At 52.7% G+C, this 60,948-nt stretch overlaps 2 protein-coding genes across 2 annotated transcripts; both read right to left on the bottom strand.

Annotated features, from left to right (window-relative positions):
• Positions 1 to 679: 679 nt before the first annotated feature.
• On the bottom strand, positions 680 to 20,537 carry SCGB3A1 (secretoglobin family 3A member 1). Its single transcript, XM_089908603.1, is given in 4 exon segments — positions 680 to 916; positions 918 to 956; positions 958 to 1,102; positions 20,410 to 20,537. Coding segments are annotated over 4 exon segments (549 nt in total).
• A 2,269-nt stretch (positions 20,538 to 22,806) lies between these two features.
• On the bottom strand, positions 22,807 to 49,612 carry FLT4 (fms related receptor tyrosine kinase 4). The gene is made up of 27 exons (XM_089909803.1): positions 48,185 to 49,612; positions 47,243 to 47,487; positions 46,933 to 47,045; positions 46,647 to 46,809; positions 46,301 to 46,440; positions 45,837 to 46,005; positions 45,431 to 45,548; positions 42,518 to 42,672; positions 42,266 to 42,428; positions 40,667 to 40,793; positions 39,452 to 39,560; positions 38,075 to 38,437; positions 37,652 to 37,798; positions 37,418 to 37,549; positions 37,143 to 37,249; positions 36,720 to 36,855; positions 36,141 to 36,245; positions 35,100 to 35,792; positions 34,522 to 34,616; positions 34,007 to 34,129; positions 32,742 to 32,853; positions 31,361 to 31,460; positions 30,896 to 31,001; positions 30,108 to 30,259; positions 29,043 to 29,163; positions 27,884 to 27,969; positions 22,807 to 24,181 (listed from the first exon to the last, which is right to left on the bottom strand). The coding sequence occupies exons 1-27, from the start codon at positions 48,304 to 48,306 to the stop codon at positions 23,983 to 23,985; spliced, it is 4,401 nt and encodes a 1,466-aa protein (XP_089765929.1). The 5' UTR covers positions 48,307 to 49,612; the 3' UTR covers positions 22,807 to 23,982.
• Between the last annotated feature and the right edge of the window lie 11,336 nt (positions 49,613 to 60,948).

Here is a 60,948-nt window from a genome sequence, read left to right as displayed (position 1 = left end):
CTCTCACACACACACACACACACACACTCTCTCTCTCTCTCTCTCTCTCTCTCTCTCTCTCTCTCTCTCTCTCTCTCCCTCTCTCTCTCTTTCTCTCTCTCTCTCTCACATAATCTGAGGGCATGGTGTACCTCCTGAGGTGTAGGGACCAGCACAGCCTTAGCCCCAGGCTGAGGCCCCTCTTCCTTCACTATTGTTCACAGCAGGGAGAGGAACGGGAATTAGCATAAAGGTGAGAAGACATCAACCCCAAAGCTGCTCTTATCCATGTGTATTGAGAGAATAGGGGAAGGGTACGAATGCTCAGGGCTGGGCAGCAGGTCCCCAGCCTGTAGGTGGCAGCATCTTGTCCACAGGCTGGGATAGTCCAGCCTCAGCTCAGCCAGAGAATGTCAGGGCACTCTGAAAAGGAGAAGCCAAGCTTGAGTGTGGTCCCCCTCCAGCCACTGCCACTGGGAGAGTGAGGAGAGGCCATAGACACCTGAAGCACCTCAGGCAGGAAGGTACAGCTGCAACTCTAGGGAGGGTTCCCAGGTGGGTCATGACACATACTTTGTGCTGGGACAGGCATGGGCAGCATCCCTGCGACAGGTACGTCCAGTACCTTACCCCTCCGGACCTCCACAGTCCCCCCTGCCATTCAGATATGACCATCATCCTGATTCCTGCCCAGGAACAGCTAGCTTCTCCTGGGGGTGGGAAATGAGGTTTCCTTGACATAGGACCCAGATGCCTCTTGTAGGATTTTGAGGAGTGAAGTACTTCCAGTCTGCTGGAGGATGGCTGGAGGGGGCTGCTGGCACGGGGAGGGTGCCCACATTACCAGCAGAGCCTTCAGGGCCCCCATGGCCTCAGGGTCCAGCTCAGCCACACACTTCCTGGAGCCCTCCACGAGATGCTCCACTGGGTTTCCAGTGGAGGCTGGCCAGGATGAACTTCAGAGGGTTGAAGTCTTTTGAGAAAGGGGTTGGCCGCAGCCCCAGCCCTGGTCTCCACGGCAGGGGAGAGGGCAGCCGAAGGTGGGGCCACAGGCTTGGCTATGAAGTTCACGAAGAAAGCAGCAGCTGCAAACACAAGTAGAGATTGAGAAATGGAATATTTCCTGCCATATCATTAAACAAAAGATGTCATAGTAATCAGCAAATGCGGCCACCAGGAATGTGAGCTGGTGAGCCCTGAGGAAAATCAGGAAGGAAAGAATACCTGCCATCTAGCAGCCATCAGACTGCAGCCACTCCCTACAGTGAGCCCTGAGGAAACTCAGGATGTGAAAATACAGGATACTGGCCCCAGATAGCTGAGGCACATATCAAAGGAATGATTTCAGTGAGCCCAGATTCTTGCATCTTCCCATATATAGAAAAGCGCTAAATTCCTCAACTTGGGATATCTGGTTTTCTTTAATTTACAATAAACTATTGATGGTCAGACCACCTGCCCTTTGTTGCAAAACTTCTATATAACCAGGTTTCCCCCCTTGCCTTCTCAGAGCAGTTTTCTCAGGGTTACTTGAGATGCTGCCTCCTGGGCTTAAGTCCTAAAAATTTCCACTGAATGAAACATAACTCTTAACTTTTAGGCTGTGAATAGTTTTTTAAATCCACAAGATGAACTGCCCCCCTGGACCTGGGGCCCCAAGGAGGCCTGCTGAAGGCGTGTCTCCTACAGGAGGTGCCCAGGGCACCTTTACAGCCTAACCAGCATCCCTGGCCACCCACTCCCTCCCTCATTGACAGCTGGCCTGTGCTGCGTCCAGGCAGGCCTGGCCGGTTGGGAGAGGCAGCTGTATAAGCAGAGAGCTGAGGCCCAGCAAGGAGGTGGCTGGACAGAAGGACATAGAAGGTGGCTTAAGAGTTTAAGGAGGGCTTCCCTGGTGGCGCAGTGGTTGAGAGTCCGCCTGCCAATGTAGGGGACACGGGTTCGTGCTCTGGTCCGGGAAGATCCCACATGCCGCGGAGTGGCTAGGCCCATGAGCCATGGCCACTGAGCCTGCGCGTCCGAAGCCTGTGCTCCGCAATGGGAAAGGCCACAACAGTGAGAGGCCCGCGTACGGCAAAAAAAAAAAAAAAAAAAAAAAAAGTGGAAGGAGAGAAGGTGAACTCTGTGCAAGCAAGGGCAGGCTTCCCAGAGGAAGGGACATCTGGGCTGTGCCTTAAAGAATGAAGCAGAGAGCAGACGAATGTTCCCAGACTAGGGCCCGTGCTTGCACCAGCTTAAGGGTGGGAGAGCCTGGTGTTGTTGGGTAAAGAAAAGAAACTGGGGTGGGCAGGGGCATGAGAGGAGGCCTGAGGGCTCAGGTGGGGCAGACCCCACAGGGCTTGAAGACCTTAGGGATGAGCAAGACTTCGTGCGCAGAGGGATGGGGAGCCCTGGGAGGTGGTAAGCAGAGGAATGTCCTGGTTCCTCCAGGGCACTAGACGGACCAGCATGAGGAGGCTGGTGCCCCAGGTGCGGAGGCAGAAGGGTCAGGACCGGCTGGAGTGGAGGAGGGGGACAACCAGAACCACTGTCAGGGGCCCATGGCGAGGCGCCATGAACCAAGTCCTGAGGGCTTCCCAAAGCGGAGACTGGTTCTGGGGTAAGTGAGGACGATAGCACAAGGCGGGTAAGGAAAATGTGGACACAGCTGAGAGGTTTCTCCCAGTTTCAAACTGAGGAGATTCTGTCTTTCCCCACCTTCCTCTTCCCCATATCAGCATGAATCTCCTGCCATTTTCTCAGCCCAAGACAGGGACGTGGAGTCCCCTGCTCTATGTCCCCTCCCAGGAGCACCACCTCCGCTTGGGATGGAGAATATTTGCCCTAAGGAGAAGTGGCTGGAGCAGCTGAGAATTGTCAGTAAAATTTCCTCGCTGTATATGTGTGTGTGTGTGCGTGCGTGCGTGCGTGCATGTGTGTGTGTGTTGGGAGGGTGGTGCTGGCTGGTGCCGGAAAGTTCTTATATGCCCTCTTGTCCCTTTGAGACTTGGGGACATGGGACTTGCAAGAGCAGGTATGGTTCATGCCAGCTTGGGGTTGGGGAGAAGTGTCAGTTGTTCCCAGGGGCCCCCGACTGCTCAGGTCCACACACAGCTGAAGTGCCCCAGACCCACTGTGGGCCAGCAGTGGTGGGTACTGGGGGGTCTCTGGCCCAGGAGGGCCACATGGAAAGACCGAGGAGGGCTGAGGTCAGACCGCCATTTGCCACGGGGATTTGAGTCAGGACTTTCTTCAGTTGACATTCTGTTGTGGGGATTGCAGAAAGGACTACACTCCTACAAATGGCACACTGCAGGTTGTGGCATTGTCGGCTTCAGCCAGACCCCTTTGTCGTCTGGTTGTTAAAAGAGCAACCCTGTCTATAGAGCTTGGACAACACAGCTGAGCATGATTCCCAATCAGAACTGGAACATGGCAGATTTCGGTGTTAGTGGGTCCTCAGAGTCGACGTAATTACTGACCCATTTCACAGCTCTCGGGCTGCATCTAAGCAGCTTTCTTTAGGATACCGGGAGCCACAGCCATGTCCCTAATGGCCAGGATCAGTAGGTCCTGACACCCCCCCAGGCCCAGTAGGTCACACCCTTAGCTGTGAGAAAGAGTGGGTTACAGAAGAAAGAAAGAGATGGACCAAGTCTTCCTACAGGGGAAAGAGATCTCGGCCCCTCTGCTTCCCTGCCCCCACCCCAGCCACTGCCTCCCCCAAAAGATGGCTCCTGCCAGCCAGTTCCCTGCCTTGGATGGTTTGATGGTGGGTGCCCTCAGTAGTCAGCCCACTGCTCTTCCTCTTTTTCCTGGTGCATGTTGTTCATCCAGTGTTGACCTTCTCTGTGCCTTGGCTCTTCTCTCTCGCAGCTACAAGACCAGGGAAGCAGCTCCTTAGGCCTGCAATCTAGGCTCTGGGCTCCAATCCAGCATACCAGGTCTATGAGTTCAGGACCCCAAATACACTGGCGTTTTGCTTTTCTTTGCCATTGCTTCCTTGGGGGTCCTAAATGGACAGCTGAAGCAAGACAGAATTCCTTGCATTCTTGGCCAAAACCCATCTAATGGCACCCCAATCCTAAAAGCGGCTTCACTAGGGGCAGATGACTTTTTTAGTGCTTTATCTGACCTTCTGGATCAAATAAATTAATGAGGGCCGGGGCTCAGCCAGGGAAGATGGTTGAAGAGTTGACATGGAATTACAGAGCCAGGGTGTGCTGGGATCTAAACCTCCATGATCTTCTTCACCAGAGCCACACCACCATCACTGTGTGCCTAACTGGCTCTCACCTTTGCTTCTTGGTGCCAAGGCAAGCAAATATATGTTACATCTGAGATGAGAAGGGCAATTAAAGTATTTAATGAGGTTACATTAAAAACATTTTTTGTAATTTTTTTTCTGATATTAAACACAAGTTCCTCATGTTTTATTTGTGGAGTTTTCCCTGCTGCTAATTGCTGATTCTTCCCAAACTCTCCAGTGGAAAGCTTCATCACCAGGGTCCTCTATGGGATGTAGATTTGTTTATGGAGATGCCTTTGTCAAGACTTCTGTCCTGCTCCATTCCAGTGAAGGGGTTCTCATGGCTGTCCCGTCCTGGGAATTCCCTTTGCTCTCTCCTGGGTTGTGTGAGTCTCATTACCCTCCACTTCCCCAGAGAGTCAACCACAGGCTCCAACCAGGATGGGACATTGGAGGTCAGCTGACTGTGTGGGGTGGGAAGGGGACATGGGCCTTCAGCTCCTCCCCCCTCATAGGACCGTCAACTGGCCAGTCCTTTTCCAGCCCTTGCATGGCCTCCCTGAGCCCTGCACGGGGCAGTCCCTGTGCAGACTGTGGGCTGCTAATCCCTCCACCTTCCAACCCCCAGGAAATGATTGTTCTTTTGTTCATCTAATAAAGTTTTTAAGAAATTATTGTTGAGATGAGATTCACATAACATAAAAATAACCATTTCAAAGCAAACCATTCAGCAGCACAATGTTGTGCAACCATAAACTTTATCGAGCTCCAGAACATCTCATCACCCCAAAAGGAAACTTCATACCCACTAAGCAACCCCTCCCTAATCCTACCTCCTCCCCGGCCCCTGGCGACCGGCAGTTGGTTATGTCTGTCTCTATGAATTTGCTTATTCTGGGTATCTCATATAAATGGAATCATACATTATACGACATTTTTTGTATTGGCCAGCTTCTCTCACTTAGCATAGTATTTTGGAGGTTTATTTATGCTGTAGCATATGTCAGTGTTTCATTTCTTTTTATGGCTGAATAACATTCTATTGTAAGAATATACTGCAATTTGTTTACCCACTTATCCATTGATGCGAGCTGTTTCCACCTTTTGGCTATTGTGAATAGTGCTGCTATAAACATGTATGTACAAGTATTTATTTGAGTACCTGTTTTCACTTCATCGGGATATATACCCAGGAGTGGAATAGCTGGGTCAAATGGTTATTCTATGTTTAACTTACTGAGGAACTTCCTAACTGTTTTTCCAGAGGGCCTGGACTGTTTTCCAGAGGGCCTGGGCGGCTATATAAATACAGCAATGTATGAGGGTTCCAATTTTTCCACACCCTCACCAACACTTGTTATTTCTTGTTTTTTTTTTTTCTATTGTAGCCATCCTAATGTCTATGAAATGGTATTTTATTATAGTTTTAATTTGCATATCCCTAATGACTGGTGGCAAACAGCATCTTTTCATGTTCCTATTGGCCATTTGTTTATCTTCTTTGGATAAATTTCTGTTTAAGTCCTTTGCACATTTTTAATTGGATTGTTTGTTTTTTGTTGTTGTTGTGAGTGTTAGAGTTCTTTATATTGATCAATTTTGATTGGTCACTGATCAATTTTAATTTTTTCTTTATTGGGCCGAGCTGCACAGCATGCAGAACTGCCCTGACCAGGGATCGAAACTGTGCCCCCGGCACTGGAAGCCTGGAGCCTTAACCACTGGACCACCAGGGATGTCTCATCACTGATCATTATTGAGTTAATTTTTTTAAATTTTATTTTATTTTATTTTTATAAGCAGGTTCTTATTATTTATTTTATACATATTAGTGTATATATGTCAATCCCAATATCCCAGTTCATCCCACCACCAGCACCAACACCACCACCCCTTCCCCACATTGGTGTCCATACATTTGTTCTCTACATCTGTGTCTCTATTTCTGCCTTGCAAACCAGTTCATCTGCACCATTTTTCTAGATTCCACATATATGCATTAATATACGATATTTGTTTTTCTCTTTCTGACTTACTTCCCTCTGTATGACAGTCTCTAGGTCCTTCCACATCTCTACAGATGACCCAATTTCATTCCATTTTATGTCTAAGTAATATTGCATTGTATGTCTGTACCAGATCTTCTTTATCCATTTGTCTGTCGATGGGCCTTTACGTTATTCTGTGATCTGGCTATTGTAAATAGTGCTGCAATGAACATTGGGGTGCATGTGTCTTTTTGAATTATGGTTTTCTCTGGCTATATGATCAGTAGTGGGATTGCTGGGTCATATGGTAATTCTATTTTTAGGTTTTTAAGGAACCTCCATAATGTGCTCCATAGTGGCTGTATCAATGTACATTCCCACCAACAGTGCAAGAGGGTTCCCTTTTCTCCACAACCTCTCCAGCATTTGTTGTTTGTGGATTTTCTGATGATGCCCATTCTAACGGGTGTGGGGTGATACCTTACTGTAGTTTTGATTTGCATTTCTCTAATGATTAGGTGATGTTGAGCAGCTTTTCGTGTGCTTCTTGGCCATCTGTATGTCTTCTTTGAAGAAATGTCTGTTTAGGTCTTCTGCCCATTTTTTCATTGGGTTGTTTGTTTTTTTAATATTGAGCTGAATGAAATGTTTATATATTTTGGAGATTAATCCTTTATCCATTGATTCGTTTGCAAATATTTTCCCCCATTCTGAGGGTTGTCTTTTCATCTTGTTTATAGTTTCCTTTGCTGTGCAAAAGATTTTAAGTTTCATTAGGTCCCATTTGTTTATTTTTATTTCCATTACTCTAGGAGATGGGTCAAAAAAGATCTTGCTGTGATTTATGTCAAAGAGTGTTCTTCCTATGTTTTCCTCTAAGAGTTTTATAGTGTCTGGCCTTACATTTAGGTCTTTAATCCATTTTGAGTTTATCTTCGTGTATGGTGTTGGGGAGTGTTCTAATTTCATTCTTTTACATGTAGCTGTCCAGTTTTCCCAGCACCACTTATCGAAGAGACTGCCTTTTCTCCACTGTATATTCTTGCCTCCTTTGTCATAGATTAGATGACCATAGGTGCATGTGTTTATCACTGGGCTTCCTATCCTGTTCCATTGATCTGTATTTCTGTTTTCCTGCCAGTACCATGATGTCTTGGAATACTGTAGCTTTGTAGTATAGTCTGAAGTCAGGGAGCCTGATTCCTCCAGCTCCGTTTTTCTTTCTCAAGATTGCTTTGACTATTTGGGGTCTATTGTGTTTCCATACAAATTGTAAATTTTTTTTTTCTCATGCTGTGGAAAATGCCATTGGTAATTTGATAGGGATTGTATTGAATCTGTAGATTGCTTTGGGTAGTATAGTCATTTTCTCAATATTGATTCTTCCAATCCAAGAACATGGTCTATCTCTCCATCTGTTTGTGTCATCTTTGATTTCTTTCATCAGTGTCTGATAGTTTTCTGAGTACAGGTCTTTTACCTCCTTAGGTAGGTTTATTTCTAGGTATTTTATTCTTTTTTTTGCAGTGGTGATTGGATTGTTTCCTTAATTTCTCTTTCTGATCTTTTGTTGTTAGTGTATAGGAATGCCAGAGATTTCTGTGCATTAATTTTGTATCCTGCTACTTTACCAAATTCATTGATTAGCTCTAGTAGTTTTCTAGTGGCATCTTTAGGATTCTCTATGTATAGTATCATGTCATCTGCAAACAGTGACAGTTTTACTTTTTTTCAATTTGTGCTCCTTTTATTTCTTTTTCTTCTCTGATTTCCATAGCTAGGACTTCCATGACTATGTTGAATAATAGTGGCGAGAGTAGACATCCTTGTCTTGTTCCTGATCTTAGAGGAAATGCTTTCAGTTTTTCACCAATGAGAATGAAAACTTTGCTGTGGGTTTGTTGTATATGGCCTTTATTATGTTGAGGTAGGTTCCCTCTATGACCACTTTCTGGAGAGTTTTTATCATAAATTGGTGTTGAATTTTGTCAAAAGCTTTTTCTGCCTCTATTGAGATGATCATATGGTTTTTATTCTTCAGTTTGTTAGTATGGTGTATCACATTGATTGATTTGTGTATACTGTAGAATCCTTGCATCACTGGGATAAATCCCACTTGATTATGGTGTATGATCCTTTTACTGTGTTGGTGGATTCTGTTTGCTAGTATTTTGTGGAGGATTTTTGCACCTATATTCATCAGAGATATTGGTCTGTAATTTTGTTTTTTTGTTTTTTTTGTATTATCTTTGTCTGGTTTTGGTATCAGGGTGATGGTGACCTTGTAGAATGAGTTTGGGAGTGTTCCTTCCTCTGCAATTTTTGCAAGAGTTTGAGAAGGATGATGTTAGTTCTTCTTGAAGTGTTTGATAGAATTCTCCTGTGAAGCCATCTGGTCCTGGACTTTGTTTGTTGGAAGATTTTCAATAGCAGTTTCAATTTCATTACTTGTGATTGGTCTGTTCATATTTTTGTTTCTTCCTGGTTCAGTCTTGGAAGGTTATACTTTTCTAAGAATTTGTCCATTTCTTCCAGGTTGTCCATTTTATTGGCATAGACTTGCTTGTAGTAGTCTCTTAGGATGCTTTGTTTTTCTGCGGTGTCCATTGTAACTTCTCCTTTTTCATTTCTAATTTTATTGATTTGAGTCCTCTCCCTCTTTTCTTGATGAGTCTGGCTAAAAGTTTGTCAATTTTGTTTATCTTCTCAAAGAACCAGCTTTTAGTTTTATTGATCTTTGTTATTGTTTTCTTTGTTTCTCTTTCATTTATTTCTGCTCTGATCTTTATGATTTCTTTCCTTCTACTAACTTTGGGTTTTGCTTGCTCTTCTTTCTCTAGCTCCTTTAGGTGCAAGTTTAGATTGTTTATTTGAGATTTTTCTTCTTTCTTGAGGAAGGATTGTATTGTTATGAACTTCCCTCTTAGAACTGCTTTTGCTGCATCCCATATGTTTTGGGTCATCGTGTTTTTGTTGTCATTTGTCTCTAGGTAGTTTTTGATGTCCTCCTTGATTTCGTCAATGATCTCTTGGTTATTTAGTAACGTATTGTTTAGCTTCCATGTGTTTGTGTCCTTTATGGTTTTTTCCCTGTTATTGATTTCTAATCTCATAGCGTTGTAGTTGGAAAAGATGTTGATATGATTTCAATTTTCTTAAACTTACCGAGGCTTGATTTGTGACCCAAGATGTGATCTATTCTGGAGAATGTTCCATGTGCACTTGAGAAGAAAGTGTAGTCTGCTGTTTACAGGTGGAATGTCCTATAAATATCAATTAAATATATCTGGTCTATTGTGTCATTTAAAGATTGTGTTTATTTATTAATTTTCTGTCTGGATGATCTGTCTGTTGGTGTAAGTGAGGTTTTAAAGTCCCCCACTATTATTGTCTTACTGTCAATTTCCTGTTTTATAGTTGTTAGGATTTGCCTTATGTATTGAGGTGGTCCTATGTTGGTGTATATATATTTATAATTGTTATATCTTCTTGGATTGCTCTTGTAACATTATTTATTTTAAAGCCTATTTTATCTGATATGAGTATTGCTACTCCAGCTTTCTTTTGATTTCCATTTGCATGGAAAATCTTTTTCCATCCCCTCACTTTCAGTCTGTATGTGTCCCTAGGTCTGAAGTGGGTCTCTTGTAGACACAGCGAGCCTGTGTCTTTTGGTTGGAGCATTTAATCCATTCACACTTAAGGTAATTATTGATATGTATGTTCCTATTACCATTTTCTTAATTGCTTTGGTTATATTTTTAATAAATTTATTTATTTTATTTTTTCATTTTTGGCTGCATTGGGTCTTCATTGCTGCACGGGCTTCCTCTAGTTGTGGCGAGTAGGGGCTACTCTTTGTTGCAGTGCATGGGCTACTCATTGCAGTGGCTTCTCTTGTTGTGGAGCACGGGCACTAGGCACGTGAGTTTCAGTAGTTGTATCAAGTGGCTCAGGAGGTGTAGCTGGGGCTCCAGAGCACAGGCTCAGTAGTTGTGGTGCATGGGCTTAGTTGCTCTGTGGCATGTGGGATCTTCCTGGACAAGGGCTCGAACCCGTGTCTCCTGCATTGGCAGGTGGATTCTTAACCACTGTGCCACCAGGGAAGCCCTGGGTTTGTTTTTGTAGGTCCTTTTCTTCTCTTGTGTTTCCCACTTAGAGAAGTTTCTTTTTTGTGTGTGTTTTTTTTTTTACTTCTAAAAGAGTGTTTTTATTTTTTATTTATTTATTTATTTACATCTTTATTGGAATATAATTGCTTTACACTGGGGTGCTAGTTTCTGCTTTATAACAAAGTGAATCAGTTATACATATACATATGTTCCCATATCCCTTCCCTCTTGCGTCTCCCTCCCTCCCACCCTCCCTATTCCACCCCTCCAGGCAGTCACAAAGCACCGAGCTGATCTCCCTGTGCTATGCGGCTACTTCCCACTAGTTATCTACCTTACGTTTGGTAGTGTATATATGTCCATGCCTCTCTCTCACTTTGTCACAGCTTACCCTTCCCCCTCCCCATATCCTCAAGTCCATTCTCTAGTAGGTCTGTGTCTTTATTCCTGTCTTTCCCCTAGGTTCTTCATGACATTTTTTTTCTTAAATTCCACATATATGTGTTAGCATACGGTATTTGTCTTTCTCTTTCTGACTTACTTCACTCTGTATGACAGACTCTAGGTCTACCCACCTCATTACAAATAGCTCAATTTCGTTTCTTTTTATGGCTGAGTAATATTCCATTGTATATATGTGCCACATCTTCTTTATCCATTCATCTGATGATGGACATTTAGGTTGTTTCTATCTCCGGGCTATTGTAAATAGAGCTGCAATGAACATTTTGGTACATGACTCTTTTTGAATTATGGTTTTCTAAGGGTATATGCCCAGTAGTGGGAGGGTCATAAGGTAGTTCTATTTGTAGTTTTTTAAGGAACCTCCATACTATTCTCCACAGTGGCTGTATCAATTTACATTCCCACCAACAGTGCAAGAGGGTTCCCTTTTCTCCACACCCTCTCCAGCATTTATTGTTTCTAGATTTTTTGATGATGGCCATTCTGACTGGTGTAGTTTTGATTTGCATTTCTCTAATGATTAATGATGTTGAGCATTCTTTCATCTGTTTGTTGGCAGTCTGTATATCTTCTTTGGAGAAATGTCTATTTAGGTCTTCTGCCCATTTTTGGATTGGGTTGTTTGTTTTTTTGTTATTGAGCTGCATGAGCTGCTTATAAATTTTGGAGATTAATCCTTTGTCAGTTGCTTCATTTGCAAATATTTTCTCCCATTCTGAGGGTTGTCTTTTGGTCTTATTTATGGTTTCCTTTGCTGTGCAAAAGCTTTGAAGTTTCACTAGGTCCCATTTGTTTATTTTTGTTTTTATTTCCATTTCTCTAGGAGGTGGGTCAAAAAGGATCTTGCTGTGATTTATGTCATAGAGTGTTCTGCCTGTTTTCCTCTAAGGGTTTGATAGTGTCTGGCCTTACATTTAGGTCTTTAATCCATTTTGAGCTTATTTTTGTGTATGGTGTTAGGGGGTGATCTAATCTCATACTTTTACATGTACCTGTCCAGTTTTCCCAGCACTACTTATTGAAGATGTTGTCCTTTCTCCACTGTACATTCCTGCCTCCTTTATCAAAGATAAGGTGACCATATGTGCATGGGTTTATCTCTGGGCTTTCTATCCTCTTCCATTGATCTATCTTTCTGTTTTTGTGCCAGTACCAAACTGTCTTGATTACTGTAGCTTTGTAGTATAGTCTGAAGTCAGGGAGCCTGATTCCTCCAGCTCCGTTTTTTGTTTAGAGAAGTTCTTTAGCATTTGTTTTAGAGCTGGTTTGGTGTTGCTGAATTCTCTTAGATTTTGCTTGTCTGTAAAGTTTTTGATTTCTCCATCAAATCTGAATGAGATCCTTGCGGGGTAGAGTAATGTTGGTTGTAGGCTCTTCCCTTTCATCACTTTAAATATATCCTGTCACTCCCTTCTGGCTTGTAGAGTTTCTGCTGAGAAATCAGCTGTTCACCTTATGGGAATTCCCTTGTATGTCATGTGTCATTTTTCCCTTGTTGCTTTTAATAATTTTTCTTTGTCTTTAATTTTTGTCAATTTGATTACTATGTGTCTTGGCGTGTTTCTCCTTGGGTTTATCCTGCCTGGGACTCTCTGCACTTCCTGGACTTGGGTGGCTATTTCCTTTCCCATATTTGGGAAGTTTTCAACTATAATCTCTTCTTCAAATATTTTCTCGGTCCTTTCTCTCTCTCTTCTCCTTATGGGACCCCTCTAATGTGAATGTTGGTGCACTTAATGTTGTCCCAGAGGTCTCTTAGGCTGTCTTCATTTCTTTTCATTCTTTTTTCTTTATTCTGTTCTGTTGCAGTGAATTCCACCATTCTGTCCTCCAGGTCACTTATCCGTTCTTCTGCCTCAGTTATTCTGCTATTGATTCCTTCTAGTGTATTTTTCATTTTAGTTATTGTATTGTTCATCTCTGTTTGCTTGTTCTTTAGTTCTTCTAGGTGTTTGTTCTTTGATTCTTCTAGATCTTTGTTAAACATTTCTTGCATCTTCTCGATTTTTGCCTCTACTCTTTTTCCGAGGTCCTGGATTATCTTCACTATCATCGCTCTGAATTCTTTTTCTGGAAGTTTGCCCGTCTCCACTTCATTTAATTGTTTTTCTGGTGTTTTATCTTGTTCCTTCATCTGGTACATAGTCTTCTGTCTTTTCACTTTGTCTATCTTTCTGTGAATGTGGTTTTCACTGCACTTGCTGCAGGATTATAATTCTTGTTTCTGTTGTCTGCCCTCTGGTGGATGAGGCTCTCTAAGAGGCTTGTGCAAGGTTCCTGATGGGAGGGACTGGTGGTGGGTAGAGCTGGGTGGTGCTCTGGTGGACAGAGCTCAGTAAAACTTTAATCCACTTGTTTGCTGATGAGTGGGGCTGAGTTCCCTTACTGTTGGTTGTTTTGCCTGAAGCGACCCAGCACTGGAGCCTACAGGCTCTTTGGTAGGGCTAATGGCAGACTCTGGGAGAGCTCGTGTCAAGGAGTACTTCCCAGAACTTCTGCTGCCAGTGTCCTTTTCCCCATGGTGAGCCACAGCCACCCCCCACCTCTGCAGAAGACCCCCCAACACTAGCTGGTAGGTCTGGTTCAGTCTCCTACAGGGTCACTGCTCCTTCACCCTGGCTCCCGATGTGCACACTACTTTGTGTTTGCCCTCCAGGAATGGAGTCTCTGTTTCCCCCAGTCCTGTTGAAGTCCTGCAATCAAATCTGGCTAGCCTTCAAAGTCTGATTCTCTGGGAATTCCTCCTACTGTGCTGGACCCCCAGGTTGGGAAGCCTGATGTGGGACTCAGAACCTTCACTCCAGTGGGTGGACTTCAGTGGTATAATTGTTCTCCAGTTTGTGAGGCACCCACCCACTAGTTATGGGATTTGATTTTATTCTCATTGTGCCCCTCATATCACCTCATTGCAGCTTCTCCATTGTCTTTGGAGGTGGGGTATCTTTTTTGGTGGGTTCCAGTGTCTTCCTGTCAATTATCGTTCAGCAGTTAGTTGTGATTCTGGTGCTCTTGCAAGAGAGAGTGAGCACACATCCGTATGTGTCCAACTTCATTCTTTTGCATGTGTATAATCAGTTCAGTTGAAGAGACCTCTATCCACTTTTTATCTTTCAAGAATTTGTTGGCATGTTTTGTCACTGTTTTATCTCCAATTTTCTTTGCCCTTGTGGATTTACAACTTAAAACAATTATTGTTAAGTCCATTTTCAGTAGAAATTTGGGAGAGAGTAAAGTGAATACATGTGTTGAATTTACTATGCTTAATGGGAAATGACAAGAATTAAATTTGAAAATGTCTCTGGTGTCTCCCTAGCAGCTCCATTCTCCTGCTCTCCTCACACTGATGGGAGCAAAGCTTTTCACTTCTAATGACCACTGTCAAATCAAGCACAGATAAAGCAAGACCCATGTTTTCTCAAACAAGTAATGACTAAAGTTGTTCTGAAATTTTCAATGATTTATTGATAGAAGACAAGAGAAGACTTTAGGGGAAAAAACTGTCAGTGTTTACAAAGGCCTGCAGACAATAGAAATCCCTCTTGAGATTTGAAGAGACCTCAGGGATCTAAACTCTTCAAATCCGGACCTCATTACTCTCCCTCTGTGCAAATCTAATTCAAGAAATTAGTCCTACAAATATAAGCAGACATGCCAACAAAAATACCCTATGGGAACGTCCATGACAATTTTTTAAAATTCATTTATTTTTATTTATTTTTGGCTGTGTTGGGTCTTCGCTGCTGCACGTGGGCTTTCTCTAGTTGTGGCGATTGGGGGCTACTCTTCATTGCGATGCATGGGCTTCTCATTGCGGTTGCTTCTCTTGTTGCAGAGCAACAGGAGCTCTAGGTGCGTGGGCTTCAGTAGTTGTGGCACACAGGCTTCAGTAGTTGTGGCTCATGGGCTCTAGAGCACAGGTTCAGTAGTTGTGGCACACTGGCTTAGTTGCTCCATGGCATGTGGGATCTTCCAGGACCAGGGCTTGAACTTGTGTCCCCTGCATTGGCAGGTGGATTCTTAACTACTGCACCACCAGGGAAGCCCCCGTGACAATTGCTTATAAGAGGAGGAAGGCCTGCATTGTGCCTTTTGTGGGCCCCGGGCACTTTTGCCTTAGTAAGTGGGTGTCTTCCTCCATAAAAACTGTTTAAAAAATACAGTTTATGACTGTGTTAGCATAAAGATGAATATAATCCAGGATGATTGTGGAAAACAGTATGAAGGTTCCTCAGAAAACTAAAAATAGAATTGCCATATGATCCAGCAATCCCACTCCTGGGCATATATCTGGGCAAAACTATAATTCAAAAAGATATATGAACCCCTATGTTCATAGCAGCACTATTCACAATAACCAAGACATGGAAACAACATAAATGTCCAACTACAGATGAATGGATAAAGAAGATGTGGTACATATATACAATGGAATACTACTCAACCATAAAAAAGAGTGAAATAATGCCATTTACAGCAACATGGATAGACCTAGAGATTATCATACTAAGTGAGGTCAGAAAGAAAAAGACAAATACCATATGATATCACTTATATGTGGAATCTAAAATATGACATAAATGAACCTGTCTATGAAATAGAAACAGAATCACAGACATAAAGAACAGACTTGTGGTTGCCAAGGGGAAGGGGGTTGGGGGAGGGATGGAGTGGGAGGTTGGGGTTAGCAGATGTAAGCTTTTATATATAGAGTGGATAAGCAACAAGTTTCTACTGTATACCTCAGAGAACTGTATTCAATATCCTGTGATAAAACATAATGGAAAAGAATATTTGAAAAATAATGTATATAGATGTATAACTGAATCACTTTGCTATACAGCAGTAATTAACACAGCATTGTAAATCAACTGTGCTTCAATTAAAAAAATATAATCCAGGCTGGATCCATTATTTTATATACACGTATTCATTACTCTGACATTTTTTTGATTTAAAGAGAAATTAAAATGAAAACCTTTCCATGGCCCTAAGTACATCGCTGGTCCTCAGCTCTGGGCCTCATGTATCTCACAGAGAAGCCATCAACTCTGAGTAGAAGTAACTGGAGAACACCTAGCACATTGTCACAGAGGCTCTATGGGCCTCTCTCAGCTTCTGGTGGCTGCCAGCATTCCTTGGCTTGTGGCCACACCACTCCAATCTCTGCCTCATGGTCACATTGCCTCCTCCTTTTATATGTGTGTGTGTGAAATCTCTGCCTCCCTCTTGTAAGATTTCATGTGATTGCATTCAGGGCTCACTGGATAATCCAGGATAATCTCCTCATCTCAAGCTAATTAACTTCAGCACATCTGCTAAGACTATCTTTCCATATAAGGTAACATTCAAAGGTTCAGGAATTAAGAGCTGGATAGTTTGAGGGTACTTCTCAAGCCACCACATCCTCCAAGATCTGCATGACTTCCTCCCCTCCAGGTCAGTAGAGGGTGCCCAGAGGGATGTTGGAGCCCACTTGGCCCAGGGCGAGGGTGCAGAGGCGAGCAGAAGCCAGCAGCATCTGCCTGGGCCTCCCCTGTGGCTCTGACTTCAGCAAACACCTGGGGAGGGTGTCTGGCAGTTGTCGCTGTGCTGTGCCACAGGCAGCAAGGCCAGCAGCCCCTTCACATTGGGCTGGGGTCACCTTGCAAGGCACCCCCTTCCCTTGAGGTCCCAGAAGCTCTCTTATTCTCTTCTCATTCTCTTTCTGCCAGACCAGCATCTGTGTTTCTGAGCCCTGTCTGAGAACCTGGCTAAGTAAATTATTAAGAAAAATGGAAAGGACTGTGGGCACCAATTCCACCTCTCAGTGAGGAGTGTGGACACTCTGGGTCGGTGGACCCAGCTGCGCCTTTCACACCAGTGGGCAGCTGGTGCCTTGGTTAGTGTACATCGTTGGAGGGTCCTTAATGCCCAGTTTTTTTTTTTTTTTTTACGATAACTCACTATGGTGTACTCTCCTTGTACCTGTGATATTCCTCAAGTATAAACTTCTCCTCTGTCAATATCTGAAGCCGGTGCACACACAAGCCTGGAAACAGCCCTCATGGTGCCCTTCCTCATTCCTCTGTGCTCCTTTCCCACGGAGGCTGGGCATGGATGGGCAGTCCTCAGGGGCTTCCCAGGATCCTGGGGCCCCTTTGCCATAGCCTGGTCTCAGAGACTCCCCCTGCCCATATGGCCACCCTGTCCCCTCCCAGAGAAGTCCTCCTGGGCCAGGACTGCCACACCAACCAACCAGGATACCCCTCCCTCTCCTGTTCTGAGTAGTCACCATGACTCAGGTCGACGTATCCAGGGCTCTCCTGGGAGCCCAGATGAGGCCATCCCAGCAAGGCTTTGGGGCTTTCTCTTATACAAGTCGGAGTGGCTGAAGATAAGAAGGCTGGGGGCAGGGCCAGAGCAGGAGAGTTGCGGGGCTCAGAGCTGTGGTGTCCTGCCCATGGTCATGCCATGAATCTATCCCAATAACCCACTGTGGGCTCCTTTCTCTTCCTCATAGCTCAGTCATCTGGGCCCTGGGGCTCTGAACTGTGTTACCAACATGTCTATTCCGGTCTCCATGGGCAGCTTCCCTTGGGTCAATACTGATCGGGTTCCCTCAACTACTTCCTTCTTCCTCTTTCCTGTCCACGGCACTCCTCCCCGCAAAACCCTGCTGTGGGTAGGGTGGACAGGGTCAGCTGCCATCCACATGGTTTTGCTGTGTGGGTTCCCGGCATTGGTGAAAGTGATAGCTTAAGCAAAGACTGAAATTCTGGTTTTTCAGATAGGTGTCTCCCCTGGGGTGACAAGCTGGCAGCCAGCAGTACCAAACCTCAGACACTGTTTCAGGCTTGGGGGACAAGCCACTATCCCCAGGAATCTCCCATGAGGTTCCTCCAGGTTGCACTGCTCTAAGTGGCTGTGCTGACTGCAGTGGCTATGGCCAAGTTGTGTCCTGTATAATTAAGTCCAGTCCACCTGTTTCAGCCTGGGCTAGAGTGGAGCCCTACAATCCATGGACTGAAGGTGTAGCCAGCAGTCATTCCTTAAATGGAATGGTATCACCCTTACGAGTCAGAAGAAAAGCAGCTCAGAGAAAGTCAGTGACCTGCCAGGGGTCCCCAGGCCAGTTCCAGGTGTGTCTGCACACCTGGCTCTCTTCCCATGCCTTCTACTGCCCCTCAGGACTGGAAGGTCCCCCACTGACCAGCACCTTGTGCTGCCTCCACACACTGGGACTGGGAGCAGCTGCCTGCCAGGTGAGGAATGGGAGCTTGTGGATCAAACCCCAGGGGATGTCCCAGCCCAGACTCCAGATCAAGGCCCAACCCACAGAGAGAAATGTTCCCTGCCATCCCAAAGTGAGGACTCTTTGAAGCTGATTCAACAGGTTAAAACCCAAGGGTTTAATAGCAATCCCTTCTGTTACTCCCATCTCTCCAGGCCATGGAGGAAACCATGATACCTATCTGTGCCCAAGGGGGCCAGGCCTTCCATTCTGGGGAGAGGGAGCAGCCTCCTTCCAGGTGGTCCACACCTGGCTGTCTTGCTGCATGCAAACCAGCTCTGATGGACTTCTGGCAGTAGCCCAGAGCAGCCCAGAGATATCACCCTGGGAGCCATTCTGACCTGCCTAACTGGACCCCGTGTCCCATGGAGGGTGACCGAGGCCTTCAAAGATGCTGCCCCACCACCTTCCAAAGCCCTCAATTCTCTCTCCCCAACCTCTCTGGGCTTCCCTCCCTTTGCTGGGCTTCTCCCTCAGCCCCTCCATTATCCCTCCTGCCTCCCACATTTGGCTTATGACAAACTTTGCCGCCTATGGCTCCAGCTGGGAAGTAAAGAGGTTTCTATCTGGCTCTGAAGAGACAGAGGTGCACCCACTCCACTGCGGTCCAGGACAGGAACGACTCACTTGCCCTGCAGTGGTACCTACAGCCAGTTGCTCCAGCAGATCCTCAGAGGCTGCTCACTGACTTCTTGAACTCCCCAGTTTGGTCTCATACAAGGGATACATTTTCTTCTTTTAACATCAGGTTGACCCTAATCCTTCTAAAAACAGGCTTCCCACCTCCCCTGTCTGTTCTCCTCACTGAAGCCCTCACTGATTAGCTGAGAATAACTCTGCCCCCATCCTCCCTGGCTGAAGCCCCAAAAGGTCTCTGGGATTCCTGAAAGGGGCATTTGTGGGTGGGTTGAGTTCCCGTTTATGCAGCCACAGATGAATGGATGGGTGGGGAAATGGATGGATGTATGGATGTATGGATGGATAGATGGATGGATGCATGGGTGGGTGGATGGATGGACAGGTCGGTGGATGGATGGGTGGGTGGACTGAGCAGTGGGTATCTGGGGGATGGGTAGGTGGGTGAGTCCATGGAGAGGAGGTGTTGGGGTTGGATACCACTGCAGACAGTGTCTTTCCCAGTTGACTTTTAATGTTGGTTTTGAAGGACATGACTTGGTGAGGGCAGGGCTTCCTCCTTAGTGTGGTCACTCCTAGGGGCATTTCAATTGTTATCTCATCATCAGGTGGCAAGTCACAAATGAGAAACTAAGGCCCTAAGGGGCAGTGGCTGGCCCAGGGCCACCCAGCCTCAGTGTGCCACATTCTCCACTCTCAGCTGTGAACAGCCTTCAGAGCACAGCCTGGCCCAGGCTCCCTGCCTGGCATCTCATGGCACCCAGGTCTCGCTCAGGGGTCCACAGGGCAGGCCTCCTTCTTGGTGATACTGAAGTTCCCTCTCTGAACTTGCATGTGGACATCTGGTGGGGTGGACCCCATGACATGGGCACTGGCCAGCACCTTGGACACTCTCTGTAGCTGATTATCTGGGCTGAGGTGCCCAGCCTCAAGAGTTGACCCAGGCCTCCTAGGGACAAGTGGCCTGGAGGATCCACCATGGGGGTGGGGGAGGCCAGTGTCCGTGCTGGAAGCTGTTTCCTGGGTTCCCCCTACTGATAGTGAACATCAAGGTCAGGGACTCTGTAGCCCAGCTTGACAGGGCTGGAATCCTGACCTACCCACTCTGGGTGTCCCTCTGTCTTCCCCCAGGACGTCAGCACTACCACCTCAACCAGAAGATCCTGGGTGCTTCCAGTGCTGGCTCTCTCCTCTCTTTTGAACTATTTCTTCTTCCATTTGGACTTCCCAGTCCTGAGGAAGCCAGGAAGACCCTTCCTTGGGTGTGGGTCAGGCTCTGTGTCCCCATCCTCTGCTCATCCTCTAGGCTCTTCCCTTGGTACTTAGGCGCCTAGACCCTCCTCCTGGACTGAGAACACCCTGGGCCTCAGGCAATGTGGGTGGAGCTGGTCTTAGGACTGGCTCTTGTAGAAGACCATTTAGGAAAAGGGATTTTTCCACATATCTAACCTGGATAAGGACCCAACTAAGAACAGAATTCCTCTGCCCTTCTGGCGTCTTCCAAAGCTGTCCTCTTCTGCCCCTCACAGCCCAGACTCTCCCCACCCAGGCCTCACCCAGCTCCCAGGAGGTCCTGTTCTGCTCCTTCAAGAGGTGTGTTTCTCAGAGCATAAATGTAAGTCAGAGCTCATCACCACTTTCTCCAAACTTCACCTTAAAACAAGAAACCAACTCCTAATTTTGGGGTCCCAGGACCCATAGGATGGGGTCTTGCCAGCCTCTCCTCTTTACCTCCACCCATCCCCCCAGGTCCCTCCTTCCTTCTGACCCAAGGCCTTCCACACCAATCTTCCTCCTGTGCAGAGCTCCACCCACATGTCACTACTTACAATGGGAACTGTGGACAGGGACTCTGCCATGTCCCAGGGCCTAGGACAATGCGTGGCTCAGAGCAGGGCCCGATGCCAAGGAGCAGGGGTGACATTAGGACAGAATCAAGGGACACTCAAGTGTTCCCTTGGCCTGATTCCTTCTAAAGGAGGTAACTCATGGCTCTCTGGTAGAAATGAATAGGAGTGTGAGACTGGGGAGGAGGGGAGGTGGGACAAGGGGGTGGGTGGGCACCCTGTGAAGGGCTGGGGCCTGAGAGGAGGAGAGAAGAGAAGCTTCCTGGGATGTGGGAAGGGCTGAGGGACCCTGAGGTGGGAATACACTGTTGCCTGGTAAGATGCTCCTGGATGGTGCCCTCGCTGGCCGAGTTCCTATTCACACCTGGAGTCTCTGGTGCTCTGGGGAGTGAGGGCAGGTGGGGACATTCAGTGCAGCCCTGAGTATCCAGCCCAGGCAGGACCAGAGTAGCCCAGAAGGGCAGAACTGGAACTGAGGGCACTGGTTCCCACAACATGTGGGTGCACTTTGGGCTGGGTGAACAGGCAGGCATCCAGATGGCTGACACCTGGGTTGAGACATTCGCCAAGGGAAAGTGGTTAAATTCAACCAATGATATTGTAAAGTTAAAATGTCCAAACTCAGTGGGGGTCTTTTCCGTATTCACATTTAGAATTATTATAGAGGTAAAAATAACAGCAAACCCACTACTGCCAAAAGCTGCCTTTGTCGGGAGGGACTTTGCCCATGAAAGTTGAAAACGAGGCCGGGACAGTGGGCATTGCAGCCACGGGGTATAGGCAACACAGCAGGTGCCCAAGGAGTGAGAGAGGCCTGAACAGGGTAGGCACAGGGCCTGGCCACAAAGTGGCCTCTGGCTCCTGACCTTTGCTGGGCTTCTGTCTGCTCACTTGGGTGAGGTGCCCGTTGTGCTGTGCTGACAGCTGGGTCCATGTGACATGGCCCGTTTTCCTTCCTGAGTCCCTGGGACTACTCCTGGGCTAGCTCCTTTGGGAAGCCTGCTGAGGCCGTGTCCAGAGGGCCAGTGTCACACCCCAATCTAAAGCCACCTCTATGCCAGCCACTCACTTGTGAAGGGAAGGCATACAAACATCCCAGGGCAGAGCCCTGCCACACTCTCCTGGCTGGAGCTCATCTCTCTGGGTGGGGATTGAAGTAAGGGTCCTAGCTCAGAACCCCCTGATATTGGAGTCCAGGACTGCACTCAGTCATGGAGGTGATCCTGGGTGCACGCTGAACCCCTCTTGTCCTGTCCCCGTCTGTGGTCTGTGATGGAGGTGGTCATAGGCTCTTTCTGGGGTGGAGGGTGAGACTTGGGGAGCTGATGGCAGGCACCCAGCCTGGGCTGTGCTCTCAGGCCCATGGGCCACCGGTGCTTAGGGCCTGAGGCAGCATTTGGTTCTAGTAGCTGGGGACAAAGCACTGTCACTTTATTCACAAAGTAAACATTAGGGGAACGCGTTCCTAGCTCTCTCGGGAGCCAAGCTGGGCGCTTCCCAGCTCAGAGCGGAACCCCGCGTCCTGGTGCCTCCAGCACCCTCTGCTGGTGGCTTTGGGAGACTCCACAGCCTACTGGGCAGAGAAGAGGGGCTGAGCTGCCTCTGCTGCCCTTTCCTTTGCGTGGCCAGTCCTGTGACCTTGTGGGGCTGATGATCAGCAGGAGGAAGGCTGATCACAGAGACCTGGGATTTAGCTGGGAACCCATTCACTGTAGCTCAGGACTGGCATCAAATTTATTATTATCTTTTGTTAAATATTTTATATTTTCAGAGCATATGTTCTACAAGGGGGGGTGGGGCTAGATTTTCTTCCCAGTACATTTTTGTGTGTGCAGTTATGTGACAGGAGAATAAGTGACACAAACAGGTGGTACACATGTGAGAGGGGTCTCAGGCCTGGGCCCCTGAACGCAAATCATGAGTTGCTCCTCTGATTGAAAACAGCCTCTGGACTTCCACCAGGTAAACCTGAGACCCAAATCTCACAGGCAGGTGACATCAGAGGAGGTCCACTGGGGACAGTCATACCTGCATTCACCATATCTTAAAGGAACAATACACAATGTGGGGGGGTTCCTGCCGGGCAAGCCCCTGCTCGCTGCACGGCCGCCTGTCCTGCAAGCGTCTCATGGGGTGGGGGTGGGGTGTCAAACATTGTGGTGCTAACTGGGATGAGGGTCTTTCTCCTGCTAGGGGTGTGGGTAGCTAGGGAGTGTGAACTGGGCTGGGGGGGTGGGCCCTGGGCAGAATGGCTCCAGCCTCCAGATGGTCCTCTGCTGTTCTGTGAGAGTAGAGGCTCGACCTGCCTGACTCACTCCCCAGGGCACTGATGTCAGGTACAGATCAGGGGGCAGAAGACAGGGCCTTCCTGGGGCCACAGGGACATCCACTGATTGCCTCCTGGTACAGAGCTATGCTGGTGGGTCCTCTGGGCCAGCCCCAAAGCCTTCTTTGGTGGAACCCACAGTGTTTGCCTCTCATAAGGATGTTCACAGCTTGGATGGTGCCTTGGGTGGCAGATCTAGGTCCCAGAGGGAAGAACCAGGTGATTCTCAAATGGGGCATGTCTAGACCATCGGGTGATTCTTCCAGTTCTGGGGTAGGCGGGTGAGGCTGGGGACTTTCTCCAGAAAGAGGTGGCCACAGTGGGGTCTGTTATGACAGCACTTGACTGGGTGTCAGAGGCAAGGATCATCCAGATTCAGAAAAACCTTCCCTGGGCTCCCTTCAGACTGAAGTTTTAAAAAGTAAATTCTTCACAGCAGCTCAAATAGTCTCTGAAGTTCTAAGGAAAAAAACAATGTTGAATAGTACTTCTCAACACGCAGGAGAAGAAGGCTTGCTGTAACTGGCTCGGCACTGCAGAGATGGCTACTCTGAGCTGTTTGGTCAGGCTCAGGAGAGGACACCCCCATTCCCCCCACAAATTTCTCATTTGTTGCTTTGAGGTGGAATGCATCTTTGAGCCATATGCATCTTCTCCTGAGCCTTGGAGTGGCAAGTGAAGAAAGCCATTCCCAAGGGAAGAGAGGCTGCATGGAGGGGGCAGCATTTTGGGTGGGTGCTGGGAGACCACAGCTGAACCTTGATTACTATGTGATTCTTAGAACCTCATATTCCTCATCAGAAATCAGGGATCACACCACCCACCATGCTGAGAGGAAGCACCCAAAGAGATATTTCCCATGAGAGTGCCTGACCCAGGGCTGGCCCCTGTGGATGTTGAGCTAAGTGGAATCTGAATCTGAAGGGGAGAAGGGCCCCAGGGATCAGCAGGGTGGTCCTGGGCAGGCATGGTGATGGAGTTCAAGAGAGCCCTGAAGCCTGGGTTTTGCTCTTCCCCAGACTGAATGAGATGAGTTCCTGGCCTGGGCCTCCAGCCTTCTGCTCGCTGGCCAGGCATGGTCCCCATCAACTGTTGGAGCCCAGGGTCCAGTGGACCTTGCCCGAAGCTGCTTTAGTAGCTGCTGTCTGTGAAGAAGGGCACTTGGGCAGATGGGATGCCGTCGCTCTCCTCTGGTGGCCCTGCCAGCTCCCCGTACTCGCTGTTGTAGAACACCTGGCCCTGGGTCCCTGGGTCTGGCCTCTGCCGCCTCCCTGGGGGGTCAGGGTGTGCCATGGTCACATCCATATTCCTGCCTGGTCCTTTACAGCTGCTGAGACAGGGAAGGTGATGTCAGTAAGAAAAGAAGAGAAGAGTGATTGAAACCATGTTGGGTCTTATAGGAATCACCAGACACAACCGGAGCAATAAGAAAAGCCAATGGAAGCACACACAGACTTGACTTAAATACAAAAACAAACCGATGTGACTGTTGGCAAACACCAGAGCTTTCTTTGTCCCAAGCCTGGGTGTGGGACAATGGAGAAAGCCCAACTTCATCCCCCCAAACCTGCTTCTCTCTCAGTCTTGCCCATCTCTGTAAATGACACCAACGCTGATTCAATGACTCAAGCACCTGGGTGTCATCCTTTCTTCCTCCCTTTCCCTCATCCCCCATCCAGCCCACCCAGAAGTCCTGTCCTGTCTATTCCAAAATGCATCCATGCCCCTCAATCCATGCTCTTCCCCTACTTTAGAGTGAGCTGCCATCACTACATGCTCTGGGCTGCCCTAGCACATCTCTCTTCTCCCACTCATGCCACCCTATAGGCCAGTCTTCAGAGATCCTTCAAGTTAGATGGTGTCCTTCTCCTCTTGATACACCCCTCAGTGGCTTCCCATCACCCTCAGAATAAAATCCAAGCTTCTCCCCCTGGCCCAGGAGGCCTTGCTGCTTCCAGTCCCCACCTGCCTCACTGATGGCCCTGTGATTCTCCCTCCTTAGCACTCATTTTCTTTGAGATTTTTGAAAATTTGTTTCTTTGCTTTTGCTTCTGTTTTTGCTTTGCATGGTGCTATTGAAAAACCTGATGCCAATCTCTCTCTCTCTCTCTCTTTTTTTTTTAAGTGACTTGGCCTTTTTGCCTGAATTCCCAGAATGTTTATCTCTAAAGTCTAATAGTTCAACTAGGATATGCCTCAGAGTTTACTCTTCTTGGGCCAGTTTTCCCAGGTACCCTTCCAATATGTAGATTCAGGTCTCCTTTTATTTAAGAGTTATCTTGAATTACATATTTAAAATATTAGTTCTATTTCACTGTTGGCATTCTTCTTCCTCAGAGACACCAATTGTACATATGTTGGATCTTTTCTATTCAACTTCTAAATTTTTCACGTTCCTTCTGACACTTTTTTACCTCTTTACTTATTTCAGTTTTAATTTCTTGACTTCTTTTCATGTCTATCAAATGTGCCCTCCACTGTAAGTCTGATCATATCTAATTGTCCCTTGGGCACTCTGCTCTTCATTTTTGAGAGGATTTTTGTTTTATTTCAATTTCTTCCATGAATTTAGTCAGCTCCCATTTGATATCTTCACACTGTTCATCCATTTCTATTCTGAATTTTTGAATTTATGATTCATTGTGCAGCTGCTTATTTAATTATAAATTAATTCATGTTGATGTGTTGTATCAGTTTTTCCATGCTTTTTTTTTTGGAGTGTTTACAGCTACTGAAAACTTTTAATTCTAATTTTCTTTTTTATTCTTATATGGATAGTGCTTATTTTTTCTGTTCATGATTATTCACACTGAGATTACCCTATGGAAGAGGGGTCAGGGATGTGGGTGTCTCCCTAGGTTTCCTCATTCAGGAGTGCTGTATCAGATCCACATCACCTTGAATTCCTTCAACTGCATCCCTCTTTCCAAAGGCTCCGTTTGTGTCCCATGCTGTATCACCACTGGGGACCAGCCAGTCACTTAGCAGGGAGTGCTGGACCCCCTCTTGGCTGCTGCCATTCATCCATACTGACCAACCACAAGCCCAGGGTTTCCAGATCTTCCTTTCACCTACAGACTTGGATGAAATGCCACACCACAGGGAATGAGATCTGGCATCCTGAGTGGCCATTGAAAGGGCTGGGTGAACCACCTGGAAGTGAGGGTGAGTTAACTTCCCATAGGGTGAGTACTAACCAGTGGTTAAGAGGAGATAGGAAAGAACTGGGAAGATAAACTCCCTCCTTCTCCCTGACAGATGCCTCCAAGGCACATTCCATCCTTGCACCTGTTTGGAGAATGTTCCATATGTCAAGTGAATGCACCTGCGAAGTCACCTGCTACACCTCTTTGTGGCTCATCACAATGTGTTTCTAAGGGGACCTGGGAAGAGAATAATGCACTTTGTTGCCTCTATCATGAGGTGCAGTTTCTGTAATGAACAGATCCTTGGGTATCTGTCTTCTTGACTCTTAATACAATCTTGCTTCCATAAGAATCTTCTGCAACTTTCTTTTTCCTTCACCACCAGGCACCTGAGATGTACACTCACTTCCTGCTCACTGCCCTTTCAGAAGCAGTGCCTTCCCAAGACAGTTGTTCTAGTGCTCATACTCCGTTATCTCCCCAGTCTGCATGGCCACCGTCCCAAGGACCTTTACATTCCCTTCTCACGGGGCAGTCCCCATCCTGCCCTCCTTCTGCCAGGGCTTGGGCATGGCTCTGCTGGTTCTGCTGCTGAGTTCTATACCCACACATAGCTGGAGTCTCTCCCCTGGTTATATCATAGGCATGGGCTCTGAGAGGCCTTGTTCCATGTGTTGTTTTTAGGAAGATCTGTGGAGATTTGAATTTAACTAGCTACCATCCTCTGGCTCACTCTCTTACTGAATTACTTTTTGGGGAGATAAAAAAACTGTTCTGTAAAGAAACAGCCAGAAACTCTTTCCGTAAAGAAATTAGCATTAATTTTCCAAACATAGGTTACTAATAGAGATCACCTGATAGAATCAACAAAAACAAAAAATGCCAAGATGCATAATACAGATGCAGTAATTATCCCTAGGCATACGACCCCACAACCACCAGTGTCCACAGTGCTGCAAACATGCCCTTTGTAAGCTTCTGGGAAAATAACTGATATTTGGCTAAGTTGTAGAGGTCTTAACTATACCTATCAGAAAGGCGAAAAATGGCATCAACTATCCTAATGTGATACAAATTAACACCTGTGGTCTAGGGTAAAATATTCAGAGACAACATCTATTGATTTAAAAACAGCCTAGGCAGAAGCCAAGATTTGCTCTGAAAAACTGTGTCAGATGACCCCAAAAGGGGACCCTGACAGACACAGGTGTCAAAGGTGGAAGTGAACGGTCTGAACACAAGGATCTGAAGAAAGCAGAAAAGAGCACTGTTTTATATAATATTGTAGGTCCTGTCATTTAAACAGCTATGAGCAAGTCAACTAGTAAAGTAGATAAGTAGTCCTGTCCTCCAGGAACTACTTTATATATACCATTAAAAGTTTAAATATTCAGTTTTTTTGTTTGTTTTTTTAGAGACAGGGGCTATTTTCTTGGGCAAATGGAGGTCACTGTTTATGCAGGTCACCCCCCCATGCAAGCACACAGGAGGATTTCTCTGTAACCATATTCTTATTAAAGTAGGACACCAGCCAGCTCTAGGTCACATGATCTGTGGCCTCCCCTGGCTGGGGGAAGGGTGTTACACGCATTGGGCATGGTGGATCTTTCCTGGTTTCACAAAGAGATATTGTCTGAGCATCTTTCGAATGGCAGGGAGGTTTGGGGACCAGCACCAGGCGTACTGGGTCAGGACAGTGATCGGGGAGAGGGGGCCTTTGGTAAGGCTGGTGGACAAAGGCCTCAAGTCCCAGAGTGGCCTGCCTTGAACACACAGAAAAGCACTATAGAGCCATGAAAGGATTCAGGTAAGAGAGTGACAGGCACATGCCGGCCTGGCCTCCCTTCCCTGGCCCCTTCCAGTAGAGGAGGCTCCAGAAGCCCTACCTGAGCCCACTTTCTTGTCTGTGCCTGCTCTCCAGCCGCTCAAATTCCTCGGAGGCCAGCACCATCCCACTGTCCGTCTGGCTATCCTGTGCAGAGAAAACAAGCTAAGGCTGTGGGCCCCAAGGACCTGCCCCGCTGCCAACCTGACACTCATCCTGCGCCACGTGTGCGGGAAACAGGCATCCGTTCCATCACCAGGGCCTGTAGGTTAGGGTCACATGCCCCCACCACAGAGGGAGAAACTGAGGCCTGGTGGGGCCATGCCTCACTACTCAGGAGGGTGGCAAAACTGGAACACCCCACTGGGAGACATAAAAGGTGGCTATACACACGCTCAAGGCACAGGCAGAGCAGGAGCACAGGGAGAAACAAGGAAGTATCGAAAGGATCTGGCAGCTCATAGTATAGAAAAATGATCCTTAGACACATTCCAGGTTTAGGGGGCCTAGGTCACCTTTAGCCTGACTTGGCGTGGTTTTCATTTTGATTTCCATGGAGGGGAACTGCACTCTTGTCAAAGATGGAGGTCCCCCAGCATTTTCATCTGGCCCTGGGAATGGGAGCCCGGGTCTGCTTGGCTCTGGTCCAGGGCACCCACTGCCGCCTCTGCACTCAGCCTCCCCTGGGCCTGCGCTCACTCACCAACCCCATCTGGAGGGAGGCTGGGAGGCTGTCTGTGCCTTCAGCCTCACGGAGCTGTAAGAGGTCTACTCTGCTTGACCGCATCTGAGAACACAGGTGGTTTTCCATGCCCCTTACCCCAGCCTCCTCCTCTAGTGACACAATCTCCTCCTCTCTGGCCATGCGGCTTGATGACCACCAAAGGGGAGTCCTGACTCAGGCCGATCCCAGGAGAACCATCTAGAAGGAGTCATCTTTCCACTGGGTTCCTACTGGGGTTTCTACCTTGCTGGGAGAGAAAGGGGGTGCTAGGGAGGTGAGCCCCTCTGTGAGGGAGGTGAAAGCACAGGTGAAAGCAGCAGAGACATGGTGGCACTGCATGGGTGCCCAGACCCCACCATGCCTGAGGCACAACCTGGACTTGACATTTTCAAGCTGGTTTCTGCTGCTGGCCTCAGGACTTCCTGACATCTGACTCCCTGTGGAAAGAGCCCAGTGGGCCTGACCTGGGGTGCACAGGTGCACCCACCCCACTTACCACTGAGGCCTTGTAGGTTGTCAGGGTCATGGGAAATTCTTCGAACGTTTTCATCCTGAAGGGACCCTGGGTCTGAGTCCCCCTGGCAAGGCATCCCGGAAAGGACACACAATTATAATATCTGTGGGGAGAAAACGTTAAGTGCTGAGAAACGCACTCCAGCACCCTTCCTGAAAGCTCTTTCCACCTCTCATTCTGCACCTCTCTCCAGTGGGGAGGGTGTGGAAGGTGAGTGGAGGGCACCCAGCTTATGTGTGACATGGAACTTGAGAGAGACTGGAGGAGGACTTCACCCCAGGATGGGCTACCCTGTACAAGGCAGGCAGTCCCGGTGCTGCAAGCTACTGCCTGACCTGCACGTGCGTGTATGTGTGTGAACATTCGAGTGCCTGTTCGGCGGCTGGTGGAAGGAGCCTGGCAAGAACCAGCTGGGTGTTCCTGTCCTCCAGGCCTGGCTTTGCTCTATGCTGGGGAAGATGGGGCGGAGAGTCTCAGAGCCCTTCTCCCAGCAACGTCAATGGGAATGTGGATACACGACTTTCTTGGACTATAGACATACACTGGCAAGAGACTTCCGACCCCAAACTCTGGGAACTTAGGCTGCATTCTAAATCCTAAATACAGGTTAACGAGTGACCTGCCCTGTTCCCAGGGTCCCTACCAGTGGCCCTTGAGACTCGCCCCTCTCCCCACCAGCTCCACTTTCTTTCCCTGCAGTGTGGAGCTGGCCAGGGCATTGTGCCTGAGATGGGCACTTCCTTGAAATTGGCAGGGCCTCTCAGGGGCTAAGAGTGCGGGCAAGCAGAGGATGGCAGAGGGGAGAACTGAGGAGGTGTGGAGAAAAGCAAAGTCGCAAGGCTGCATGGCCTTGGAGGGGCCCCGAGACTGACCAGGTCCACCAGGGCATCACCGACACTGGCACTGTCATTTAATGTCACTTTGTTGAGCTGGTATACAATGGCCTCTCAAGTCCTTGTAGTTCACTTTTCCTGATGACTGATGAGGATAAAACATACTATGTCCCCCTTGCCTGGGGGACCCCTGGACCTGGAGAGGGTGGCTAACCTGGCAGCCAGGCTGTGCCGGTGCAGGCTTGGTGGGCTGTCCTCCATGTCAGCATCAGTCTCCATGACATGCAGGGCCGTGGTGGACGCCTGCAAGAAGCTGCCCTCCTCTGAGCTCTGAGAGCCACAGGAAACCACGCAGTCCTCCTCTTCCTGGCAGGAATGGCACAAATGGCCAGGGTCAGAGGCCCCTGTGCCCCCTTAGCCCCACGCCTGCACTCAGGACTGCTGGAGTTCCTCACCCTTCAAGTGCTGTGCTCAAGGGCACCAAGGACTAAAGGAGCAGGCAAATTCTCTCCACAGCCCTCCCAGGTGCCCCATCTAAGGAGGAGGTAGGCACAACAAGAGCATCCTCACTCCAGAGCCCCGGCTGCTCCACAGCCTCAAGAACCAGCACTAGTGCTTCCCACCCTCTTCCTGGGCAGAAGTGGACCCAAGTGCTGGTCTCCAGCCCCTGAGGCTGGGGCAGCAGGCAGCTCCCTGCTCCCTCCTCCAGGTCCCAGGGCACTTGCTGAGGCCCTGAGCTGCCCTGAGCCAGCCTTGAGCTGCCTTTGTTCCCCACCCCTGTGGGGGGAGATACAAGTCAAAGGCAGGTGAAGGGGGCAGAGGGACAGAGAGGGAGGTAGAGGAACACATCACTATTCTGCTGGCAGACAGGGCTCCTTGTAGGCTCCCTGAGGACCAGCCTGGGGCTCTTCATGGGCAAAGTTGGGCTCTGACCATCCATGTGATGGTCCCTGGGTTGGAGCCAGAGGTTGCTGTAGCAGGACAGGGAGAGTGGGGGCTCACCTGATGACCCCTGCCCTGAAGCAGGTCCCCCAGGATCTCCACCAGATCTGAGAATGCAGGCCTCTCTTTGGGGTCTCCGGCCCAGCAGCTCAGCATGATGCGGCGTCTGCAGGTACAGCCGGATGCTGGATTGTGTTCTGAGAGCACCCCTCACCCTACCCCAGCAAACCCCAAGCCCCCTGCCGAACGATCCCTCACACCTGCTCTGCCTCCCTCCCTCCCCAGGGCCTAGGTAGGGCTGTCCCTCCTGCCTGCAGGGAGGAGAGTTGTCAATGGACCAGTGGTGGAGTGAGAGACTGTGTCTGCAGGCCTCCACCCCCACCCCTGTGACTGAACAACCTCCCACCTCCCACCCTTGCCTGCATACCGCCCTTCCCGTGCCCATACACAACCCCTCTTCCCCTTTCCTAATGCCCACCCACCCCTCTGGCCCCCCAGTGCCTCACGGCTTCCCAAGAGACTCACATGGCAGGAGTGGCCAGCTCTGGGGCCCTCATCCGGGTGCCTTCTTTCAGCCGTTGGCAGAACTCCTCATTGATCTGCACCCCAGGGTATGGGGAGGCCCCTGAGGGCAGGAACAGGATGGGTGGGTGTGTGGGGAGCAGGCTACTACTGTTCAGCCCAGACCCCAAATCGCCTCTGTCCTGGTCCTCCATGGCAGAGGCCTGCTGCTCCCCTCCCCCACTGCTAGTTCTTCATCTGGTTAAGAGGACGGTGGCACCCGCTTGCTAGAGCTGCCATGAGCATCACTGCTTATCACAGGCACATTAGCGAAAACATGTCCCATCCTGGGATCATCAGGGTCAGTAGAGCTTTGACGAGCCAGTTGAGCTGCCCTGTCACGATGACCCCTCTTAGGAGAAGCTTTCTCTAATTCTTCCTTAAGTCCTGTGGCTGTACCAGCAAACAGGACCTAACCCTGCCTAGCTCCCTCCTTGCCTCTCCTGACCACGGGAAAAACAGCTCCTGCAAGCCATACAGCAGTGGAACAACCCTTTTAAGACAAGAGTCAGACTGCTCTATCCCTCCTTCAAAACCCTGCATGGCTCCCAGTAGACTTAAATTTCAGGTCCTCATCCCAGCGGGTCTGCAGAGGCTGCATGAGCCACCTCTCCTAGCTCTCACTGCATCTCCCGATGCCACCTGCTTACACCATGTCCACCTCCAACACGTGGGGACCATGGCCATGGCTAACCCCTCACCCTGGACTGCTATCCTCCCAGGCCCACCTGCCTCTACTCCACCCACCTTCATCAGCCTGGGCCCTCCTGGCCCCTCTGGCTCACACACAGTGCTGTCCTTCCTGCGCTCTTCCATGCTCTTTTATTTTTAGTAACAGCATCAGTCACGGCTGCCATTCAGTGTTTTCACTTTCCCACTTGTTTACTGCCTCACCCCTACCCTGGTGCGGGGGGGCTTCACCTTGGTCCCAGCAGGGCCCAGGTTCCCATGTGAGGTTCTTGCAGGTGTGGTCATTGAGTGAGCACCCTGTCTCCTCCCAGCTGCTCCCAACCCTGCCAAAGCAGGAGCAGCATCCCTAATGGCAGGTGAGGAAGGGGCTCAGCCAGGGAGGGAGAGATCTGGGGGAACTCATATGGTGTTACCCTCTGTGACCTGTGTTGACCCCAGGGGCTGCTGAGTGAACACAGGGTTCTGCCCTGGCATAGGCTGGAGGTGAAGGGGAGAGGCAGGGGGCTCTCCAACCACCTGCCTCAGAATGACCTGGGCTGCTCGCTCCAGGTGTGCACCTCTGGGCTGCGCAGCCCCCTGTGCAGAGGGGCTGGTGGAGTGACCTGGAACCTGTGATCCTGCCTCCCCCCTCCCCTGCACCCTGCCCTGCACTCACCCAGGGAGAAGATCTCCCAGAGCAGCACCCCAAAGGACCACACATCGCTCTGTGTGGTGTACACCTTGTCGAAGATGCTCTCGGGGGCCATCCACTTCAGGGGCAGTCGGGCCTGGGGGAGGAACATGTGTCCCCAGTGGGGGAGGGAAGAGAGGGAAGAGAGGGAAGAGGCCAAACCCTTGGGCAGCCCTCCTCCTGCCCCCAGTCTCCCCAGGACTCTGTGGAGTCACATCCCAAGAAAGTCTTTTTGGTTACATTCACCTTGTGTGTATTCAGATGGCTCTTGCAATTTGCCCTGTTCCCCCTCCCCCATGTTGCAGGTAGGATGCAGAGGCCTTCATTCCTCCCTTGAAGGCTTCTGCCCTGCTACTGTTCTCCTGGGTCCATCTGGGCCCCTCTCTTCCTCTGTGCTCTCCCAGGGAAGACTTGCAGCCCTCCTCCAGCTCTAGACCCTTCGGCCCAGCATCCTGAGGAACACCTGTATCCCTGCACACCCTCACCAGCTCCACCTTTCTCCACTCACTTGGTCCCCAAGCTGGAAGCATGGCATCATTCCTGACCCCTCCTCCTGTGGCTTCTGATGTGCTTTTCCTCCTATGGCTTCTACCTGGGAGCCCTGAGGGCCATGGCCCTTCCAGAATTGCCTCTGCCTCCACCCCAGCACCCCCACTCCCCTCTCCTCACAGCCTGCGGGGGGGGGGGGGCTTCTGGACCACACACCTGACTCTTACCTCCACACCCCTGCCAGTTAGAATGAAGGACAAAAGCCTTCACGGTGGGCCTCTCATAGCCTGGACCCATTTTGCCTGTTGACCTCCCTCTAAGCCTCTTCCTTCTTCCCCTGGGGCAAAACCCTAATCAGCTATGGATGCTCAGATGCCTGCCTCTGAGCACCACCAATGAGACACAAGTTGCACCTAGCACCCATGTACTTTGCTGTGACCCTGCTACACCAGGTCTGTCCACCTCCAAGACAGACACCATGTAGGGTCCACCTCTGCATGTCCAGCCCCTAGTAGGCAGGCATGGGGAGTCAGTGCCCACCTAATGGACCAAGGTACGGGGCCAAACACAAGCTCCAGCTGGAGCGCTGTGGTCCCTGTTTGTCAGCTCCTGTCTCCACTCACCCGCTCCAGGTGCCTCAGCAAGGCCACCAGAATGCCTGTAGGCGCAGAGGCCCCCAGACCTTCCACGTGGGTGGCAGTGAGTCCACCACACTGCTCCACGCCCCCAGCCCCCATCCTTCCTCTGTGGTCTGCACTCACACTGCCCTTGCGCACGTAGTCAGGGTCTTTGTAGATGTCCCGGGCCAGGCCGAAGTCACAGATCTTCACCACATCACTTTCTGACAGCAAGATGTTCCGAGCAGCCAGGTCTCTGTGGATGCACTAGGGGTGCAATGAGGTGCAATGCAGTGATCAGTGCAGGCCCCTGGGGCCACACCCACACCTAGAGCTCCAGGGTGCCCCACCTGAGCCCTGCTCTTTGAGAACAGATTTCTGTGTGCCCCCAGGACTTGCCATGGAGAGAGCTTGTGGAACCGTGCGGACAGCAGAAGAGGCTATGCAGCGGGACAGACTGATTCTATATCTAGCTCTGCCTCTGACTAGCTGGAGACCTTGGGAAGTCAATTCCACCCTTTGGGCTCAGTTTATAACTCTGCGAAGTGGGAGAGATGCGCCTTGATCATAGCTGTGCTGTGGGGTGAGCTGGGACCAAGCTTGACATGCTGGTGAGTTTTGGCCTTTCTCCCCTCTGAAGAGCCTGCCGGGGCAGTCACCTTGCGAGAGGCCAGGAACTCCATCCCTCGGGCCACCTGGAAGCTGTAGCAGACAAGGTCTTCCATGGTCAGTGGGCTCAGCCACAGGTCCTCAGCTGCACAAAGAAGCGAGGCTGGCTCAGGAGGGTCCTTATCCATGACTCCCATCTTCCACCCAGCCCCAAAGGGAGCATTTGTTCACTGAACCTGGCTGCATCCCTCCTGGCCAGGCATAACAAGCATGTTGGCCCCCTCTCCTGCCCCTCAGCTTCCATTCTCTCTGTGACACCCACTAACCACTTTCCAGAGCAATGAATACTGTTGCCACACTCGACCTCTGTTCCTGCTACTTCTGCCTGGACTGCTCCCCACCATGTTTGCAGGGCAAACTCCTGTTCATGTCTAGGTGTCCAAATCAAACATCAAAAGTCTCTGTGAAAACTGTTCCTGAGGTGTCCTCCCTTCCTAAGGCAGAGTGCATTACATGCTCTCCCACATAAGTCTCTCCAGGAGGGCCCCAGGCTGGCTTATTCCAGGGTCCCTGATCATGAGGTATGAGCGTGCCAGCCAACTCAGGCAAGGGGAAGCCAGACTCTTACCTTCTTGGACCGGAGGGGCTCGTCCTGCTCCACCCTTGCCCATCAGGAGCCTTGTGAGGAGGGCCCTGTCGCTGCTCCCTGGCCTCCTCCAGTCAGCCTTGGCACCCTCCACCATGGAGCAGAAGCGCCTTCGCTGCTCAAGGGACTTCTCCTGCGATGCACAAAGCAGGTCCGAGGGGGAGGAGGCTGGCCATCTACTGCAAAAGCACTCCCCACACCTTCTCCCCAGCCTATCTAAGAGCCTTGCTTGCTCACCAGCAGAGCTCTGGCCCCTGGTGGGGCGCCTACCTACCGCGTAGGGGTTGAAGGCCTCCCGCTTGGCACGCAAGAAGTTGGAGAGGTTGCCGTACTTGCAAAACTCCACGATCACCATGAGGGGGCCTGGGGCAGGGCAGGAGCCAGGAGCTTGGTGACTGAGGGTACGCTGGACGGCAAGAACCACAGCCACAGCCCTGCCCCAAAGCCCTCCTGCGCCCCTCCTCATCCCCGCCCATTCCCAGCCCAGCTGGCCCTTCGCACCTACAAAGACAGAGCACCCTGGGGGACTCACCCTCCCGCCAGGGCACCCGAGCTCTTTACCGTTGGGCTTGGTGCACGCCCCCAGGAGGTTGACCACGTTGAGGTGGTTACCGATGTGGATTAGGATTTTGAGCTCTGACATCAGGGCACGGTGCTCGCTGGCTGTGGCGCCCTCTGGAGGGAACATGGGGGCTTCGCGTGGTGCCCAGCCCACCACCCAGCCCCTGCACGACCCTCTTTCTGCACCACTAGCTTAGCTGAGGCATGGCCAGTGCTCTTGCTGTTGTGGGCACAGCACATCCCACCTGCCTCTCTGAGGCAAAGGGTTTAGGTGGAACTGGTAAGTATTACTCAGAGATGAGCCCCAGGCTCAGCTCTAATTCCCATGGACTCCCTGTAGAACCTAGGGTAAGAATCTGTTCTGAACCTCAGTTTCCCCTCCTGTACCACAGACCCACCAGCCCACCCAGAGCTGCTGATCCTCACCAGCTCAGCCACCCCTTCTACCAGCTGACCCCACACCTTTCAGCATTTTCACGGCCACAGTGTCACAGCTGCTGCCCTTGTTGATGCCAAAGGCCGAGGCTTCCACCACCTTCCCAAAGGCCCCATGGCCGAGGACTCTCCCTGTGGGGGCAGGGAGCCGATTCCAGGTGAGCTGTATGGGGGTGAGGGTGGAGAGGATTGGGCAGAAGGGACAACCCCTGTGGAGGGCCAGGAAGGAAGGCCCAGGAGGCGGAGGAAAGTTCGGCTCCCCTCTGCCAAACAGGAAGTGCATGGGGAGTGGGAGTGGGAAGAGAGGGAGAGGAGAGGCAGACAGGAAGGCCTGCATCCTCTCCCAGCAGGTGTGATGGGCCCACCCTGCTTAGAGCAGCAGGAAGTGACCTCGGGGGCCTGGGAATTGAGAGCCCCAATCATTGTTCTGGGGATGCATGCCTAGATGGACAGGTCGGGCCAGGTGGGGGCTAGGTGGGACTTTCTGGCATGAGTTCTGAGAATGGAGGGATTTCAAGGCTCTAGCCTGCCCAGCCCCATAGCAGCTGAAGCTGTCTCTGCCCAGCAGTACAGGGTGGGTGAAGTAGGCTGGGTGCGGGGTCTCACCGAGGTGCAGCCGTTCCCTGGGAAACTCCCACTGACTGGCATCATAGGACAGGTATTCACACTGCTCCTCCAAAGGCACTTCCCCAGGGTCCATGATGATGGACAAGTAGCCGGTCTTGATGTCTGCATGGGTTGGCTGGGGGTGTGGATGGGGACAGCTCATTGACTTGGCCATACCACACTGGCTTGGGTAAAACTTTGCCTGGGACAGATGGGAGCTCCTTAGGGACTTTCAGTATAGGAGGGGACAGATGGACAGACAACCTCTGGTCCTGTAAGAGCCCAGCATGGAGGGGACAGGGAGGCCTCCCAGGATACAAGGCTTCCACGTGGAACAATATTCCTTAACTTAAGGGCTAGCCAGGGTGGAGAGAGACCCCATGAGGAGCTGGGGAGACACTCAGCTGGGGGAGGAGTGCTCACCCTCCTCATGTTACAGAAGATGAGGAGGAGGAGGACCCAGAAGAAGACGGCGATGACCCCGGTGCCAATAAGGATCACGATCTCCATGTTGCCTTTATCCTCGGAGCCTGAGTGGGCAGAAAGAGGCTAGTGTGTGCGTGTTGTGAGGAGGGAGAGGGTGCACCTTGTGGGAAGTGCCCCTTCTGGTGGGCACAACTAGCAGTGAGGTGGCCACGAGAAGACGGCGCCAAGGGCAGGCAGAGGGTGGGTGGAGGGGCGTGAAGGGGAGGCCGGACCTTCCACGGCCACGCTGGCGGAGGAGTTGACGCAGCCCTTGGCGTTGCACACACTGCACAGATAGCGCCCAGCATCCTCCTCACGTACGCGCTGGATGCTCAGCCTCTGGTTCGAGTCCGCCAGGTCTATTCCTGCAGCGAGTTGGGGTGCAGGTTCGAGTTCAGGTAGGTCTGGGGCCTGGCTTCACCAGCTTCCGGACCCCCTCCCTCCTTTACCCACGTCCATCCCCCTACCGGACTCTTCCTCCAGCGGCCTCTCATCTTTGTACCACACGATGCTGGGCATGTGCACCCCGGCCACCGGGCACCTCATCTCCAAGGAATCGCTCACATTCACCAGGAGGTCGGTCAAGTTCTGCGTGAGCCGCGGGACTTCCAGGGCTGGGGGCGGGGTGGAGACGGAGCTAATTGGAGCTTCAGAAAGCGGGAGGGCCCTCCAGGAAGGGGCCCTCCAGGGCTGGGAACTCTCGAAGATGAAGGGTCAGGATTTGAGTTCGGGGGTGGGCCGGGCTGCGCACCTCCACAGAAGGGCTGGGGAGGGTGACGCTCTTGCAGGCTCGGGCTCGGTAATGGACCCCCCAGGCGCATGCTGGGCTGGGGGTGAAGGCTCCTTGGGAAGCGCCGCCCTGCCCTGCCCTCAGGCCCTGCCTGCCTCACCCTGCACTGACAGGTACTTCTTGTGGCAGTGCTTGTCGTGGCTGCGCCGGTCCTGCACCTCGCACACGTAGTCGCCTTCGTGTTCTGGTGCCACGCTGGGGATGGTCAGGCTGAGCGTGGCGTGGCGCGCCCCGGGCGCCGCCTCCTCCAGACTGGCGGCCAGCGGCGTGGCGAATAGGTGCACGTTCTTGCAGTCGAGCAGCAGTGGGTTCCCGTGAGCGTCATGCAACGTGGACAGGTTGAGGCGGTACCAGCGCAAATGCTGATAAGTGTAGTTGTCAGCCCGGCAGCTCAGGCGCACGGCCTGTCCCTCTAGAGGATCTTCTGATGGCTCCGATTCTATGCTGAAGCCATCGGGGATGGCTGGGGAGGGAGGAGGAACTACTATGAAGCTGTGTCACAGTGTTGGCTCACTTACCCCCTGCCCAGGGGCTCTCTCTCCCTTTTTCATTGGCCTTTGGACTCACTCAGCTCTCAACTAAGGGTGTACATCACATGTATCTGGGGCAGGGACACCACTCTGGAGCCCTCTTCTCCCTCTCACTTACAAGAGACCAGCTCTCTGAAGTCATTTCCACCAGGGTCTCCTCCGGCCTTGCCTCCTTCTAGCTTTTTCCTAGACAAGCCCCAACTGGCTGCTGCCCCTACCTCTCCCAGGATCCCAGATCATCATTGAGTTCCTTGCTACCAGGCTCAGCAGGGGCCTAAGTCCCCATTCTCCCTCACTGCTGACCACACTCCCCACCACTGTCCTCTCCTTGAAACAATCTGGTTTCATTAGCTTTTGGCAATGCCTCCCAATTTCCTTTTGTCCCTCTGGCCATTCATTGTCAAGCTCCTACGGGCTCCTCTCCCCTCCAAAGTGTTCTCTTTGGATCCATCTTTCTTCCACATGCCCTCGTCTACACCTCTGGGCCCAGTGACTGTCCTTCCATGATCTTTTTAGCTTTTCTGAGGTCACTAACAAGTTTGAAAATCTGAGGAAACTATGGACCTTCCCCCCAGGGCAAAACGCACATAGGAACCAGCTGCTGTGCAGGATCCAGGGCTTAGGAAGGGGGTGGGAGGGAAGTGGAGTTAGGCGGAGCTGTGGGGAACAAGAGGGCACCCGTAGGGGAGGCACTCCAGGTCTGGGGGCAGACGGTGCCAATCCATCCCAGTGGATTACCACCCCAGTCCATATGCCTATGACCTCCAAATCTATCCTTCCTGCCCAGACCCAGGGGCGCAGTGGACCCTGGATATCTCTCCTGGGTGCCTCAAGGTCACCAGAACTCAATGGGCCCCAATCTAGGCATATCATCTTCTCCCAGGCCTGTTCTCCTCCTGTGTCCACCTGGTTCCTGACCTCCATCCAGGCCTGCCCAAGTCACTCACTAGTCACGTAGAAGTAGATGAGCCGCTCATCCTGGCCCACTTTGTTGAAGACCACGCACTTGTACATGGCAGACACATTGGCGTCCTGGATCACCAGCTTGCTCACCGTCTGGACAGGACATGTGTCAGGCATAAGGATCCATTTCCTGCATGAGTTCCCCTACCCCAACCTCCTTTTCTGCATGGAGGTTGCTGTGCCCACCAGAGTAATGGGGAAAACTGAGGCTCTGAGCTGGAGATGACCAAAGCTCAGAGACAGTACCAGGAATGGTGAGGCAGAGAAAAGGTGGTGAGACCCTTGGGCAGCAGCAAGAGGTGGCTCCCCAGAAAACCCAAGGAACAGCACTATGGACAGTTGGCCTCAACTGTGGCTGAGGTCAGAGGGCAGCATTAGGCAGGACCAGAGAGACCTCTGGCTGTGGATGGGCTCAGGCTGTGGCCATATCGAGGAGGGGACAGGGGCCTGGTAGCACTGGGATGGTCCAAGCCAGAGTTAGGATTCATGCTCTGGTCACATCAAGGGTCAGCCTGTGGTCCAAGGGGAGAAGCTGGTCACTGTGTGAGATCCTTGTGATGTGCCCATGAATGCCCCAGGGCTTTTGTGATGTGCCCACAAGTGCCCTGGGTAGTGGCAAGGGGAGGGGCTGGGTTCCAGGGCTCCAGAAGGACTCTGGCCTGGGGGAGTAGGAAGCTTGGAAGCAGAGGAGGAGAGAGGGCCATAGGCCCTGCCTACCATCCAAAGACCCCACCCCCCCAACCCCAAGCCGGGCACTTCCTGGCCAGCCTGGAACAGGAAGAGGCTCTGGAGGTGTGTAGGAAAACAGGAAGTGACTGTAGGAAGTGGGTGCCTTTGTTCAGTCCTTCCCCTGCCTGGCCTTTTCTAGGCATTGCCCCCAGCCTGAGCCAGCAGCTCAGCAGCCTTTGGTAAGGATGGAGCCGGCCCCCAGCCCCAACCCTCCTAGCCCTGGGTGGCTTGGGCCCATGGCCTTGAATCTCAGCTTCCCTGTCTAGGAAGCAGTTGGAGGTTTGGCCCCCACAGTCTACATGCAGGCAGGGAAACTGATGCCCAGAGACACTGCAGAAAGGTTACTGACTCTCAGCTACTATCGCAAGAGTTCTGCAAGCCCAGTGGAAACCTAGAAGGCCAGGAGAGGGCCCCACCCCACCTCCTTTCTTCTTCTCCCCCAGCCACTCAGTGGCCTGGTTGGCCCATACCTTATTTTTGCCCTCCACAAACTCAGTCCAGGTGTCCAGGCTCTCAATGGGGTTCACAGCATCCTGCATGGTCACCTCCCTCCAGTCCTGGCACTGTGGCATTTGGTCTCGCTGCTGCCGCCGCTGGCTGCCAAAGACAAGAAGGGGCAAGGGCAGGTCAGGGATACAGGCAGAGAGGGCCCACACTGGGGGTAGGGTCAAGCTTTTCTCCTACTCAGATTCATCTCACATCATGGTGGGTAAGGCTGGCCCTTGGGCTGAAGTGAGGTGGGGGGGCTTTGTTCCTGGGACACTGTTCAGGGCCTGGCGACCCATCCTGCATGAGCTGCCAGAGACAGCCTTCCCCAGTAAGCCAGGACCTGCGCCTGCAGAGCACCACAAGCCCGTGGCTCTGTGGTTATCCTCTAGTCTGCTGTGCCTCCTGCTTCTACCTGCATGTGTCCCTTCCTGCAAAGTCCACCCAGATCTCCTAGGGCAGCAAAGTCACCAATCCTGTTACAGGAAGCCCTCTCCCTCCCTACCCCTTCTAGAGCTGCAGCCCCTCCCTGGGCTGGCTGTGCATCCCAGCACCTTTGGTCTCCTGCTGGAATGGGGGTCTGGGGGGAAGGGGTGGCCCAAGGGAGGCTCTTGTCTGTCCCTAATGGAGCAGAGTTGGCCCCAGGGTTCTGTAATCATGCAGAGCATAACGGTAGAGCGTAAGAGGGAAGCACATTTGGAGGTGCCAGGGACCTGCAACCTCGTGGTCTAGAAGAATCTCTTATGAGCCTTGAATGTTGTGGACTGGCCACCCTGACTGAACCTTCCTAACTGATCATGCCAGGGCCACAGCCCCTTTGCCGGTATAAGCCACCCTGTCTCCCTTGGGTTCCCAGCTCCTGTCTCTCCCTAGCCTGTGACCCTGCACCCTGCCCATTAGGATCTCTTGCTAAAAGGCAAATGTGACTAGTTACTCCCCTGCTCAACACCATTCACTGGTTCTCTAGTGCCTTCCAGACCACTGACCACCTTGGCCCCTCCATTCCAGGTCCTTGTTTGTCCAAGTTTTCTCTGTTCTCCCAGACTGTCCTGTTGGAGCCCAGTCAGGTAGGGCAGTGTGGCCCAGCAGTGGGGCAAGATCTGCTGCTTATTTTTCCATGACCTCAGGAAAGGTACATCCCTTCTCTGACCTTACTTTTCTCCTCTCTAAGGGATCATGGTGAGCGCTGCACAGATGAGCTGATGAGCATTGGACATACTTAGTGTGCCTTGGGGCTTGGTACAAGTCTCACAAAACTAGCCTAGGTCTGCCTGTTTCGTGAGAGGTGTCCTCCCTGGTGCCCAGAGGTCCTCTCCAGATATGCAATTGTGTGTCAGGAGGGCTTTGCTTTCAAGGGAGGTGGGTGGGTTGGACCATCCCCAGTGTCCAGCCCGGCCTGACTGATATAAGCGAGCCTTGCTCAGGCGAGGTGAGGTCAGGGATTGGCTACAATCCCTGAATCGCGATAGGGTTCAGGTTTAGAGCAGGGGTCTGGGGAGGGCTGTGGACAGTAAGTGGGGGTTATGACTGAGGTTGGAGATTGGGCTGGGAAGTAAGGGGAGACAGGGTGGAGCCACACTTACAGGCTGCGCTGGGTGAAGGTCTTGCAGGGCGTCCACGGCCGCCAGTGCCACTGGATGCTGAGAGGAGGGGGCACTCCATAGGCAGTACAGGTGAGGGCCTGGCGACTATGGCGGGAGTAGATGCTGGGGGAGGAGGCTTCCTTCTCGTGGATGTGAGGAGGCACTGGGGACACAGGCAGACAGCCAATCAGTCAGCCTCCCCCACCACACCCGCCTATCCACCATCTCCTCTCCTGTCCTGCCCACACATACCATTTACCACCAGCTCCAGGCTGATGTTGCGCCTCAGGCCGGCCGCGGAGTTCCACAGGGCGAGGGTGTAGATGCCCGCACTGGCTTCTGTCACCTCCTTGAGCACCAGAACGTGTGGACTATGGCGCCCTGACACTGCCTTTCTGTCCTTGTACCTGGACCAGGAAGGGAGTTCAGGGGGCTTTGCGGACACCACCCTGGCCCTGTCCTGGCACTCCTTCCATGAAGCACCCCAGCCCCTACAACTGAGATATACTGTCAGGAGGCAGGAGTGGCCAGGAGCAAGAGGCCCCTCCTGCACCAGACCAGGCTGCTGGGAAGAGCAGTAGGGGTGTGGGCTGCGGCAGCTGACTCTGGACTGGGGAACAGATGGCCTAAATGCTATGGGGATGGTCTCCGGGCTCAACCTACCGGGTCTCACAACACCTATAGGCTCAGGGACAACTGCAGTCCCCAGGGGGCCTTGTCTGTCTCTCATAGGCTTCACCGGTGTGTGCTGTGAAGGGGTGGAGGTGCAGTCCCCAAGGGGCACAGCTCCTTACCACATGGGGGTCCAGGAGCCCTGACCCTGGCTCTGCCCTTTTAGGAGCTCTCCAGATATGGGGACTTCTTGTTGCCCTGCCCCCTCCCCAGGGCTATGCAACTCACTGTCCTGCCTTGCTTGGATGCTAGACACATGCAAGTCTCCCTCTCTCCTACATTCATGTCACCCCCTCGTCAGAGAAGCTGTGTGAACCGGGAGCCGGCCCTCGGGCCTGTGCCTGCTCATCTGCACGCTGGTGTTCACACGTATGTCTGTTAACTGTCCGTCTCCCCTACTGAGCTGCACCGGGACTGTCACCTCACTGCCATATCCCCTACACGCACAGCAGCGCCCAGCACAAGTAGGTGCTCGACGCACATGTGAATGAATAAATAAACTCACATCCCAAAGGAGACTCCTCCCCAGTACTGCAGGCAGTGCTCCTGCAACCCAAGCTCTGGACTCTGCCTGGAAGCTGCCCTCCCTTAGGCAGGTGCCTTACCCTGGTTTACTAAGCCAGAGGATCACTAGGAGAAGCACAGCCCTCGGGGCAGAGAGTAACAGTGAGGGGGATGCGGGGGTCTGACCCTCAGCTGCAACACCACAGCCCAGTCAGAAGAGACGTGACTTGCCAGGAGTCACACAACAGGGCAGAGCAGGACCAAGGCTGTGAGGCCTGCTGGTCTCTGGTGCAGAATCCTGGTTGCCACCTGCCGCATTTGTGATCCAAGGTGAACTGCTTCACTGACCCAAGCCCCTGTGTCCTCATCTGAAAACCAGGGAAACCAAATGAACCTTCTTGCAGGTGTCATCAGGCCTACCCAAGATATGGCCTTTAGGGTCAGCCCAATGCCGGACACACAGAGGCTGCTTTGGGAACCAGGACCAGCCTGTCTGTCTGTCCACTAGATATCCATCCATTCACTTACTCATAATCATCACACGATTACCTGGAAGAGTTGGCCCCTGTGGAGCTATGGTCACCGTTAGTGCCCTGGGGCAGGTGTCTCAGTGAACAGTGGGCCCAGCTGAGCACTTCTTGGAGGAAGGTATTGGCCAAATGAGAAAAGAAAGGCCAGATGTGGTGGGAATGGTGAGAGGCAGTCAGCTGCCAGAGGATCAGGCCTGGGCCAGATCTCTGATGCAACAGAGCTGGCCACCCTCCTAGACAGGGTCAGTACTACTGGCCTTGGAGGGCAGGGTACTGGGCCCTAGGCATCTCCAAGAGACTGCACCTGTGAGGGAGGCTCCAGACTGCATCAGCGCCCTTCCGGACCCTGTCTCAAGGGTCCCGGTCCTGCATCAGATGCCCCTGATGGACCCCAAAGCCTGTGGCCTCAGAGGTAGGGTCACAGAAGGCGCAGGCCCAGGGCATCTGGGGGCTCTCCCAGGAGAAGCCTGTTTCCAGCCTATGGCCAATGAAGTGGGATGCTGGCTGAGAATGTCTGGGCTTCTGCTTGCCCAGCTCCAGGCTTTCAGCAAATGTCATCCTGCCTGGTGGGAGGTGCTCCTGGCTGGGAAGGCAAGGCTCCTCTGGCCAACTGTGAAAGAATGGAGCAGACTCCTCCCAGGAGGCTCAGGGCTTGGGCAGGAATGCCATTCCCCTTTCCTGGCCTGTTTTCCTCATGTGTACGATAAGGGTCAGGCTAGAGTGTGACCTCCCAGGGTCAGGCCAAGTGGACTGCTCAGATGGCCGAAGGGTGCATGGTGGGGTGCTATGCCTTCCTGAGCTCTCTGGGAGATCTCCGGGAGTGCCCGATGAGGGTGAAGCCACCAGTGAGGGACCCCTCACTGACACTTGGCATACCCTGCAAGGGAGACCATACTCTCAGGTCACACACCAGAACTGGGGATCTGGAGCCTGAAGGCCTTCCGGAAGTTCTAGCTCACTGCCACACAGATCAGCCCAGGGCCCAGCACCATAATAATTTGTGAAACCCCTGTGACATCTCCAAAATTCTGGTTAGAAGGATCCTGGGTGTGGCAACCTGTTTGGAGAGGGGCCTAGGAAACCTGAAGTCATCCCTCTATGACACCCTCCAGCGGGGGCCCTCAGAGAGGCTGAGTGGGTGCAGGAAACAGTTAGATAAAGCCCTATGCTGTGCCCACACACACCCACACATAACAGGAGACCGGTATTTACACTCTTTCACAGTTTAGCGGCAATTCAGGCCAAACTTTCCTCTAGCCAAAATATCGCATTATGTGCATATTCCTTAGAATCTTCATAAGGGTTCCCTGCCCAGGGTGCAGGCCCTGATAGCGGGGACAGTTCCCCATCCAAGTCTCAAGGAGTAGGCCGTGATGGGGAGAATGCTGCCCTTCCCTCCCTGTGGTTCTTTTCTGCATTGGACCTGGTGGGTAGTGAGGGGCAGGAGCGAGGGAGGTACCATTGGAACTCCGGCGGGGGGTATGCTGCCAGCTTCACGGGCAGTTTCACCAGCTCGTCTCCTGCCGTGGCCTCCAGGATGGGACCCTTGAGCCACTCGACGCTGATGAAGGGCTTTTCTGCCAGACGGGAGGCATCAGGGTAAAGCTGGGGCCAGCATCGCTGACCCACCACCACCCAGGGATTCACAGCCACCCCCAGTGGCCAGATGTCCTGCTTTCTGGGGTGTGGGAACCGGGCAGTCCGTCCACTCACGGCCCTCCCTTCCCTCTGGCTGGACGCCACACTGCTCAGGTGCACCATGACCTATGACCCTGGGCCCACACTGCACAAGAACCCTTGTTCCCCAGGCTTGACAACTGACCTAGCCCAGGCCATGCTGGGCACAATGACCTGACAGGCCGTACCATGCACAATGACCTCAGTGCTCTCCTGGAATTGCTGGATGCCATTGTTGGCCAGACACACATATGGGCCCAAGTCGTGCTGGCTGACGTTGTGGATGGTGAGGATGCTGGAGAGCTCTGTGTGAGTCTGCTGGGATCGCCGCTCCGGCACCCACTTACCCCGCTCTGCCTGCCCAGGACCAGGGGAAGCATAGGGTCAGAGCAGGCTGGCTCTGAGAGAACTAACCCCCATAGGCACACACCCCAGCCCAGCCAGCAATAGCTCCAGAAGCCTTGGACCCAGACCCAGAGTTTTCCTCAGGATAGGAAAACTTCTGTATCAGACAGGGGCTCCTGGGGCAGGACTGAGTCTGCACCTCTTCTACACAGAGGTAAGTGTGTGCCTGACCAGGGTGAGTGTGGGTAGTGATGGGGATTCCTGGGGATGATTCAGTCACAGCCCCTGGCAGGGCTGCTGACCTCACCTGCTTCCCTGGATAGTCCCAGTCGAAGGTGACACCGGAATTGAACTCAGCCCACACAGTGCAGTTCAGGACCAGCTTTTCCCCAACCAGCAGCTCCAGTGATTTCTTGGGGAACAGCTGGATGTCATAGAGCTCATTTCCTGGTGACACACACACAGTGACCCCCATGTCCCTCATAGGACAACGTGCACAGAGTACAGGGCACCCACTGAGACCAGCCAAACCATGGCACCTACAGCTTCATTACTGTGAAATGGGGGGTCCCTGTCCTCTTCCTGCAGTTCTCCTCCCAGGACATAGGGAGTGGCTGCTGGGGGAGGGCCCTACAGCCCTAGGCAGCCCCTACCTGTGATATGCACGAGGAAGGGGTTGGATAGGAAGGCCTGGCCGCCCCAAGTGGTCTCACACTGCAGGTACAGGGCATCGCGCAGCAGGGGAGTGGGCACACGCATGCCCCGGCGGTCGTCCCACACCACCTCCTGCCCATCAGGCCACAGTGCTGAGCTTTGCTGTAGAGACATGGTGGCTGTCAGCGCCCAGCTGCCCCCTTCCTCTTGGCCAGAGAAGCAGCAGTTTCCCAGGGACAGGACTGGAGGGCCAGATCCAGGGTGGGTGTTGGCGTGGGGTTGTACCGAGCGCAGCGTGACGTTGAGGCCGGGGATGGACACCAGGCAGGGCACCCACATGGAGTCCTTCCTGTTGACCAGGAGTGTGTTCGGCTTGTTGATGAATGGCTGCTCCAAGTCTGAGGAGAGGGGGCATGTTGTGGGAGGGGAAGGCGGGGCTCAGGGGGGGTCTCTGCCCAGGTCTGAGGCTGCAGGGCAGCCCCATGGGTTTCAAAGGCTGGGGGTGGGGGTGCAGGTGCCAGCCACCCCTCCAGGACCCAGGACCCTGCCTGTGGCTCCTGAGTGGCCGCATGGGTGAGTGCTGGACCCCTCTCACCTCTCACAAATACGTAGGTGCTGGCTGCAGTGGTGCCCTCAATGCGAGCCTTGATATACTTGTAGTAGCAGCGGTAGCTGCCCGTGTCATTGGCGTGGGCCTGCTGCAGCAGCAGAACCTTGCAGTAGGGCCGGGCATCTGTGCCCTCACAGTCTCGCACGATCCCCATGTCCTCGCCGTCCTTCTCCCCTGTGACTGGTGCATCCTGAGCCCCTGGCCAGGCCCACTCCAGGGGGTGCTGCCCCCTGGCAGAGGATGCAGGACATCAAGAGGGGCCCAGGCTGCAGCCCTGGGGGACAGTCCCTGTGGAACCTCCTCAGGAGCCAAGCCTGGCCCATAGCTTATCTCACCCAGAGGTCAGGGCAGACCAGCATTTGGGCACATACCATGAACCTGGGGCAGGGTGCTCCCTGAGACCCTTGGGGCCTCTGCCTGGCTCCTGGGCCTGCATGTGGCAGGCTGTCCTGCAGAGAAGCCTGAGCCTCAGATTATAGCTGGGGCTGCAGGGAAGATAACAGGTCTGGGGTCTGTGTGGGTGGGCCTGGGGCCAGTGAAGGGTGGCTGAGGGTGGGTGCAGGCAACCTGGGGTCCATGCAGGATGACCTGGGCATGGGCATGGGGTGGCTTGGGGTCAGTGTGGGGTGACCCAAGGGTGGATGCAGGGTGACTGATCTGTGGTCCATATGAAATTAAGAGGGGTGGGTATGGGTGAAATGGGGGTGGGTGCAGGGTGCCTGTGTCTGCAGAGCAGGGGATGGTCTATGCCTCCAGGCACCTACAACTCAAGCCACTTGGAAGCAACCCTAAGCCTCGAGGCCTCTGCCCTGGGGAGAGGCTGCCTTCTGGGTGCTCCGCCACCATCTGCTTGGCCTTCTGTAGTCTCCTTGGCCTGCCAGGTAGGAGGGACCCAGTCCCCTGCCCTCCTGGCTGAGGGCTGAATACCTGCAGGAGATGGACAGGCTGTCACTGGAGTCGATGACGTGTGTCTCCTCCGTGATGTTCAGGGTTGGGGGGGTCATGGAGTAGCCACTCGCCAGGCCTGGGGTGTGAGATAGGGTTAGCATGGGACTGGGTCATGAGTTCACATGATGACATCCATCCGGTGCTGATGGGCCCCTCCCCGGGCAGGGGCTGCCTAGGCTCTCAGCCCTGAGCAGTACCTATAAGGCCCCAAGACAACTGGTAACCTCCACCTCAGGTTGCCCCCTGGCTGCAGACTGGACCGAGCCCCAAGTGAGCCCTGATTGAGCCCTGGACTGAACCTCTAGCCCCGCATGAGCGGAGCTGTCAACATGAAGTCAATAGGGGAGACCACAGGCCTCATCCTACATTGGGTGAGGCCTGGAGCACATCTCCTCGGCATTGCGACCCCCACATTTCTGCCTGAAGGCTCCTCCCCCCAGATGCACAGCTACTGTTTGTGAGGGAGACCTGCACAGTGCAGACCGCCAAACATGCCCAGAGCTCAGGCCTCGGTTTCTCCCTGGAATTCTGCCTGTGACCTCTCCCTCTCCCATGTCCCATGGAGTCCAGCTCACATGTCCTTGGTTCCATCAGTTTCTCTTCACCCCCAAGGCGCCCTCTGGCTGCCCCAGCTCTCCTCTCCCTGCTCTCCCTGCCTCAGCCCCCCATTCCTCCAAAAGGGCTAATCCCCAAACAGATAACTGCCTCGCCTGGTTAAACACCCTCCTGTGGCCCTCCAGGACCTTGGCCCTGCTGCCCACGCAGCTCCTTACTCCCCATCCTCCTCCCAGCAGGATAGTGTGTGTAGTGTTTGCATGTGTGTGTGCACATGCACACGTGTGTGTTGTCTCTGTGTGTGCATAGATCTGTGTTTATAGGACTGATATGTGAGTGTTGTGTGTGACTTTTGTGTGTGTGTCATTGACATGTCTGCATGTGCACGCATGTGAATTTGTGTGTGTGTGTGTGTGTGTGTGTGTGTGTGTGATCCTGGGGGAGGGTGGGAGCAGGCCCCAGGGGAGGTCTGGACCTGGAACTCTAGCAGATGCATCCTGCCAGGACCATCCTGAGACAACAGGAAGAGAGGACTGTGTGGCCGGAGGCCCAGGGCTGCGTCCTGTCCCTCCCCCAAGTCCCTGTCCTCCTGGGGGGCACAGCCCACTATCCTGCCCCAGCCCCCAGTCCTACAGGTTCAGCGCCTCTGCCCTTTCTAGCCCAGCTCCCTGAGGCTTGGGGTCTTGCCCTGGCAGCTAATTGTGGGAGGCAGAGGCTGGGGGAATCCCCACCATACTTGGTTCTACACCACCCTGACCCCAAGCTGCCCTAGGAAGAGGCACCAGGACGGCACACTCTGCACCCCAAGGTCTCATTTCAGCATCACCTGGACAAGTTGGCTGCCAGGGCCTGGCTGGCCTCTCCCTCTGTGCCTCCTGCTGGCCAAACTTTTCTAGGTACCCCACCACCGTAGGTCAGAGGCAGAAGGCCCTCATCCAGCATCTAATCCCACTAGTATCTAGTACAGCCAGGGAAATTGAGACCCTCCAGCTGGACTACACCACAGCCCTAAGAAGGCAGCCCTTCATCTAGCCAGGTGCTGTGAACACTGAAGTCTCTCCTTAACTCGAATCCAGTGCACCCACTCCTGGCACTCAGGACAGTGGCCCCACCCTGGGGCCCCGAGATGGGAAAGTAGCCCTGGGCTCTGCCACCAGGTCCACTCCTCCCCAGGGTGGTACCAGTCCCCGCATCACACCTCCCCACCATGAACCCCCAGGGCTGCTGGGGTGGAGGAGCCCCACAGTGGGTAGGCTCTGCTCTGGTGTTGAGGGGTCAGGAAGGAATCTGAGGCTGACACCACTAAGATGGGCTCTGAAAGAGAAGTCGGATTTTCCAGGCAGTGGAAAGTGAATAAAGCCATGCCAGGCAAACTGGCCTCTGAGCTACATAAGTGGGGGGAGAGGGGAATGATGGACTTGGGTTTGGACTTGTGAGGGGATGAAAGAACTCGCTGTCCCTGTGGACCAGTCAGGAGTCGGGCCTGAGGCTGGCATGTGGGCACCAGAGGAGAGGTGCAGCGGCCAGGACCCACCTGCCCTGGGTTATGTATGCCTGCATGGTGAGGCCTGCAGCATTGCCCTGGGGCCCCTGGGGAGGCCAAGCAAGGGTCCCCTTCTCTGGGGTGCTCCTCCAGGGCACACACCTGTCACCCTGGCAACAGAGCTATGGCATTTGTCAGCCCAGCTTCCTTGTGCAACTCCTCTTTGCTTCTAAGATAAAGTGGGGGACCCCAGCCCTCTCCCTTCTGCCTACTCCCCTTCTCTCCAGCTTCAATTCCTGACACATCTGAGAGGGACAGACCTCTCACCATTGTCCCAAAGTGCCAGGCTTTTCATATCTTGAAGTCTCTGTCTGCTAATTTTTTTTGCCCTGGACATTTGTACTTCCTTCCCTCCTGTGGAGCTCCCTCTTTAGGGTCTATTTCATGAGTCCCTTCTCTATGGGGCAGTCACTGTTACTCAGGCAGTGTTGGCCTCCTAGGCTCATGGTGTTAGAACACTTATTGGACTGAACTGTGGTTTTCTGGTCACATCTGAACAGAGGCTGTATGTTATTCATCTTTCTAACCTTAATACAAAAGAGGTGAACACCAAAGATTGAGGGTATGGATAGAAGGATGGTAGGATGGAAGATGGATGATCAGATGAATAAATGGATGGATATGTGGGAGGGTGGGTGGGTTGAGTGGATGGATGGGGGATGGAGCCTATAGGAGCTTCCTCCCTAGAGGCCACCATACCACCAAAGGAAGCATCTCCATCAGTGTGCTAAACGGGAAGATCCATAGTGTTTGCCAACCATCTCACCCATCTGAGAGAGCCTTTCCTTTGTTGCCACATGCCCTGAATTTCCCCAGTGCTTCTCTTTCTTCAGTCACTTCCACTGGACCCTGTGCGGTCAGTAGTCTTCACTGCAGACATCACTGTCCTCCTCCATCCTTCCTGCCTTAACTGAAACCTGGCTTTCTGAGGACACCACTGCCCCTGGGGTGATTATTGCTCCCCTTGCACACATCAGAGAACTCCTTGCGGTCACTTCCCCTTTTCCAGCAGCACCACCACTCCCCACTAAAGCTGCCATCAGCTGCTATCCTGGTCACTTCCCCTCATTCTCTGCTCCGGGCTCTTCAGGCCCCTCCACCCCAACTCAGGCCATTCCTCATAGCTTCGACATCCACACGGGTGAGTCACCAGCACCCTGGCCTTTGCAGTCCTCATCTCCATTGTCCTCCCTCCTCCCTTCAGCCCCTCACTTCCTGGGCATACCCTGGACTTGGTCCCCACCAGAATCTGTGCCATCACTGAGTGCCTATCTTCTTACACTTCTCTCTTTGCCTCCTCTGCCTCCTGCCAGGTGCTACTGTCTCACCACTGCTAAGCTCTTCAACCTCATCAAAACTCTGAGGCCAAGGACCCCTCTGCATTGCTACCTCCTCCTGGCCTCACCTCTCTTTTGGCACTGCATGTCCCATGGCCCATCATTCTGAATGCTCCCTTGCCCCTGCTCTCCACCACAACCCTGCAGCACCCATGTCCCTCAGTGGCTCGGCTTGCAGCACAAAGCCAGAGCCCCATGCTGCTGCCTCCCCTTTCTTTTCCTTTTGGCAGACCCTAAATGACCCCCGGGCTGCAGTTCAGGGTGTTCCCTTCTCTCTCACTCTCAGCACTAATGAAGTAGAGCCATCAGATGGAGACACCTCATCTTCCCACATCTAAATCCCACACCCTTGCCCTAGGCCCTGGATACTCTCTGACATTCCTGCTCCCAAGGCAAAGCCCTCCATCGAGCTAGGGATCCCAACCCCCCAGATCTGACCACTGTGGATAATTTCTTTCTTTCCTGATTACCACTTTTTCTCTATGGAATCATCCCGCATCTTATAAACAAACAAAAACTCTTCAATTCCTTGATCCTATATTCCCTTCCTCTTTTCTATTCCCATTCCTAGCAAAAGCTCTGCTCGCTGACTCCTTGCTCTCACATTTGCTCATCTTCCCACGGGGTGCAGCCCCCTCCCCTGCTTCATGGAGCCACTGGTCAAGGTATCCTGTGACCTCCATGCTGCTGTGGGAGGCCCTCCAGGGCAGGGAGCAGAGCTGTTCCCTCTTCTGCTAGCTTCTGTGAGCTCACTCTCCCCTGGTCCTCCGTCCCCTCTGTCCAACACCAAGTGCTGCAGCTCCTCACTTTCTCTTCTCTACCAGTCTCTCTCCTAAGCGTCCATATACTTGCGAAATCTCTACCTCTAGCCCAGACCCCTTTGCTCAACTCCAGCCTTAAGTATCCAGCTGCCACTTCACTTGGTCATCCCACAGACACCTTGAGTTCCACATTTCTGTTGCTGAACTGCAGACTCACATCCTCTCCACCCCTGCCAAAGCTATGTCCTTGATAGCTCCCATCTCCCCAAATGGGAGCTCCTGTGGATGCCCACCTCTCCCACCCCGGCCCATCCACCCACCACCAAAGCATCCCAGAGCCAGCCCCCACTCTCCTGCTGGAGCCTAACCAACTGCACTCGCCCCCACAGTAGCCCCTGGCCCACTCTTGCCCTCCTCCAATCTTTCACACAGTTGACAGTGATAGTTTAATAACGCAAAGGAGACAAATCATGCTCCTGCTTAAATTTCATCAGTGACTTTCCACTACACTTTAAAGAAAATCCAAACTTCTGACCGTGGCCTGGCCCCCGCTCCCGCCTCCACACCCTCTTGGTCCACTCTCACGTCCTATTCTTGTCCTCCAGCCACCATGGCCTCCAGGCTGTTCTATGACATGGAATGCTCCTTCCTACCCCAGGGCCTTTACACACACCTCTCCTCCTGATTTGTCTCCTCTCACATGCCTTGAACAGCTGGCTTTTTATCATCTTCAGGCCTCAGCTAGACGTGACCTCCTCACCCCCTCCAAAACCTAAGTCCTCCTTTAAGCTCCACCTTAACCTCCTGGTTGCTTATTTCATTCTTCTTATCACAATATGTAATTTTGTTATTTACTTTTTTATTAGTTATGTTTTTTCATTTCCTCTACTAGACAGTTTCAATGGGGTTAGGACCCAAACAGTCCTCTTTTCTACCCCATTCCATGCCTAGCACTGACAGAGAGTCAAGGCTCCATAGATCCTTGTTGAATGAATAAATGAATGGACAGATGGACGAATGGATGGATGGATGGATGAGTGGGTGAATGAAAGGTTGAGTGGATGGATGGATGGGTGGAAAGATGGTTAGCTGAATGGACAGACAGATGGATGGATGGAAGGATGGAAAGGTGGAAAAAAGAAAGAATGGCTAGATGGAAGGACAGATGGACAGATAGATGGATGGACAGGCAGATGGATAGATGGATGAATGGATGGATGGATGGAAGAATGGGTGGATGGAAGGAGGGATGAATGGCTGACTGGTTGGCTAAACAAACCTCTGAGGTCTTTCTTTGGGTTGGAACTTTGTCAAACCTTGTTGTTCCTTTGGAAAAGATGTTTCTGGATTTAAAGGCCAGGCTCCCTGGTGACCATCTGTACCCCAGGCTGCTCAGCAGCTGGGGCAGATTCAGGCCTGGTTTGCCATGCCCAGAGGCTCTGTGCTGCCCAGCCCCCACCTGAAACCCCAAAGAAGGCGCATCCTTCCTGCCTGGCTGTTGTCTGTCCCCGCTGTCCTTCCCTTCCCGAAGCAGGAAGCACTGTCATCCTGGCTTCTGCTGCACTCCCCCTGCCTTCCTGTTCCTGACCCAGGAACTGGCTTCTTCCTTCCCCTGGCCAGCAGCCCTGGCCCCCTAGCCTGAGCAGAGCAATCCGGGCAGGCGCCAGGCCGAGGTCAGGGAGGCCAGAGAGCATACCTCCTCTTCTCTGTGCTGTCAGCAGCCTTGGGCAGTGGGACCCTGGGGTCAGCCACAGGCGCTGGCTGTGGAAGCAGCACACCAGGATCCTGGGTGAGGGGCAGGCAGGAGGGGTGGGAAGTCCTGTGGGTTAGGCACTGAACCACAGCCCAGCAGTCACTGCCTCATTTGATCCTCACGTAGCCTGGGAGGGAGGGAGGGATCACGAGTCCAGTCAGCAATGAGGAAACTGAGGCTCCAGGCTCCACATCAGTGATAACCAGCAGCTGTGCAGGAGCCCAAGTCTGGCCAAGTCCAGGCCCATCCCTGCCTGGGACTCAGCCCTCACATCTCTCCATCTCCTTCTCTCCCACTGTCACCCCGAGTGCCAATCTCCCTACCTCTCTGCTCCCTAGCAGTCTCCTTCCTGGCCTCCAATTTGTCGCTCAGCCCAGCGGACACCTTCACTGGCTCCTTGTGGCCCTCTGGAGCTGTGAATGCCCTTGGCCCGGCCTCCAGGGTGATGCCCTGCCCAACAGGCCACCCCTTCTAACCAGCTTCACCTCCCAATTCTTCTGCCACACAGTCAAGACACCAGCCACACCCAGTATCCACCTGCTGAGCACACCAGGCCCTCACCCACCACACGCGGAACGTTTGTACCTTTGTGTGGCTCCTGGGGGCCAGGATGTCATTGGCCCATGGCTCTGTCCTCAGGTTCAGCGCAACCAACCCAGGGATGATGTCAGGATGGTGTGTAAGCTCAGGGGTGCCCCTACATACTCTTGGAGAGTGTAGCAGTAGTGGTTTTTGCATTTGCAATTCCTTATTTCAAGGAAATGTCATGGCCACCTGGTGGGTGACAGGCGCTGTACTGCAGTCCTGCTAGTCTGGTCCACACTCTACTTAGCATTTGTGCCCTGGAGGACAGAGGCAGCCAGGGCCAGGCCCATGGCTGCAAACTGAAGGCAAGCTGAGGGGAAAGCATTGGGGGCAGGTGAGGCCAGGTTGGGGTCTCCATGCATCAGTCCCAGGGCTGGGCCGAGTTGGGGAGCCGGCTCTAAGGCCCTCTCCCTTCATTCTTGGGGTCAGGCTTGTGCATAGACCTTGGAAGAAGGCTCAGGGGTGTTCTGTCTTGGAGTCCCCCCACCACCACCTGGATGGCAGCCTCTGTGCCTCCAGAGGTCAAGGGTGAGGTCAATAGTCCATCAGTCCTCCTACTTCCCACCCTGCAGGACTGAAAGGGCTGAGATGGGACGGGCTGTACCTAGAGAGAGTGCCCGAAGCCCCGTGAGCCCAGCTGCACACCCTACAATGTCATTCTGACTATGACCTCGGGCAAGTCACTTCCCCTGCTCCAAACTTATGAGAATTGTCCCCAAGATTATTGGGAACCACAGACCACCATAATACCACACTAAGAACCATTGTAAGGATAAACTGTTGCTGGCTCAGGCACACTGAGACCTTCACTGTCACTGCCTGTCCACTGTTTTGCATGTCACAGCAGTTGCATCTCACTGTGACTCTGTGCTTTGGTCAAAGTGCCAAGGTGGGGGGCGGTCAGAGAAAGCCTTGCCAGTGGGAGGGAGTGCTCCTGTGAGTTGAAATAGGCTTTGTAGACTGAACAGGAGCTTGCTGGCCCAGGAGGAGGGCACAGAGGGCAGAGGGACATGTGCAAAGACCAGACTGCAGGTGACCTTGGACTGTCAGGTAGGTGGAACAGATGGAGCATGGTGTGGAGGAATGAGGCCCCAGAGAAAGGCCCCGGGTCACAGGCCCAGCCTCAGGCTCTTGGTGGCTCATTTAACTGGAGCTGCTCAAGGTGCGCTCCTTCCTCCTGGAGGTGGCACAACCCCAGGGCTTCAAGCCTACCTCTGAACCCCCCACCCTCCCTGGCAGCTCTCCTGAGCTCCAGCCCCAGAGGACTCTGCTTCCCAGATGTCTCCTGCCAGGCGCCCCCAGCCCTCATACCACACCACCCACTAAGGAGAACAATGAGCCACAGGGCACAGATGAGCAAGTGTTAAAAGTATAGAGGATTCCCAGTGTTGGCAAGGATGTGGACAAACAGGCACTCACAGTAATAAAAAAAAATGCTCATATACTTTGACCCCCAAATTCTGCTTACCTCAATATACCCTGTTACAACAACAGATAAGAGCAAACATTTTCTGTATGCCAGCACAGCCTATGCACTTGTGCATACCACACCCCTCTATTGCCCCCCTGAGGTGGGTACTATTCTTACCATTTTGCAGATGAGAAAACGAAGGCACAGAGGTTAACTTGCTAGTCAGAGGTTATCTCTGGGGGACAGGATTATGGGAAGCTGCTATTTACTCTATACTTCCTCAGAACCAGCACCAACAGCAGCGTGGCTGGAAGCACCAGGCCTGCCCCTCTCCTCTCCCTGCCACTTGGCAAAGTGCTTTGCACTCGCAGAGCTCAGACGCTTAGCAGTAGATGCCTTCCAGCCTGAGTGCCACCCCTAGACATTCTGGGGCTGCCTTTTCCAGTCCCCTTCTTTGCCACCCCACTGCCTGGCCAGCCTCAAAATCCCTCCTCTGGCTCACCACACCAGTGTCTCCCCACTGGTCCAGGCCTTTCCCAGTGGTCAAAGGAGTCTTCTAGAACACAAATCACTCTTCTGCCTAAAACAATTTCTGCCTCTCCGCTACTTAGGGATGGAATCTGATCTTCTCAAGGGACTCACCAGTCACTCTCGTCACCTGCCTGGTGCCTGCTCCAGCCCCAGGGTCGCAATTTTAAGTCCCCTCCTAGGGGCCTCTCTGCATGTTTCCACAGCTTCATGCAGCGGCTTGACTCACTGCACTTGACAGTTCCTCAGTGCAAGGATGAGAGCCTTTCCAGGGTGGCATCCCCAGCATGGACTTGACCCTGGATTGCTCTTGACTGGCTTTGAGGATCCAGGGAACAAAGCGACAGAACACAGTGTGTGGGCAGGTGTGGAGGCGAGGGATGGAGGTGCAGATGTCCTGCCCTGAAGTAGGCACATCTGCCAGGGGTAGGCCTGGGGGAAAGCAATGTGTCTAGTGGCATGCTGCTTTTGAAAGCTGTACAGGACATCAAGGTGAAAATGTCCATGAGGTGGTCAGAAATTTAGGACCCCACATGCCCACCTCTCTAGTGCTTTCCCTGGGGAATGTGGACAACACCTGCCACGCCTGCCCCTTCTTGCCCCTCAGCCCCTATGCCATCTAGCACCAGACACCAGACACTTGTCACTTCCCTCAAAGCTGCTCTAGCATCTAATGAGCCATTTCATTCCTCTGGCCTTAATTTTCTAATCTTTAAAATGGGCACAATAGCCTATGTCACAAGGTTAAAATCTCCACACACGCTAGTGTGAAGAAATTTGATTAACCATTTCACTGGTAGACACTCCAAGTGTGTGTGCGTGTATGTGTGCACATAAGTGCTGCTTCATACAAACGAAACTCCATTTGGTAGAATTCAGGATAGCTTTGAGGATGGTGCTTTAGGTTGGATAAGGATAAGAGCTTCCCCTGAACCTACCTGAAAGCCTACATTCTGTGCTCCTGGGGCACACAGGGAGTGGGAATGAAGCCCCACTCCTGCCCTAGTAGACCCCTCCCACTTGGAGCGGCATCACCTTCTGCCTGGAATTCTCAGTAGGCTTCTGCACGTATCTGGAGCAGGAGAAAGGTCATGTGCTGAGGCTGGGGTATGTGATGGGTGCAGGCTAGGTGGATGTCAGGCTACATACGGCTGCCCTTGGGACCCTAGCAGGAGGGCCTGTACTATCAGCCCAAGAGGGGCCGGAGGGGGCAGGTGGCCCAAGGAAGGCTCAGATCTTTGTTTTAGAGTGGTCCTGCTGAAGCAGCATAGAGGCAATTTTGGGAAGCAGGGAGTGTTGGAGAGGCTGAGTGGGACCGTGGGCTGCCTGAGTACCCCCTGTGGGTGAGATGGGGAGGAAGGGCACCCTGGTAGATGTGGAGCTCCCAGTGCAGCACAGCTGTGGGTGCAGCCAACTGTGCCAGGCAGTTGCCCTGGCCTTTCTGGGATCAGGGCTCTGCTCTGTGGCAGCGGGACGGGTGGTGTTATCAGACAGCCCAGCTGGCTCAGAGGTGGCCCCCCAGCGCTGCTAAATCTGGGCCATGGGCTCCTGCTGCAGGAAGAGGGAAATGCAGGCAGGATGTCCTCTCCTGTGGCTGACAAGTCCTTTCCCATGAACCCATGCTGACCTCGCTGGCCACGTGGCGGGGCTCCCCCACTTGCCACCCTGAAACCTGTGCCTGCTCACTGGGCCACCCACACCCCAGCCAGGCCTCGGGGATGGGGGTGGCCTGGGGCACCAGAGCCAGGCAGCAGCGTGCCTGCTGTCAGCCACACCCAGCCTCAGCGGCAGCCAGAGCCAAAGCCCGCATCTTCCTGCTCCCAGGCTTCTCCCTTTGGCGTGACCGGAAAACCGAGATCCCAGAGGAAGCCAGTGTCTGAAAAGGATCGAAACTCAGGAATCCCTGGCTCCAGCTGGACACGTCGGCTGTGTCTTGCTCAGAGGTCGGTGCAAGGAGTGTGAGAGGCTCTCCGGACCCCTCTCCCTACGCATCCCCCCTCTCTGAGGGGTATCTCAGGGCTGTGGGGCACAGGCTAGGCCCTAGTGGAGAGAAATCTACAATGGCAGGGCAGTGGGGGGACACCCAAGCGGCAGCGGGGGGGGTGTAAGCTAGACAAAGAGAAGAACTTCCCCTCACGGCTGAGACCCCACTTAATTTCCCTGGGTTCCCCGACTCCCCTCTGCCTCATCACACTCAAGTGCTCCCAACTTTCCTCCTCCCTGCCTTCAACTTGAGGCCCTGCCTCCCTAGTGGAGTGTCTCATCTTTCCCCACATTTCCTCCTCTTCTCAGGGTCCCCATCTGGTAAACAATTTCATGACCTGTTCTGTTGCTTAAGCCAGAGACTGGCACTTGTCCCTTTCTCTCCACCATCCCCTGCTACCTCCTTCCCTGGCGTATCTCCTGGGTTCACCCACAGCCTCCTTGCTGTGGGCTTGCATCTGGCTTTACCCCTCCGGTGATGCCTTCAGGGGAATCTGACCAGGTGACTCCCTGCTCAGACCTCCCCTTTCCAGGTGTGCTGCTGGCTCCTGCCACCTCCACTTGCCTGTCTCCTCCATCTCATCCCTCCGCCCCTAGGAGTCTAGCCTCATCTGATCACCATCTGACTCTTCTGCCTCTGGGCCTTTGAGGGGGTTTTGCCCTACCTGGAATCCCTTTCCCTGGAGTCTGCAGACCCCTCCAGGAAGCCCCAAGCTAGAAGCAGCCCAGAGCCACCAGCTGGGCCCCACTGGGTCACTGAGCACTTTCGCCCCTGGGCTACGATACCATGTTTGTGTTCCTGCTAGTCTGGTGCTCAGGAAACCCCTGCAGGATGTGCTTGGTCCAAATCCTCCCTAGACTGCCTAGAGCAGACACTATACCTTTCAACTTGCACAGAACTGCAGTCCCCTTCCCCAGGTTGGGGTGCCACTGCATGGGGGTCAGGGTGGGGATGGCACAGCAAGGAGCTGGCCAGACAGTCCCCTTGTTATACCTCATGCCCAGTCTGGTGCCTGGCCACGTGGGCACTGGGCTCTGGGGAGGCAGAGAGCCTTCAGCCACACTGACCCGGTGCCTCCGGCATGCTGGGGATGTGAGCAGCACCTACACTTGAGTCCCCAGAGCACTGAGCCACTGATCCACAGGCACCAAGTAAGATGAGCCCAGCCCCCACATTCTGCCTGCACTGACTTGCATCCACAACCCCCACCCCCACACCTCTGTCCACACCTGGGTCTGGCTCAGGGCTGAGGAGCAGGGACAGCGAAGAGCTGGGATGGTCATGTGTGCTTCAGCCCATGGCAGGAGCCAGCATCCTCAGGCTGGGCCAACCAAGCTTCCCAGCAGTTGCCTCCTTCCCCAACATATCCCTGAGCTGACTGCCCACTGTTCAGAGGCACAAATAGCCTCACTCTAGACTAAGCTCCAAGAGACAAAGTCTGTTGGAGGTGACCTCTGCCACCTACCTTCTCTACAGGGACACTACTGGGGCAAAAAGCCCAACCCCAAGCACAGCCCCTCAGTGCTTGTCAGCTTGTTGCACTCCTATGCATGGGGAAACTGACGCACAAGAAAAGGAAGAGAGGAGCCCAGGTAATATAGCAAGGAATTTAGGGGTAGAGTTAGGACAAGAGTCTCGTTCTGGGACCAACATCACATCTTTGAAGTCAGCTTCACGGCCAGGCTGCTCACCTGCCAGCACTTGGCCTCCTACTCTGGCTGCACTGACACTTGGCTGCACTGGAGTGTTTATGCTTCTGCTCCAGTATCCCCCATCAGGCTGGCAGCTCTTAGGGCCCTCCTCAGCCCAGAAATGGGTGGTACAAATGCAAGGCTCAGGGACAGCGGCAATGGTCTGTTTTCCATGGGACATCTCCCCACGAGCCATGACCTAGTCCACCCCCTTCCATGGGCCCCTTAGCTTCATTCTCTCTCTTCCCCTTCATTGCCCAACTTTGGTAAGAGTCACCTGCACTCACTGCAAGACTGACCTCATCCCCGCTCCCTCCTCCAACTCCCACTCTGCTCCACTCAGGAGCACCAGGACACAAGCCTCTCCTGGTTTTCCTCAAACCCTGCATGCCGAATGTTTCCCGTCTCCCTGGAAGCCTCTCCCTCTCTGGTCCCCTCCTTGGGGGAGAGGTTCCCATCCTAGACCCTTTGGTCTGCTTCCTCTCCAGCTCTCCAGCCCAGCCTCTCTCCTGAGCCTTGGACACTACACCCAGTGCTTGCTGGATGTCGCCTCAAGGTGGGATCTCCCACTCCTCTGCCCCAAAGCCCAGCCATG

The sequence above is a fragment of the Delphinapterus leucas genome, chromosome 3 (assembly GCF_059928025.1).
Source record: "Delphinapterus leucas isolate spDelLeu-1000000601 "Yukka" chromosome 3, BTC_Dleu_Yukka2, whole genome shotgun sequence".
Taxonomy (NCBI): Eukaryota; Metazoa; Chordata; class Mammalia; order Artiodactyla; family Monodontidae; genus Delphinapterus; species Delphinapterus leucas.
The sequence above is the reverse complement of the archived record's forward strand: the minus strand, read 5'-3'. Positions and strand labels throughout refer to the sequence as shown.

What these genes read in the sequence shown, in the direction of transcription:
- FLT4 (XM_089909803.1), bottom strand. Translation starts at nt 48,306, where the DNA reads ATGCTAACCCTATCTCACACCCCAGGCCTGGCGAGTGGCTACTCCATG. An exon ending in CACCTACGTATTTGTGAGAG is followed by an intron (nt 47,046 to 47,242) that starts GTGAGAGGGGTC and finishes CCCTCTCCTCAG; the next exon opens with ACTTGGAGCAGCCATTCATC. An exon ending in CACTGAGGTCATTGTGCATG is followed by an intron (nt 45,549 to 45,836) that starts GTACGGCCTGTC and finishes CCCGTCTGGCAG; the next exon opens with AAAAGCCCTTCATCAGCGTC.